This window comes from Fundulus heteroclitus, chromosome 17, assembly GCF_011125445.2.
Source record: "Fundulus heteroclitus isolate FHET01 chromosome 17, MU-UCD_Fhet_4.1, whole genome shotgun sequence".
Classification (NCBI taxonomy): Eukaryota; Metazoa; Chordata; class Actinopteri; order Cyprinodontiformes; family Fundulidae; genus Fundulus; species Fundulus heteroclitus.
The window spans coordinates 13869491-13941579 of NC_046377.1; the positions used below are offsets into that span (position 1 = coordinate 13869491).

The 72089-nt window shown below is 39.6% G+C and overlaps 2 protein-coding genes and 1 long non-coding RNA gene across 4 annotated transcripts; 1 reads left to right on the top strand and 2 right to left on the bottom strand.

Annotated features, from left to right (window-relative positions):
* Positions 1-4452: 4452 nt before the first annotated feature.
* Positions 4453-30181, bottom strand: st8sia1 (ST8 alpha-N-acetyl-neuraminide alpha-2,8-sialyltransferase 1). The gene is made up of 5 exons (XM_036148839.1): positions 29338-30181; positions 27404-27548; positions 17376-17485; positions 11291-11383; positions 4453-8029 (listed from the first exon to the last, which is right to left on the bottom strand). The coding sequence occupies exons 1-5, from the start codon at positions 29517-29519 to the stop codon at positions 7558-7560; spliced, it is 1002 nt and encodes a 333-aa protein (XP_036004732.1). The 5' UTR covers positions 29520-30181; the 3' UTR covers positions 4453-7557.
* An 11119-nt stretch (positions 30182-41300) lies between these two features.
* Positions 41301-48480, top strand: tnni1d (troponin I, skeletal, slow d). 2 transcript variants are annotated; one of them, XM_036149102.1, is made up of 8 exons: positions 41301-41379; positions 42313-42344; positions 42447-42488; positions 42890-42931; positions 46714-46845; positions 46935-47024; positions 47837-48019; positions 48155-48480. In XM_036149102.1, exons 3-8 carry the CDS (start codon positions 42468-42470, stop codon positions 48254-48256), a joined length of 570 nt encoding a protein of 189 aa, XP_036004995.1. In that variant the 5' UTR covers positions 41301-41379; positions 42313-42344; positions 42447-42467; the 3' UTR covers positions 48257-48480. The 2 variants fall into 2 exon arrangements, with proteins under 2 accessions (XP_036004995.1, XP_036004996.1); XM_036149103.1 differs by lacking the exon at positions 42313-42344 and having other exon boundaries at positions 41323-41379.
* Positions 48481-54298: 5818 nt separating this feature from the next.
* LOC110366712 lies at positions 54299-62289 on the bottom strand. The gene is made up of 3 exons (XR_002426915.2): positions 57528-62289; positions 57155-57225; positions 54299-54732 (listed from the first exon to the last, which is right to left on the bottom strand). It is a non-coding gene; the product is annotated as an uncharacterized LOC110366712 (long non-coding RNA).
* Positions 62290-72089: the final 9800 nt, after the last annotated feature.

Consider the following 72089-nt stretch of genomic DNA (forward strand, 5'->3'; position numbering starts at 1 on the left):
CCTTTCAGTAGTTATTGGCTGAGAGATAAGGGTAAAATAATGTAAGCAAACAGTGCAAGTGAAGAAAGTCTCCGAGCACGCAGAGGAGTCTGATGCAACATCTAGTTTTCAAACCTAAACAGTTGCCTTAATCAACATCGGCTACTTGTTTTAATTCTTGAACTTTGCACAATAGAAACCAGAAATATTAGCCAGCTGTGAAGTTTAATGAAATTCCCTGCCCAAAACATACTCTTCATTGTCCATTTTATTCAAAATGGGGCAATAATTTACCACATCTGCTCAAACAGCTCGATTTGTTTCGAACACAGTGACACTCATGAGTGAATACATAACCATGTAAGGAAAAACCTTAGGTAGCAGAACAAATGACAATATTTTCCTCAGTTCAAGTTTACAGTAAAAACCGGCAAATTCCACCTGTTCCTGACACGATAGAATTCAAGTAGAACGACAAACTTATTTTAAAAACACTAATCCTAATTCATGACTTGCAAACTAGCTACATGTAAAACATATTTCCGACCACTCTGTAATATAGCACCAGTTCTCATGAACCGTATGCAAATGTGAAGAACCGTTTATGTGCAAGAGCCATGTTACGATTAACAGTCAACCAGCACATTAACAGAGGAATAAATTAGCTAAAGCTTCAAATAGTTATGCCAGTACAAGCATTTCTTCACAAGTTAAACAGCATCTATATTCCAGATGACGGTAATAATATTGTGTCGCTGCTATTTTTTTAAATAGGGAACATATGCTGCATCCTAGCACACCAGAAAGAGCTAAAAATACTAACTCGATCGCTGTTTTAAAGAAATACAAACAACCTACACCTGCTATGCAAATGACACATTGCAGATTGTAGCAAGAGAAATATACTGTACCTCTAAATTATTTTCACTGAAACTCACTGAATTATGTCTTCTTTACGTATTTTGACGACAGTTCTAAAACTAATTTGCCCTTTTTCCACCAGACCGAAACTCGCACAACATTTTTTTCACTTCCACATTTTCCACAAAAAGATTTAGCTTTCAGGCTGTTCTATTCACTTGCTCAGGCTGCATTTCACTGGCAGCCTGGGGTAAAACCAAATAAGCTAAAAATGTATGGACCAAAAGCACATATTTAAAAGTTGTCATGCATTCTTACAATTACAGATGTCACGGATCAGTTTGTTCACAATACAACCAATAAAGGTACAAATAAGAAACATGATCACAGAAGTTGAATGAACAGCAGTAAAAACAATTTACAATTTCTAATTGTTTTTTGGTTCATTTTGGAACTTCATAATTTGTCCCAACTTTGTGTAATTCACATTAAAAAGGTAAATGTATAGAACACATTGGGTTCGAAACCTTCAATAAAATAAACAAACACATGCTCAGCATTAGATAAACTATACGTGCGTTGGTTTATGTGCATAAACCGACGCACTCTTGGCTCCATACTTTAGACCTTGTGCTGACATATGGCATTGATTGTGAAGAATTAACAGTATTTCCTCACAACCCTGTCCTATCTGATCATTTTTTAATAACATTTGAGTTTAATCTAACTGAGTTCTCCACCCCCAAAAGAGGGTTCCATTATAGTAGATCTTTATCGGATAATGCTGTATCAAAACTTAAAGAGTCTGTCCCCTTTTTAATATCCTCCGTATTGCAGAAATGCCCTGTAGATGGCAGCAATGTTGTTTCTTCCAATTCACAAATAGATGTCTTTGTAAACGGTATGACTTCGTCATTGCGTTCTGCATTAGACAATGTAGCTCCCTTGAAAAAGAAGGTGATTATTCACAGGAAGCTGGCTCCTTGGTTTAATTCAGAGCTGCGTTCCTTGAAGCACAATGTTAGGAAATTGGAGAGAAAATGGCGCTCTACACACCAAGAGGAATCCTACTTAATCTGGAAGAACAGTCTATTGTTGTATAACAAGACCCTTCGCAGAGTTAGAGCAGCATATTTTTCATCATTAATTGAGGAGAATAAGAATAATCCTAGATTTCTCTTCAGTACAGTTGCCAAACTTACTCAGAGCCACAGCTCTGTTGATCCATCCATTCCCTTAGCTCTTAGCAGTAATGATTTTATGGGATTCTTCATAAATAAAATTGATTCCATTAAAAATAAAATAATTGGCATCCTCCCAAACATGATTACCTCATCCTCAGTAAGTGAGGCAGCATTGGAGGAATCCTTAGAACCTGCGCAGTGTCTGAACTGTTTAAAAGCAGTAGAGCTTTCTGAGCTATCTAAAATTTTAGCTTCATCTAAACCTTCTACCTGTATGTTAGACCCAATCCCAACCAAGTTGTTTAAGGAGGTATTCCCTCTGATCAGTGGTCCTATTTTAGACATGATTAATCTATCCTTGGTAAATGGATATGTACCACAGGCTTTTAAAGTAGCTGTTATTAAACCTTTACTTAAGAAACCATCTCTTGATCAAGATGAGTTAGTAAATTACAGACCTATATCTAATCTTCTTTTCTTATCTAAAATTCTTGAGAAAGTAGTTGCTAATCAACTATGTGAACATTTACAAAGTAATGACCTACTTGAGGAGTTTCAGTCAGGCTTCAGAGCTCATCATAGCACTGAAACAGCTCTGGTGAAGGTCACCAATGATATTCTCATGGCCTCAGATAATGGACTTGTGTCTATACTTGTCCTGTTAGATCTCAGTGCTGCATTTGATACAGTTGATCACAATATTCTCCTACAAAGACTTGAGCATACTGTAGGGATTAAGGGAAAAGCATTAGGCTGGTTTAAATCTTATCTGTCGGACAGATTCCAGTTTGTTCATGTTAATAATAAATCTTCCTCAAACTCTAGGGTCACTTGTGGAGTACCACAGGGTTCAGTCCTTGGACCAATTCTATTTACTATATATATGCTTCCGATTGGCAAAATTATCAGACAGCATGGGATTAATTTCCACAGTTATGCTGATGACACTCAGCTATATTTATCCATAAATCCTGATGAATCCAATCAGTTACTTCGACTTCAGTCATGTCTTGATGACATCAAAAGCTGGATGACTTTAAATTTCCTGCATTTAAATTCTGACAAGACAGAAGTTGTAATCTTTGGGCCAGAGTCTTCAAAAAATAAAGTTCTTAATCAATCCCTTAATCTGGATGGCATTAACTTGGCCTCTGGTAATAAAGTTAAAAATCTTGGTGTTGTTTTCGACCAAGACATGTCATTTAAATCCCATATTAAACAGGTTTCCAGAGTTTCCTTTTTTCACCTCCGGAATATCGCCAAAATTAGAAACATTCTGTCCAGGAGTGATGCTGAAAAACTAGTCCATGCATTTGTTACTTCAAGGCTGGACTATTGTAATTCTTTACTATCAGGAAGTCCACGAAATGCAGTTCGAAGTCTTCAGCTGATTCAAAATGCTGCGGCAAGAGTTCTGATGAAAATCAACAAGAGGGATCATATTTCTCCTGTTTTAGCTTCCCTTCATTGGCTTCCTGTTAAATCAAGAATAGAATTTAAAATTCTCCTTCTAACGTATAAAGCCCTTAATAATCAAGCTCCATCATATATCAGAGCTCTGATTACCCCGTATGTTCCTAACAGAGCACTTCGCTCTCAGACTGCAGGTCTGCTGGTGGTTCCTAGAGTCTCTAAAAGTAGAATGGGAGGCAGATCCTTTAGCTATCAGGCTCCTCTCCTGTGGAACCAACTCCCAGTTTTGGTCCGTGAGTCAGACACCCTATCTATTTTTAAGACTAATGTTAAAACTTTCCTTTTTGACAAAGCTTATAGTTAGAGTGGCTCATACCCTGAGCTATCTCTATAGTTGTGCTGTGATAGGCCTAGGCTGCTGGAGGACATCAGGGTCTAATTTTCTCACTCTACTGATTTCTACTGTTCTTCAGTCTACTGTTCTCCAGTTTTGCATTGTATTACATTAAAATGACTGTCGTCATTTCAGCTTTTAACTTTTGCTCTCTCTCTTTTTCTTCATAGTAGGTACACCTGGTCTGGCGTTCTGTTAACTGTGACATCATCCAGAGAAGACGGCTCACCCGCTACTTCCATCTAATGTAGAACAGATTACTAGATCAATGTGTGCTTCTGTGCTTTTTTGTTTCTCTTGTTGTGTCTCTGTTCTGTCTTCTGTAACCCCCAGTCGGTCGAGGCAGATGACCGTTCATACTGAGCCCGGTTCTGCCGGAGGTTTTTCCTTCCCGTTAATGGGTGGTTTTTCTTCCCACTGTCGCTTCATGCTTGCTCAGTATGAGGGATTGCAGCAAAGCCATGTACAATGCAGATGACTCTTCCTGTGGCTCTACGCTTCCCTAGGAGTGAATGCTGCTTGTCGGGACTTTGATGCAATCAACTGGTTTCCTTATATAGGACATTTTTGACCAATCTGTATAATCTGACCCAATCTGTATAATATGATTGAACTTGACTTTGTAAAGTGCCTTGAGATGACATGTTTCATGATTTGGCGCTATATAAATAAAATTGAATTGAATTGAATTGAATATATCGATCAAAAAGAGAATTCTGTTTTACTTCTCATTACTGTGACTGTCTGAGCTCTATCAGTCGTACTGACGTTGGATTTCAGGCTAACATGGAACTGCAGAAAACAGCCTGTAAATCTATCAGTGTGAGCAACATTCAGTTAAACAAACAAAAGCGATTATTAAATAAAAACCAGGCCTGTGGCAGCTGGACTGTATCCTGCAGGAAAATCCTTAAAGGGCAAATATCATCATATTTTAGTGACAGAAAACCAACATATTTTAAAAACTATGCAACATAAATAAATCGAAATTTGACTTTGCACTGTTTTTCAAAGAGGATGAGCAACAAGTACTTTTAATCTGACACAAAACGAGGTACTGAAGACATGGGTCTTTAGAATGGACCTACGATTACCCTAAATGGAAGTAACCAACTATTATTCTAAAGATAAAAAAAAAAAAAAAAACATTTTCTTGACATTTCCAAATGGGATGTGTCGAAAGTGGTTGAGTTCAAACTGGACCCTTTTTGTGGGACGGCACATGATGTAGCAGTTAAGTCGGCAATCCATATAAGGAGGGAATCAGTCCTTGCTGCAGGTGTTTGGGCTTTAACTCTTGACTTGGGACCTTTGCTCTGTCTGTTTCCCCTATTATTACTTAGAATAATGACAAATAATAATTTAAAAAACACCTTCTGACCCAGACTTCTAAGAGAATCAAAATCTTGGCTACTAGAGAAGCAACAGCCCAAGGTGGAGAGACAGGGAAACAATGAGCTCCACAGAGCTGACCATGGGCGTTGTTTGGCAGGATAAAGCTTTGTAAGTAAAAACTGTGTCGCTTTACTGCGGTCCTTTCTTTTTACGTTTCTCCATCAATACAAATATCTCTTCCAACTGCCTACCTTCCTGTCACTGGACAAAGTGGCTTCACCTTATGAACGCACATTTCAGCTTAATATTTTGCCGTCCCAACTTTCTCCTCTGTTAGCCGCTTTGTTACATCGCACCGTTCCAAATTTGGTATATATCGCTTTTCGGCCCTCGGCTACACTTTGGACATGAACATGAATGCTGCCATTGTGAACAGCCTGTACAAAAGATAGGGTGTTTAGTATGATGATATATGCCCTTTAAGGCAAAAAGCTGCCTGTGACTAATTAGCAAAGCTAAAAGGGGGTCACAAGAGCTCCTTCCATGAATGTTTGTCTATGTGGCTTTCTCTACAGTGTTGAAGACTGAAATGTAAGCATCACTGACTAATTCACACCCGTCACATTAGCGAAGAGTTTACAAGCAATACTCCTCTAATTCATCAAAAAGGCACTGGACCTTATGCAGTTTTAAAGACAGAAACATAAAGCACTAACTTACAAACACATTTGGTACCTCTAGTAGAGAGGGCTGTGCTTCACATCCTGCATTCCTTATGCAGACTCCTCCATTGTTGCACCATCACCCGTATGGCACAATAACATATATTGTGCTAACGTTTTAAGAAAACAACATCCACAAATAAACAACGTTTCCCATTTGCGCGTCCAAAAAAAAAAATACGTTTGTCGTGTTGACTTTGAAATGTGATTTTTCTCTTGTTGAAACAAGAAGGCAAAAAAAAAAAGAAAAGAAAAAAGATAAATACAGGACAAAGGCTCAGTTTTGCTTGAGCTGTAAGGCAAAACGATCAATAACTCAATAAAAGAGATTCATTGTTTACTCAATAAGGTATCCCATCTAATGGGAAAAGGGAACACTGACTGAAAGCTCAGCTTGTTTCATGGAGTCTCTTTGTCTGTCAGTGGCCCTCCTTATATCCGTGTCTCCTCACTTCAGAGCACAAGCAGCACAAGGACTGGACGGGAGTGTGTCAAAGAGTGCACTGTTCCCCTGGTTTGGCACTCAGTATAGTACAGCTACCAAATGATGACTTCCAGCAGGTTCTCAGAAGAAATGGATTAGGATGTGATCCTAATCCAGGGAGCCTGCTTTGGTTTGACTTCTCCCAAACAGTTAAAAATGATGCAAGTCATGTGAAAGCTGGCATCTGTACCTATGTGTAGAAATTGGTTTTGGCAAGAAATTATAATCACGATTATTTTTTGCCCTGATGAACACGACACATAATTCACATTAAAACCTACAAATAAGACTTAAATCACATTTGGCAAACAAAACAAAGACGGACACACATGTTTTTCCTTTCGGATCAAAGGTTTCAAATACAATGCTAAAGATTATAGGGGACTGAGTTCATAAGCCTCGGATTTTAATGGCAGCTGCACTGTACTGCAATTCTACTTTGGGACCAAATAGAATGCCAGTCCAGCAAGTGGTTGAAAAAGACAAAACTGAAGTCATACGTGTGTCTTCCTCTTGCTCAATTCAATTCCACTTCTTTTCAAACCACTAGCTACTGGGACGCCATTATCTCTCCATTCCTCCTTGTGTTCCGGTAGACTTTTTATTTCAATTTATTACTCCCCTTTGGTCCTTCACTCCCTCCGTCTCCTTACATCAGAAACACAGACAGGGGTTTGTTGCAGCTGCCACGTGTCAGTCAAGAGGAAAATCCACACTCAGAGTTCACTTTCATAGCTGAGGCTTGCTGTGGAAACGCATTAAAGCATGCACAGACAAGGGCGGATGGAAAGTTTCGAGCATGTATGCAAACTTGCCGCGTGTGTTCGCACGCGAGGATACTTGTGCTTCCAGCCGAGTGAGAACATTTTTTTTTGCACATTTTAGAAGCAATGCGAGGACCCTTTTTGTGCCTTAGAAAGGGATGAAAATGAATGGATGCCACGGTCCTCAAATTGTGATTGAAATGTGATTGACTGTGTGCGTGCATGTCGGGAAGTAGACATTCTCATGATGATGGGGGATAAAATTGGAGAAAAATAGGGAAATAGTGTGAACATGGGCGAAGAAGAACAATGTGTTCATTCATGTAACCTTCAATTCGATGGGTCGATATTTTGCAATTCAAACCTCTTCTCCTACTTAGCCTCACTGACTTTAGTTATTCCACTAGGCCCTCTAACTCCCTTAATTCTGAGGTGGACAGCGACCCACCCGCACACGTATGGTGCCGCTTTTGTGTAGATGCCAAAGCTGGACGAATTCTTCGGGCATGGCGTGGAACCACTTATCGGGCAGGATGTTGTCGTAGTAATGGTGGCTGATGGGCTGCTCGTCCAGCCCGACAGAGAACGGCCAGAAGCCGTACGTTGTCACTTCATCGCACAGCCCCAGGGCCAGGCTGACTTGGAAGAGCCCTGTAGAGAGGCGTTTGGCGTGGACGCCGTGGGATTTCCAGAATTTACCCACGCTGCGCAGGAAATCGGGGTTGGCGAAGAGCATGGTAAGGTTGGAGGAGGAGTCTGCGAGGGCATGGTACACCCGGAGCGACGGGTCGGTACCTGGCTTCATGGAAAACGCTGGCATGTAGATGAAGCTGGAGCCATATACCTTCATATTGTCCACAAAAGCTTTTCTGGACCACAGAAGGCTCTGGAATCTGAGAAAAAAAAAAAAGAAAAAAAACATCAAGACTTGCTCTAAATAAATCAATACAACAAGTAAGATGACACCTTACAAGGCATTTTAGATTAGACTAGTTTGTTCTTATTTTCTTTAGTGACAGAAAACCTACATATTTTAAAAACTATGCAACATAAATAAATCAAAATTTGACTTTATATTGTTTTTCAAAGAGGATGAGCAAGGAGTAATTTTAATCTGACACAAAAAGAGGTACTGAAGACATGGGTCTTTAGAATGGACCTACGATTACCCTAAATGGAAGTAACCAACTATTATTCTAAAGATAAAAAATATTATCATTTTCTTGACATAAATAAATCAATACAATAAGTAAGATGACACCTTACATAGCATTTTAGATTAGACTAGTTTGTTCTTTTTTTCCTTCTCCTTTTCATCGCTAATAATTGCGTGCAGCTGTCTGTGTGTTTGGAAAAGCTGTTATGGAAGAGACTTTTTTTTTATTCAATCTAAATGTTTATTGAAACAGCAAGCAGTTAAGGCCAAATGAACCCAGGATACAATCGAAATGACTGCAGTTCTCATCATGGTGACGGTAGAGTGATGGTCTAGGGAACAATTCTGAAACTTGTGGCGCACAAAAAAATTCAGATGTACAAACCCGTGCGTAGACGGATCATCCCATGTGTCGCCCTTAATAACCCCCAGTTTACATGGAATTTGATTCATCTGCATGCGTAACTAGGACCCCTCTGTCTTCGCCCCTAATTACGTACGTAAATCACTAAAACTGCTCGGAAGTCACCCGCCACGCGTCCAAATAACCATGGCAACAGAGCTGTAAGAAAGCCCAGAGGAACCTTGAGGGATATCTGTAGTGAGTTACAGCAAAACAGCAGCGACTCATTAAGGATAATGGCAAACTGACTAAGTTGTCTGTTGTTATTTTTTTAGTGTTTATTGAATTCAAACGGCGCTCTCAGGCTGCTGCAATGAGCTCGGTTATAGCTTAATGTGGATCGTTGTAATGTAGTGAATACGTATTCAATACTTCGATCAGGAAGTATATCCCTACACACACTTTGTGGAGTACTTTCAATCTTTAAGACGAGTCAGGTTGTTGCATAAAAAAACAAACAAAAAAAAAACGTGTCAGCAATTGTGCACGGAGTCTGCACTTATAGTTAGACACAACTATTAAAATGAGAGCCACGTCATATGGTTGACATCACCCAGGGGACAGGCTTTGGATGGCTCAGGGATAACTGCAAAATACCCGACCCGTTCCAGCTGCAGACACCGCAGTGGAGGTAGGACTTGAAACGGCACCGATGACACACGGCTCTTCTTAGTTTCCCTGTTCTCTGTTCCTCCAATAACGCTGGGGCCAGTCCAGAAATAAGTTCCCTGAGATATCTGACCCTTTTAATAAGCTACTCATCATCATGTGCTAGCAGGTCAGCAGGACCTCTGAAAACAAGCTCCCTCTGCATTCTTCTATCGGCGATGTCCTGCAGCACTGCCTACACCGCCACTCTTCCGCAATTATGCTCAACTTGATGCAGCTATTTTTTGGACCCATGTGATTGTTCCCACCTTAGGCATCATCACACCTGACTTGTTATGAGTTAATCTGCTGATCTGACCCCCGTCTTGTTTCTCAGTGAGAATGGAAAAGCTTGATGAATGATCCTCATGCATTTCATGCGTCTCGCCGCGCAGAGCGATGCACATTTGCATCTAAATGTGACAAAAACAGAGGAATATTTGCGGTTTACATCTGATTGAGTTTCATTGCAATGCCTCTTACTGTCCCTAGTAGCCTAAAAATAATCAGTCTGTATCAGTTTTCACATCTTGTTATTAGTCTGTAGATTCAGTTCTGTTGCTGTCAGTTGTTTCCTCATTATGATTCTGTTGGTTTATTCTTGTTAGATCCTTATTTTTTTGCCTGCCTGTCTTTAGACTCGCTAGTGAGTTTATTTTGTTGTTTTCTGTTTATACCTTGTGGTTTCTATATTCTTGTTAAGTCCTGTGTTTTCCTACATGTCTCCTGCCACCTCGTTGCTCTCCCTCTCCTTCAGCTCAATCACTCTCATATCTATCACCTGTGCTAATTAACCTCACCTGCCGTTCCTTCTGTTTTCACCTGCCAGTTTCCTCTCACCTGTTGTTGGATCATTAATTATGCTACCCCTGTGTCTTGTCAGCTACTGGTTCTGTTTCTGGTTATTGTCTTCACCAACTCTGCCTGTGTGTTCTGTTATTTCAGATCATCCACTTAATATGCGGCTCCATAGCTCTTGTCTACATTTTGGTCCAACCACAACAAAACGACCCTGACAGTTATATTATTGTATGAGGCTAAATGTGATTCTGTTTCTTTGCACAGGTTTATGGCATAAAAGGAACTAAAAAAAAAACCCACTGGGTTCAATGCTGCTTGGGTTAAATATATTTCAGTGGCTTTTGGTCAGTTTTAGTACTTTCTGTTTTTTTTATTATCAATTAAAGAAGTTTGCATGACCACTGCACATTTTCACCACAGGTAGAAAATTTGTGGGGATTACCGCACAGTTTTACACAACGTTCATTTTTGTGCATGCAGTCGGGCATTAAAAATTGCGGCGCAAGTTTTTTGTGTGTACGGATGCTTCATACATGACGCCCCAAGACCTAAAAACCTTACTGTAATTGATGGAACAACAGAATCATGAAGAGAATGTTTGGCTTTTATATTTCATGATCATAATCTTACCCACAGAGATTTGCAGCAGGTAAACACCCAGAAGCACACCAGCAATTACCATTAAAAAGATAAACAGCAACAAATCGTAGATTTTGGAGTGGCCTAGTCAAAGTCCAGGCTTTAGGCAAGCCATGTGCGAAAACCTTCCAATTTGGCTAGAATATAAACATTTCTGGTAGGAAGAGTGAAAGTTATTGCAAATGGTCCTTTATTAAGTTTGGGTGGAGTTTTTTTATTTTTATTAAAAATGCTTGCGTAAAAACACACAATGTTTTTATGGTTGGATTTTGTAGCAGTTGTGGCACTCCATAATTAGCAGCCTTATTCCAGCCTTATCCAGCTTCAATTTTCCATCTACCTATGAGCAAATCTTGAGACTTAATTTCATAAATTAACCCATTAGTTTAATTCCTGTACAAAACAAGGATCCCTAATTACATTCAGTAAACTTACATAGCCTGAGCACTCTTAGCATTTAAGCCTGTTACTGATGAGCCTTTTAATTTGTGTCTGTAATGGTTTTACCTTTTCTCAATGATGCTTGGATTGGCAGTGACCAGGTGGGTTCTGGTTCCCACATCCTCAACAAATTCCTTTGTGAGTGGGGGAAGGTTGCATCTAGAAGAATAAAAGGTCTATGAGTGTTATATGCATATAATTTAACATTAAGACCCAAACATAACCATACAAGATAATACAATTGTTATCAACAAAACACTAATAAGAGCCTTAATTTTTTCATGAGGGCCCCTTGGCTAATGCTGTAGTACCCACACAAGTTTGTTTTAAACAAACAAATTACAACTGCCTGATATGCAGTAGCTTCAAGATTTTTAGGATTTGTTCTTCTGAAAATCAAGGTTTATTACACTGTTGTGGAAAAATTTAATTGGTGTATGGAACTCATATTTTGTCTAGATGCACCTGCATAACTTGTGAAAGAAGCTCATATGGTTACAGACTGAATTACTGTGTTTTCTTTAACCAAAGACTCAGAGAAGAGTTGTGTTAGATAAGAACTGGATAACCAGTGTGTGTAACGATTCAGAGTATGGACCCAATATTCAGCCAGACAAACAGTGTGAGGAACCGGTAGGAAACGCAAAAACACAAAGACTACAATAGAAGAAACGCAATCTATTACAGAACTCAAAACAGAGAAAACTAAACCGTGGCAGAAAGCAAATAAAACTGATAACATACACAAAAACAAAATACCAAATCAATCCAGAGCTCACACTATGGCACAAGACTCAAGCTATTTCATAAACCAAAATAAATACGGAACCAAAACCCAAATACAGAATTGGTAAACCAGAAAGAAGTACAAAACTAAACCAAAATGTTTAAAAATGTTCCTTCTGCAAAAAGTTACCATTTCTGGAAATAACTTTATCCACAGTTTTGTGACCAGAAATGTTTTAGCAATATTACATGTTCATTGAAATATACCCAAGAAAGAAGGAGGCATCGTGCATGCCCTCAACTTCAAGGTAAGGTGTATTGTGTCACTTCCTGTTTTCACGGTGTGATTTGCGGTCTGTTGCTCCAGATTCTCTCGCTTTTATCTTTAATCTATTTGCTGTAAGATCTGTTTCTAACACATAAGCACTTTTAAAACATTCTCTGTTGCTGCACATCGTGCTTGGGAACTCCTCGTGTTTCACACAGTTTGCTCTTTTGGCGTGGTAAAAGGGAGCTAGCCTAGCTTTAGCCTAGCCTAGCTTTAGCTCCACAATGGCTACTTCTCCTACTATTACTTCAGCTTCTCCGTCCCTGTCTAAATCTCCCCCTATCTCCTGCTCTCTGCGTCAGATGTTTAGTTATTCCTCTGCCTAATTTAGTGATAATGGCACTTGTAATAAATGTAGTGTTTTTAGCTTTGGAGGTGAGGGTGTCAGAATTGGAGACCCAGCTCCGTGCTATGGAAAAACCAGCTGATAGCCGCCCTTTTGCTAGCGTGGAGCCACATAGAGTTACTTCACGTAGCGGTCCTCCAGAAGCAGCACCTGAGCAGCCGGATAACCAGGTCGGCTGGGTGATGGTTCGTAGGAAGCATAGCTCTAGATTTCAGCCCCCAGGTCACCACCAACCCGTCTGCGTTTCTAAGAAATTTTCCCCACTCAGTGACACACCCGCCGAGAAGCCGATCCTGGTGATTGTGAGCTCAATAGTCAGAAACGTAGCACTAGAGACACCAGGGACCATAGCTAAATGCCTGCCAGGGGCCAGAACGGGCGACATCGAATCTTACCTGAAACTGCTGGCTAAGGATAAGCGTAAATACAGTAAGATTGTTATTCACGCTGGGGGTAATTGAGGGGAACAAAAAATAATCCTAGATTTCTCTTCAGTACAGTTACCAAACTTACACAGAGTCACAGCTCAGTTGATCCATCCATTCCTTTAGCTCTTAGCAGTAATGATTTTATGGGATTATTTATAAATAAAATTGATTCCATTAAAAATAAAATAATTGGAATCCTCCAAAACATGATTACCTTGTACTTAGTAAGTGAGGCAGCGTTGGAGGAATCTTTAGAACCTGCGCAGTGTCTGAACTGTTTAGAAGCAGTAGAGGTTTCTGAGCTATCTAAAATTCTAGCTTAACCTAAACCTTCTACCTGTATGTTAGACCCAATCCCAACCAAGTTGTTTAAAGATATATTCCCTTTGATCAGTCATACTATTTTAGACATGATTAATCTATCTTTAGTAAATTGACATGTACCACAGGCTTTTAAAGTAGCTGTTATTAAACCTTTAATTAGGAAACCATCTCTTGATCAAGATGAGTTAGTAAATTACAGACCTATATCTAATCTTCTTTTCTTATCTACAATTCTTGAGAAAGTAGTTGCTAATCAACTTTGTGAACATTTACAAAATAATGACCTACTTGAGGAGTTTCAGTCAGACTTCAGAGCTCATCATAGCACTGAAACAGCTCTGGTAAAGGTCACCAATGATATTCTCATGGCCTCAGATAATGGACTTGTGTCTATACTTGTCCTGTTAGATCTCAGTGCTGCGTTTGATACAGTTGATCACAATATTCTCTTACAAAGACTTGAGCATACTGTAGGGATTAAGGGAAAAGCATTAGGCTGGTTTAAATCTTATCTGTCAGACAGATTCCAATTTGTTCATGTTAATAATAAATCTTCCTCAAACTCTAGGGTCACCTGTGGAGTACCACAGGGTTCAGTCCTTGGACCAATTCTCTTTACTATATATATGCTTCCGATAGGCAAAATTATCAGACAGCATGGGATTAATTTCCACTGTCATGCTGATGACACTCAGCTATATTTATCCATAAATCCTGATGAATCCAATCAATTACTTCGACTGCAGTCATGTCTTGATGACATCAAAAGCTGGATGACTTTAAATTTCCTGCACTTAAATTCTGACAGAAGACAGAAGTTGTAATCTTTGGACCAGAGTCCTCAAAAAATAAACTTCTTAATCAATCACTTAATCTGGATGACATTAACTTGGCCTCTGCTAATAAAGTAAAAAAATCTTGGTGTTATTTTTGACCAAGACAAGTCATTTAAATCCCATATTAAATAGGTTTTCAGAGATTCCTTTTTTCACCACAAGAATATCGCCAAAATTAGTAACATTCTGTCCAGGGGTGATGCTGAAAAACTAGTCCATGCATTTGTTACTTCAAGGTTGGACTATTGTAATTCTTTACTATCAGGAAGTCTACAAAATGCAGTTCAAAGTCTTCAGCTGATCCAAAATGCTGCAGAAACCAAATTTGTCTAATGAAAAAAATTAGAGATGGGAGGTTTTACAAGCTGTGAAACATACTCATAAAACAAGATGGCAGGCCCTGCTGCTGTAAACAATGAAAAAAATAAATAACACAAAACGTTTTCTGTTAGTGATTTAGTTTAGTGAGCTAGTTTAGACTATATTTCTAAGAAATGCTTTACTTCATTTGTGGCACCTCAAACTCATAAAAATAAGTAAATGCCTCATCTTAGGGTATTTTAACAACATATTTTCTTGAACATATATTAAACAGTGTACGCTTTCACTAAACCAATTTCCCCTTTCTGTACTGATATAGTTATACTGAAGAAGTTTCATGGACACCCACGGGATGCATTGGCAAAAAATCTTGATTTTTCCAAAAATGTAATCTTTATAAATTGCAAATTTGAATTAATTGATAAAATGGATTTATTGCCCAGCCCTAATATCTATTAGCATTGACTTTAAAAACCATAAAGTTTTCAATCAGTAAACCGGAGTACACTATATGGGCTCAATAGGCTGAGTGGATTCTAGTGTTGTCATGATACCAACATTTTGGTATCGGTACCAGTACCAAAATGTATTTCGATACTTTTTGATACATTTTCAAAAAAAAAAAGAGAGCAAAAAATAAAAAAATAGTGGGGTCAAAAGTCCATGGTTCGGCCATACCTAGACACTTTTTAATTAGGAGATCAAAGTCATAATATTACCAGAATAAAGCAGTGATGATATGAGAGTAAAGTCATGATATTACCAGAAAACCAAGCTTCTATAATGTTATTAAGATCTGACTAGGGTTGGACGATATAGAAAAAAAGCAGAACGATAAAATGAAAATCATATTGATAAATAGCGATAATTATTAACAAATTCAAAACATATATTTTAAGTGCAGCCCTGCCCATTGTATGCTGTTGCTTAGCGACCTATTTTTATATACAGAACACACAAACACTGAATTCAAACTCAACCCTTTATTCAACCAACTTTTTACCAAAACTGCAAGTTTTTATAAAAGAAAAAAGAAATCTTTGAAGTGGGTGGAGCTTAGTTGTAATTACTAATATTAACCTACATAGATAGAATGTACCAGGAAAGAAAACTTTTATTGAACTTTTTAATGAGCATTTTTTTTAATCATCGATATCCATGTATCGATCGATATATATTGTTATTAAATTATTGTCCAGCCCTAGATCTGACGTGACATGATCAGCTCAAACAAACTGCAGACATAGCCGGAGCCAAGCATTTTATCGCAGGGGGGAGACTGCTCTCTCTTTCTCTCTTCAAGCAGAGATTTATTTTAGTGTGACGACGGTCCAGTGAATACATGATTATATTAACATCCTGCTTTGTAGACCAGGGCAGGATCAGTGGCAGCAGCTTTGCTCACGCGTGATTCATTTGAAAAGTGGACTTGCAGTGTCACCCTTAGTGGCTTCTTTTGAAGGGTATCAGCGTCTGGTGGACAACTGTTAAGTCAGGAGTCTTCCCCGTTAATATTGAAGCCATGAAATGACCATTACATAAAAGGCAAAAACCCTTTTTTATTGGTCTTATGTCATATTCTAATTTCCTGATGAACAAAATTTGAGGTTTCCTTTAAGTGCACAGCACAATTATAAGAATCAGCAAAAATAAATACTTGAAATTATCACTCTGGAGAGCATAAGAAATCTATAACAAATTTCACTTTTTGACTTGAATTACTGAATTCAATAGCTCCAACTCTTTTGGAGCTATTTAAAATTTGCATGATGCAAAACGCTAACATTACAGAAATGAATCTTCATGACTCACCCATCTCTTGGAGGTGAGTAGTAATTTTGCGTCCAGATATACCTGTTCTAAGACGAGACAAGCGAGAACTCGTTCTCTGGCGTTAACTCTTACAGTAAACCCGGAAAAATGAGGAAGCTAAATTACCTCAAGCTATTTTTAATGACACAGAAGTGAAAACATATAGTCTTTGAACTATAACATGGGGGGTAAATTCTGCTCCAGCAAGTAGGTAAAAAGAGGAAAAGAGGTTACAAAGCCATTTCTAAGGCTTTGAAACTTCAGTGAACCACAGTGGTTTACATTATTCAAAAATTAAGGTAAAACATGGAATAGTGGTGAACCACTGCTGCATACAAAGGACCTCAAATGTCTGTCTTACATTTCCTAAAAGACATGTTAATAATCTCAAAGACAAAGAGAATATTCTGTGGACTGACGAGAGACAAGTGGACCTTTTTGGAAGGGGTGGTGCCTGTTATATCTCTCGTAAAACTGATCCAGCATTTAATAAAAATCTTTGTTACGGTCAAAGCCGGTGTTGGACTTACTCACAAACCCTCCCCCACCTGTGACTGAATTAAAACTCTGCAAAGAAGAGTGGTTGAATATTCCTCCACAGCGATAAAGAAGATATCCCAATGGCTTGATGGGTGGCACAATAAGTTAATAAGTCTGTGTGATATCAAAATGGGTTTGATAATGTAAACAATTTTAAGTCCAGCGACAAAGTTAAAACAGATGAAATCTCATTGAGACATTGTACAGTTTCCCTCAAAATGAAGTGTTCTTTGTCGCCAACTTTAGTTTATCACAACTGCTCAACCCTTCTTTCTCCCTCTTTTACTAAGTTGCTTATTTACTCCTACCCTGCCTCCGCTCATGACCTATTTGTGTTCCACTTTGGTGTGGCTCTGTCTCTAGGTTTAACTCAACACCCTCATGAAGCAGCGCCTTCATTAAGGAGGATGCTATGAAACCGCCATCAGTGCTTCAATCAAATAAGAAGCACTGATGCAATGTCACCCATGCAGAAATCTCTCCGTCTCACCGCATGATGAAGTCAGACTGGTCAATCTCCCGCCCACACTTGCTGTGCCTGAGGATGCCGCCGTTGCCCACGACAGCACACTTCTTCAGGGGTAACTTTAGAGGACTGCTCTGGAGGGAGGAAAAAAACGATTTTGTTAGCAGGCAACTTGTTGCACAGATCCAGAAAGTAGCAGCCATTTTTTCCCCCTAAGAAGTAGACTCTAACACTGAGGTCATTGTTCAGTGTAGTCCAGCAGCCTTGTGCTGATTTCCTCTCAAGGCCCCGGGGTGCTGAAAGACAAATCACCAAGAAGATACGAAGGGAAGAGATTTCTGAAAATAAGCCGGGTCATGCAACCCATGAATCAGACTCTGTTTCTAATATAGCCTCCAAGAACAAAGTTGGCATTATGTGTGGCAAAATCATCTAATCATCAGGTACAGATAGCAGGCACCATTGTTAATTTGTGTTCCAATGCCTTTAGATAAATCTACCATTAAGATAAATGTATACATGTACATTTTAAGTAAAATTTGCAATTTCTCCACATAAAATGTGAATTAAATTCACATTTCCACATTTATACATGGCCACAAAACAACTGACATCATTATGATGAGCTTTGGCACAGATGTTTCCAACCACTTCACTGGAAAAGCTTAACATTGATTCAAATCCGGCATTACATATTTTTACCTAAGGGTTCTGAGCCTGTACACCTTAAAACTTCAATTCATCCAACTACTTTCAATTACAGACGTGCAGTTCACAAAGAAATGTATGTATGTATAGAAAAAGTCATAACAAAGTTATGGTGACTTTTAGGCCTAATTGAGGTAAGATCTCCAGTTAAGCCCAACATTATTTGTGCACATTTCAGATTTAGTATTCAAGTAATCTTTTAAAACATGTATGTATGTTGGCATATATAAAAACCTGTTTAATGGGGGTGTAAACATAAAAAATTAAGCAAATCTAGTCAAGTATTAAGTCCTGTGAAGGATCTGAAGAACTACTGTAGCAGTATTGCAGATGATATGCCCCTGCTATACACTGTACAATGTTTTATTGAACAGTGTAAAATTCACACAGGGAGTTTAAACTTTTGCCCTCTGTCACCAACCATCCTTTTTTCTTCCTTCTGTCTTGCATAATGATCGCCTTACTTTCACCCTCTGGTAGTTTAATGTTCATTGCGCAAGTTTCCCTTAGTGGTGAAAACAATTAGAAACCGAAATACACAAAAGACCAAGTGTCCAATAGTGTCGGCTACAGTACTTTAAGCATTTAGCATGTGGAGGTGAGTGGATGTTCATCTGTGTAGACAGAGTGTCTGCCTAGCTTAGCAGGAGACTAAGTATTCAGGTCAATTCTACAACATTAATGTAGCATTTACATAACTTTTAGAGCAGTATGCCACATGTGGCATTTGTGACATCTTTAAATTGTCAACAAGTTGTGAGAAATGTACAGTAAATAGGTCATACCTGACTCCTATGTCAAAAGGTGGTCTTTTCATTTATGTTTTCAAGACTTTTTATGCTAATTTAGTCATGGAGTCCGTTATCACAGACATGTAAAAAACACACGTAAAAATTAGTTGAGAATAATTTAGGTCAAACTGCAGCATCATAATTTACTTTTCAAAAATTCCTTTAAGAATAATCTATCTTTGTTAAACTGGTAACTCTGCATACTACTACTACTTGCTGGGAGCTTAAACCCCCCCCCTCCCCCCCCCAAAAAAACATAAGGCTGATTTCCTGCCCTTTGTAGTTGTGTACTTATCTTTCCTGTCTTTCACGTCTATTCCTCATAACAGCAACGCATTACCATGAAGAGCATGTCTGTATAATATTACCATATCATGTAAATTTCCCCTAGTTCAGAACAGAAGAAAAGCTATGACAGAGGGGACTAAAAAGCACATTGTACAAAAGGTCATGGTTGCACAGCCATTGGCTATAGTTTAGTGTCTCTCACAGGATGTGGTTTAGTGTCTTTCAGAGCATGTCTAAGGGGGGCTAAATCAGAAAAAAAAACCCTGACGACATGAAAGAACACAGAAACTGAACATTTTGATAAAAAAATAACCCTTTTATAAGAAAGGCATTCAACATCATTTAGGGAGGATTCGTCCAAATCTTTGTAGATTTGTACAAATTACGTAAATACTTATGAAATTGATATAAGTGTCAGATCTTACATTTTAACAGTGAAATCATGCTGATGCATGAAGGTCTGGTGTTCACAGTCATGTCAATTAATACTAGAGACGGAAAAGATCAAGGGACTCCGCTTGTCAGTCCATTAAGCCATATGTATACAAGGTCTGTTAGATCCATCCTACCAACCAGTAATTATATGTCAAAGCCCTATCAGGGACATTCCCAGGGAGATGCCCAGATTTGGTAGCTGCTGCCAGCTTGATATAACATGGCTGGTTGGCTGAGTTAAGACCTGCAATAACAGTAGTTGTAGTTTACTGTATTTAGAGGAGTGTGTGACTCAGAGCACTGACTACTAACCTCTGGTTGGTAGATTCACTGGAGTTTAACGCAAGATTATTATCTTTCACAAAGCAAGTCAGTACATAATTTTCCAGCTCTAAACTCAACGCATATGGTAGATTCCAATGACACTGTTTCTCATCCGTTCTTGAGTTTATTTAGATTGTGGTATTGTTGTTATTGCTTACGGAGATGTTTTGACCTCCCTAAAGTTGTCATATACAATTTTGATTTAGACTCACAACAAGCTGAGTTGTCTGGATAGCTTTTTCACCCATATAATAAAAATGTCATTTGTAAATAAGCTTTTTGTATTTGGTCCAGTAAGCATTGTCTGATATAAGATATATATTTTTTGTTGATCTCATAAAAAAGAAAAGAAAAACGAGTAAAAACAGAATATGTTAAGCACAGCACACCTTATACAATTTCAATTGAATACGAGAGAGATTTTATGACAAGATGAAAATAATAATTTATTGTATAATGTTCACAGTGTTGTAAAAAAGACAGAATATAATGTAATTTTGGATGCAAGAGGCTACACCAATACTAATAATAATAATTATTAAAAACAATTCACAAATAAACTCTTTTTTTTCCATTCATGTCTCCGTGGGTTTTTGTCACAGCCAATGAGCTGGGTTGTGACAGAGAATTGCAGCAACAATCTGCCCTCGCTGTGTCTGCATCAGTTGGAAGGAGACACTGCTACTTCACTTTAGTGAAGCAGCCACAGAACTGGTCACCTCATGTCTGAGTTTTTGCTTGAAGTTCTCCATGATAGAATATAACTCAATATCCCTCTCCAGCTTACAAGTTCCTCAAAGAGAGAGATGATATTATTGCAGAAGAGGCGACAAACACCCACAATGTCTGTCTTTCTTAGATTAGTCCTCACTGAGCTTTAACAAAGCTTCACATGCTTTGGGACACTCCCCCCCCTGGCCTTAGTATTTCCTATATATTATTTTGTTATTTTTTCTTAACAGACATGTATTAGACGTTTATTAAAATAAATGTAAAATAAAGGATGATTCTTTAAAATATGATTTCTTTGGAGATGGCTACAAGAGAATCAGTTGTTTTACTTTAAAAGACAGAGACAGTATGGCAAGATATTAATCTTAAAACCAAGTGGGACACACACTGGATATAAGAAGATTAAACTTCCATTCTGAATTTTGACAAGTCTGTATCAGTGAGAAGTCCAAACAGATCAATTGATGAGAAAGGTAAGAAAATAAGAAATAATGGAGGGAGGGGAACATAATCAACAAGAGTGAAATATATTCTAAGGAGAAGTAATCAACAAGAGGAAGGTGGGATATTAATTACCAGAAATAGAGCGGCTGAATGAGGAAGCTGAGGACAGACACAAAAGGAATCTAACGGAAAACGTACAGAGTTACAAATAAACAAAAATTCACAGCACCACATATATACCATGGCAGAATATTTATTAACTGGGGAACATACGGGAAAAGAATGGCCTTACTTAAAACTTGAAATTATCCCTATCTGATAAAAAAAAAACCACAGAAATTGGTCAAGAGCCTACAGTAAAACTGGGGAACCAAAACATTTGCACAAATTGTGCGCATATTCCAGCAACCAGGTGGTTCCTGCTTTTTATTTATTTATTTTTATTTTCCCCTCTAACACATTTGTTTGTCTGTCAGCTGAATATCACAGGGTATACACCTATTTAAAGATGGAGGAATGTACCCTGGAAGGGTTTACCAAGGTTTCAGAACCCTGGCATTACAGCAGGGGAATGCAGACATCCTTTATCCATGGTAGTTTGCAAACTAGTTCCTCAGAAGCAAATAGTCATACAGAACTGCTTCAAGTCAAAGCAACTAAAAATCTGCACTATTGTAACTTCCTGAATTGTGCAGTTTATTAATTTTTTCACACTTTGGTTTTCCATTCTTGTATGTATGTATGTATATATATATATATATATATATATATATATATATATATATATATATATATATATATATATATATATATATATATATAGCGTGTGTGTGTGTGTGTGTGTGTATGTGATGAAATAAGGCAAGAAGTAGGCAGCACAGCTATTAGCAATGGTCTTCAGTGGAGCGCTAACAGCTGCTAATGTGTGTGGATGTGTAGTAAGAGACGGGAGAGTGGCATGAAAGACGGATAAAATGCGACAAGACCATTTAGACAGCAGACACTTTGAAAGAAATCTGATATGTAACCAAATTAGTACCACATATGGGGGTGGACCAAATCAGATTTTTTTGGGGGGTGAAAAGATCGGAATTGGGCCGTTCACACTGCTATTCACATATGGGCAAACAGATCGGATTTCAGTTGCATTTCCCTGCAGTGTGAACATCGTCTTAGATTAAAAAGCATGATTCTATTCATATAAAACAGGACGCTTCTAGTGTACTTCAGCAATAAGTTAAATTTTTAGGGGTTTTTTTTGTCCACGAAGAGACAATGATTACACATTCAATAAAAAGGTAAACAGCTAATTTAAATTCAGGCACAATAAATACTAAGAATAAAAATACCTTTACTGTCCCACAGTGGGTAAATTTGGGTGTGACAGTGGCAAAAACAGGTGGGCTTAGACCAAGGGTTAAAGCAAAAATAATCAATTTGACTAAAAAATATTTCTAGTCAGGGCATGTGGACGTCATGCCACATTACATACCACACTTGCTTATTGTGCAAAGTCAACTTTAACCAAATCTGGCAGTTTTATAATATGCATTGACGAATCTTGTATCTTTCCCACCTTTTAGCTTTAGAGCCTTGGTGTCATCCTAGACAGCCCCCTCCATCCTCTCCTTCACTTTCCACATCCATAACATCACCTGGTTAACTTACTTTTATCTTTGCAGCATCAAGCAAGTTCTTCCTTCACACTTTTGACAAACTGGTTCACAGTCCACTCATCTCTCATCTTTACAATTTCAGTTCCCTTTCCTCCCTGTCTCCCAGAAAACCCTCCATAAACTGCAATGAGTACAAAAGACAGCAGCAGTCAAATGTTTCAGTTTCAGGACAGTCCCGCACAATCCGGTCCCCCTAGTTTAGTAAAGAGGAGGTGTGCTGCAGAAAACGTGCGGTGCCTGGCGGGTTAAGCTTTTTGCATCACGACCTGACAATCTTCCCATTCTCGTCCGTTTCAAGCGCCGGTTGCTTGTTTGTCTCACAAAATCTGGCAACACTGATCTTTGGCAGCTAGAAACTTAAGTAGATACCAGGCAGTTCACTGCACAGTTTTCTGGTAAATTAGAAGTGTCCCTACACCTTTAAACTTTGGGTCTCTTTCTCTGCTCTGCTTTTTGCCAGTTGCTTCCTGTCTGCATAGCGGATCACCACACTTGACATCCATGCATCAGCAGGCTAGGCTATCATTAGCTTTAGCCGGCAAAGCTTCGAGACTATTTTGACTCAGTTTTATGAAACCAGGTTCTTGAATCATTCAATGTCTTGTGATAGACCATGATATATATATATATATATATATATATATATATATATATATATATATATATATATATATATATATATATATATATATATATATAGAACAGAAGAGAGAACAGCAGATGTTGACGAAAGCTATAAGTACATTTGAATACCACAAGCAAATGGCAACCACAAAGAGGCCACAAGGAAAGCTGCAACAGCCAAATACCTGCAACGAGTTAGGCAAGTTCTGAGAAGTCAGTTCAGTAGGAAGAACAAGGTCCTGCCAATCAACAGCTATGTCTCGTCAGTAATCAGAAACCCTGCAGGGGTAATAAGTTGGCCAAAGGAGGAAATCCAGACCAATGTTGTTAAGACACGAAAGCTACTCACCATGCATGGTGGATTCCACCCCAAATCCAGTATCCACAGGCTATACACTAAGCGCAAAGAAGGAGGCAGAGGCCTAGTGAGCATCAGAGCCACCATTGAAGATTAAACATCCAAGCTCCAAGAATATATCAGCAAGATGGCCCCAAGGGATGAATCGCTCAGTGAATGTCTCAGACAATGGACGCTGGAAGAGAAGGAACTGAAGGATCCATTGTGTGAGGAAAAACCCCTGCATGGGATGTACCACCAACAGATAGCTGAAATGGCTGATATGACCAAATCCTACCAATGGTAGAGAAGGCTGGACTGAAGGACAGCACTGAAGCACTGATCATGGCAGCGCAGGAGCAGGACTTGAGCACCAGAGCAATAGAGGCCCAGATCTACCATAGCAGGTAAGATCCCGGGTGCATCCTGTACAAACAGGCCCCAGAAACCATCCAGCATCTCACAGCAGGGCGTAAGATACCAGGCAGGGAAGGAATAAATGGAACACCATAACCAAGTGGCTGGTATAGTGTACAGAAACGTCTGTTCAGAATACCAACTGGAGACCCCTAGGTTAAAATGGGAGTCACCTCCCAAGGTGGTGGAGAATGACAAGAGCTAAGATAATGTGGGATTTCCAGATACAAACAGACAGAATGGTAATGGCCAACCAACTGGACATTGTGACCATTGATTAGCAGCAGAGGACAGCCGTTGTGATCAATGTGGCCATCCCGAGAAAAAGAGCACAAGAAACTGGAGAAATACAGAGGACTCAGGGAAGAACTAGAAAGAGCCTGCAAGGTAAAGACAACAGTGTTGCCTGTGGTCCTCAGAGCACTGGGGGCAGAAACCCCTACTCTGGAGAAGTGGCTCCAACAGATACCTGGGGAAACAGACATCTCAGTCCAGAAGAATGAAATCTTAGGAATAGGGTAACTCCTTTTTAACTTCTTCTATTTTTAGCCACAGGCATATCAGTGGTACCCTTTGATTTGTGTAGAATGTAAAAACTTCAAACGCAATAATAATCAGAGCATTTTAACAAGTGTTTGTGCAGTTTGTTTGCAGAAGGGCAGGCAGAGCGTATAATAATGAGTTGTCTGAAAGCAACAGTGCAGCATGCTGCAGGTTCCTTGCAGGTTTGGGCATCATTTGCATTTCTGTAAATGGAGCTGGAGATTTGATTGGGATTAGTAATGTCATCAATGCTTAGAAACAAAGGCAGACTTGTCCATCATACAATACAATCAGGCAGGAATATGATTGGACCTAAGTTTATTCTGCATCAGGACAACGACTCCAACCTTTTAGCCAAGGTCATTAAGAATTATCTTTAGCATTAAGAAGAACAAGAAGTCCTGGAAGTGATGGCATGACCCCCAAATACCCCGATCTCAGCACCACTGAGTGTGTCTGGAATTACATGAAGCGAAAGAAGAATTTGAGGAGGCCTACCCCCACAGTAGATCTGCTGTTAGTTCTCAGAGGTGTTTGCAACAACCTACTAGCCGAGTTCCTTCAAAAACTGTGTGCAAGTGTACCTAGAAGAGCTCATGCTGTCTTGAAGGCAAAGAGTGGTCACACCACATATTGATTTGATTTCTGTTCATTCACTGCATTTTATTAATTGATGAAAACAAACTATTTACACTTCCATTGTTGAACACATTCTTTGTCCATAGGCTTGTCTCATACCTGCTTAAAACCATGGCACAGTACCATATGTGATAATCATCATCAGCATAAAAAAAGAAAGATTTTTTAATGTTTTTGGTCCATATCTACCATATCTACCAGCTCTGAGCTTTGTTAGAGAACGTTAGTGAACAAACAGCATCATGAAGACAAAGGAACACACTAGAAACATCAGGGATTCTGTTATGGAGAAGTTTTCTGGACAACTATTATCCATGCACTCCCGACATACGTCCTTTATGTTAGAGTGGCAACAGAAAAAGCCATTGAATAACGAAAAGCAAAAGCAGTCTCAGTTAACGTAGCAAACATGTGAAAGACGGTGTACGAGTCAGAGGAGACCAACATCTAAGTTTTTCTGCCTACGTATGCAAGATGCAAGACATGATTAGAACGAACCACCCCCACTAAGATTGTGGTGGGGGTGGTTCTTCAGAAACAATGAAGCTGGTCAGAGCAAATAGTAATATGAAGAGGGATAAATATAGCACAATTCTAGAAGAAGAAGATGCAAGATTTTGAGACTGGACTTGAAGTTCGCCTGTTTCTAATAACAAACTTCACTTTTCTTTGTTAAATTAATCTTATTTTACGGCTTTCGAAAGACTTTTTCTTCTAAGGTTAGAAGCTTATGTCACTTCTTTTCAATCCAGTCTTTACATGTAACCATTTAGGATGAGTAGCAAGTTAAAACTGTACAGTATAAATCATCCAAGCATCAAATGGCTGCAAAAAAATAAAATAAAAAATTGCTGGCAGATGGGGCTGGGAAAAATGAGGCCTGACATTGCACATTCTTCTCAAAGTCTGAAGGACAATTGTTTTGGGTTGTTTACAATGAAAGAAGAAATCTACTAGTCAAATCAAATCAAAACTAAAAATATGTTTTTAAAAATGCCATCTTCGAGGATAAAGTACCTCACTTTTTTCTCCCTAGAAGACCAATAATTAAATAAAAGTCATAGCAAAGTCTGTAGTTTTGTCCAAAAATCTAATAAAATACACAATTGCTTTCAAGACATCATATTAAAATCATAAAAAGAAAAAAACATTATTTTGCATTTCCACAGGCTGTAACCAAACATGTCTTTGCAACTGTTGATGAACTAGCCCAGCTACAAAATCCTTACACACAGGATTCCTAACCACAGGCTAGTGAAGTGATTTATACTTTCTCCCAGCGTTCACATTTTGTATTTATTCACCCACACCTCCCTCTGCTTGCATGACTGAACATGCACTGCAAACGACTTCAAATTAGGGTCAGACATTCATCACGGTCCTCAACCAGAATACTGAAGATATGCCGCCTGATATGGTCAACTATATCTCACATTTTTACCCGCTTATACTTCCTGTGCTTGCAAAAAGCAATCAGCCTTTTCATAAAGTCATATCCTGCCTAGAGATGCACGAGCACACCCCTGCACGTGCATCTCTGGTGCAAGTAGAGTCGTTTGGGTACAAATACAAATGCATGCAAGTGAATTTTTTTTTAACCATGCTTGTTATGTATGTATGTCTGTCATAAAAGAAAACCCATGTAGTTAATGCATGAAATACCTTCCTGCAAAAGCGCAACAAAATACAGTTACAAAGCTAAGAAATTTAAAATAAATCTTATTCGTTCTTCATTATCAATTAATGAAGAACGTGTTTAGGATGACACTTTGGCAGCTCATCTACCCAATCCTCCACAGCTTTATATTGACTCCCCTCGCACTGAGACAATGTGCGAGTAATCCTCTCCCCCTCAGAGGATGACTGTCTGCTCCACAGACCCCTTCCTTCCTCAATTATTGGATCACCAAGTATCCCTGAGAAAATCCTCCCTCCTTTGCATGAATCTACTCCCAATTACCTATGTGTCAGTCATGACTGCCATGGCAAAAGTAATCCCTGCAGGAAAAAGGGTGGCAAAAGAAAAACATGCACGACTAATCTAAACACGGAGCCCTGGACATATCAATGCACCCCATCAAAGTGCTGATTTACCTGCACAAAAAGTGGATACGTCTCGTTGTTGACAACGTGCGAGTGGTACAGCTCTCCGTCGTACCACAAGACCTTGCCGATAGGAGAGTTCTCCTTCGTCACTGCAAACATCCACCTTGGATTGCAGCATTCTGTCAGCAGGTTCCTGCGTGGGGAAGAATGAGGGATTAGTCCAGCCTCTGGAGATCTCTAAACATTTTGATTTGAACCGAGGCCAAAGGAGCTGCAAAGGATTCGTGGTTGCAATCCAAACGGCCAGCTGTTATGCAAGATTACCTGGAGAGTCTATAGCTAAACTGGAAAGTGTTACAGAGTACAATGATTAGAGAAACACCACCCAGCATACATGCCCCTAACAAATAGGTTGACGTGTACATCAACTTTGAGAAATTATTGCACTGCAAAAACGGAACTTAAAATAAGTAAAAATGTTCTTAAAATTAGTGCATTTGTCCTTGATTTGAGCAGGTAAATAAGATGATTTGCCAATGGAATAAGATTTATGCTCTTAAAATAGGAACAACTCATCTACATGATCTTATTTCAAGTGCAGGATGTCTAATTATCTTATTTTAGGGGTCAAAATACTCATTCCATTGGCAAATAATTTTATTCACCTGCTCAAATCAAGGACAAATACACTAACTTTAAGAACATTTGACTTATTTTAAGATCCATTTTTGCAGTGTGTGACCAGAGCAATGCTGGATCCACCGAGTGACTATGTAGGATAAGACCAGAATAATTAAGGACACTGTGGATTCTTGCAGCAAATAACCAGAATATAATACATCTTTATATTTCTATATTTAAATTAATGCATGTGCTTTTTATGAATTATGAACTTTTAAAAGTGTTAGAGCTTGGCAGCATTATTTGAGCAACTTGTTCTGAATTTACAACATGGCCCACAAAAAAAAAAGAAAAAAAAAAGATGACTTACTGAATTGTGGCCCTGTTAGACCTCCATATACTGAATGATAATACAGAGTAGCTATTCAAAGCTCTGCAGAGGAGCAAAAAGCCCCAGCTCAGGGTGAGCATCCTCCTTTATAGGCCAGCCTGCTTCTCAGCTGCTGCCGTCTTCTTAAATTATTCTAATCGGCTTTGTGAATAACCACAACAGAATGGTTTAAATAAAGTGCTATATTGGTCTAACTAGAAATCAGATAGACAGACAACCAGACCAGAGGCGTGGGAACTTGTGGTCTTTTTAGCATCTTAGCCGTTATATATATATATATATATATATATATATATATATATATATATATATATATATATATATAAGTATTTATACACACATACAGATATATATCTTGCTGAAGTCTTGAAGTGCAAAAATTAAGCAAGTCATCATTTCTTTTGGTCCTTAACAAAAGCCGAATCTTTTAACTTTACCAACTTTAATTTTACCAGCAAGAGTCCCAAGTTTATTCTGATAAAGAGTCCACAGAAGGAGCTATGGATGGAGATAATGGCATGGTTGCCTTACAGTCTCAGATTCTTGGAGCTCATCAGTGGGAGCCTTTAAAAAGCTGGGCAGCAATTATGCGAAGGGTTTGATTGATGCGATTCCAATAAAGATGTTTCCATCAATGATTGAGAATGGTGTTAATCATTTTTGACTTGCATTTCTTTACAAAATGCAAGTAAAAACTATTCTATTGTCAAAATTGATACCCCCCCCCCTTTTTTAATATTGTTTTGTTATCTTCCAAGAAAAAGATGTTCATTGCCTTTTCCAAACAATCTTCTCGCTTAAATCTCCCAGGGGTGTGCATAGCTTTGGGTTTAGATGCATACATTCAGAGCTGTGGGTCTGCTGTAATATTTTAGCCACACTTCGGTATTTCTACCCAGATCTCATGTAGGAGCGCTGAGATCTAACCACATTTCAGAGCAAGGGAGAAACGTGAGCCCGGAGGACCAACCTGTACAAATCGATCCCCGTCTGGTTCTTCTTCCACACTTCCCCCAGCCCCAGCACCTCCTCCACAATCTCTTTGTCGCTGGGCAGTCTGTACACGGGGAAAACGTAGAACCAGCCGAGCACCAGCACGCACAGGACGGCCCAAACCGACAGCTTGGGCCGGTAGCATCGCGTCACCCACATCTTGCGCTCCGTCTTGGGTCAAAGCAGCGGCGGCGCGTCGGAAACCTTCAAAACGCAGGATCAGAGCGGCTCCCTGCGTCGCACCCCGGGGTGGAGCGAAAATCGGGGTGCAGGCTGCTCGGTTATCCCAGCGTGTGGCCCATGCGTCGGCCTGGGAAATCAGGTTCTGAATTGGACGGGGCGCTGATTTATGAGAGAAGCGGAGGCGTCTGTCCCAGCCGCGGCTCACGCCCGGTTGCGGGGCTGTAGTGCGGCGCGTTGGGGCTCTGCGGGGACCCACCGCTCTGCTCGCGGTGCATCACCACCATCATTCTCGGGAGGAATCAGGCGGGCGCTGTTCTGCTGCATCCCGGTTCTGTCCGTGTTGCCGCCCCCGCCCCCCCCACGCCTCGACCATTAGCGCCGAAAAGCCTCCCTGCTCACTCACGGGGTCCGGGGCTCTCCTCGGGGCCCTTGCTGTAGCCCAAATGAAAGGAGGTGTGCGGCACAGTCGTTGTTCTGTCAACAACCCCGCTTCAAATGAGAGAAAGGCGCTTCTTGCGGAGATGGAGGTGCGTTAAAGGCGGATGAGACAGGGAGCCGGTGAAAGGAATGCGGCTTTCAAAGTAAAAGCATGCGCTCAAAAGCCCATCAGATTTGACCAACCCACTGCTCCCAAAGGGCCAAAGGCAGAGGCGGTTCTTGCCCTAGTGGCGCACTGGGCAATGCTCCTCCTTCTCTTCCACAGCATGCACACTTCTCTCACACAGCCCCTTTAACAGGCAGCTTCTGTTCTCAGAAACCTTAAGAACTAAAACACATGGATCCGGATATTTATATCAATGGATATAGGCTATATGGTGCAGTCAAATAGTCTCACAGGTTTAGGGCTGTCTCAAGAAGTAAAGCTAATTGCTCAACCGGAATCTGTCTCTGTTACAAACTTTGGGCCACCTTTTCTCTGCAAAACTGAACGTTTTTCTGACCAGGGACGGCCTTGTTAAGGTCATCTTACAGTATCTCAGTTAGTGTTTAAGTCCAGACTTTGACTGGGCCGTTTCCAAAAGCTTTTAGAGCTATTCAGAGTGGGGCTTGAATGGGACCCAGATCACTTCCCTGCTGCGTAAGTAAGCTTGAGCTAAAGGTCATGAACTGACACTACAGGTGTTAAAGCGGCCCTGAACTGTAACACTATCACCACCATGTTTAGCTATTTAAAAACGGTAGCTTATCACATTCCATATCCAGTTACTGTTGAATAAATCAGTCTAGGTTTAATCAGTCAAGTTTAATCAGTCAGGTTTAATCATGCATTGTGTTTTTAAAAAACTTTGTTCAGTGTAAAATTAAACTAAACTGTCTAAAGAGTTAGCATTTTGTCACTAACGTTATTTAACTTATTTACTCAATTGTGACTCACAACTGAGTAAGTTAAATAATGTTATTATACATTACATTGAATAGATGAATGTAACCAAAATGACTCAAACCTCTCAGTGATTTATAAAATTAGCCAAATAAATAATGAAAAAAAAATGGAAATCATCAATTAAAATGAGAATTTTTCGTAATAATTTCCACGTGGATTTTTATTTAATCTGTCAGCCTTACGTGGCAAATTGATTGGGCAAGCGAGTGGTCTCCAGTTAATTTGCTGTGTAGGTTAACCAGACGTTAGGATATGTCTGATGTGTTATAGTGATGGTTCATTTTAGTGATCATCAACATTTAAAAAATGCTTTTTTTTTAGTGTTCTTACCCAGAGCTGGAGACAGCTCCCTGGACTTCCTTGCTTTGTTTCTGTTCTGAAAAGCACCGTTCACTTCTCGTGGCCCTGTTCATAGTCCACGTTTGACCTTCTTTCGACAACAGTGGCCAGGTTTGCAGGTTGCATTTACATGCAGATGTTTATAAAGGGCAACAACCCACTGATCTACATACAAACACCTAAAATACCTGAAAAACGTTTCCCCACAAAGTATCAAATTAGCTGGTTCTGCTCCGAAGGTTTTACAGAAATAGACACTGCAATACAAAAGAGTAGTAGCGACCACTTTAATCCACACTGCTTATACGGTATTCATTTTGTTCCTTGCTCACAGGCAAATACAAGCAAGTCCATTTACATACCTATTTATTTGTATAAGAACAACCATGTAGCAATTTCAGGAACAGTAGCGGTAATGTTTTACAGGTGGCTGTAAAGCACCCTTTACTTCCTGCTGGGACAGGAACTGGCAAATAGATATCATTTAACCACATCTACACGTTTGAAACCTAAATATTAATTTGGATTATAGAGGGCAAAAAAAAAATTCTTTAATATATATTACATTAGTCTAACAGCATTTCCGCTAAAAAAAAAAAAAACTCCCCCAAAAAACAAAAAACAGAGAACTGACTCTCCAATATTTAAAACAGTGTTTTGAATGTTTGGTATCTTCCTTCTTTCTTATTACAGATTCAAATTAAAAATAGGATACTGTTTCAGCGTGGTTCAGGTCACTGTCTATAATCCATCGGGGTGGCATAAATTACTATTTATGATAGAGCGACTAAATTAAGGGAAACAACTGGCATTTGTTACCGTCTCATATCCTGAGTTCTGAGATAGTAATTTAAAATTAAGACCAGCAGTACTTTTATTTGGCTTCCAAATTGCTGTCTTGATCTGGTGGTTCATCTGATTTCATTTAACTTGTATTTAACTGATGTTCAAGGTTTACTGATTACAGTTCCTGGGTTTCTGACCTCTGATACACTGCAGACAATGAGTTTTTTGTGAATATTTAAAATGTATTAAATTAAACTCAACATTCATTATATAATACAGCTAACATGCTATATACAACTACCATATATTATAATGTCAAATATAATGTAAAGCGCCCAGACTTGGCTCTAAATATTCTACAAGTTTGTGGGAGGATATTTCTGGTCTCATGATACTGAACTGGACCTGTTGGGCCATCAGCCAAAATATTTGTTTTGGATAAAAAAAGAAAGGAAAAAAATTGAAAAAACAGACAAACAGGTGAACAGCATGCTTTCTATGAAACATTGAAGTGGTAGCATCATGTCTTTGGGTTGCTTTTCATCAGATGGCATTGGGGTTCACGGGTTTATTAAGCAACTTAATACAGGGGGGTCCAAATTTTGACCTGGGGCCACATGGCTCCTGACTGCAGCCCAAAAATGGTACAAATCATTCCCTCCAAATGGTGCTTATGCAGATAGACACTTTTTTGTAAGTTTTCTAAAATTAGATTTTCCTTTGGATATTTTACGTAGCAGTCTTGATGCTGCAAATAAACTAACATTTTCCAGAGACACAAAACAGAAATAAAATCTGAACCAAAAAGTTAGAAAACTATTGACCTTTCTTTAATTGAGGCAAACCTCTAGGGATGACCCCTTTTCAGACTTACAATGATTTGTTCTCTTCTACTTTATTTAATTAAAATACTATATGTTTGATGTATTTGCTTGGCATGCTAAAAGGACAATTATCCATTACATTTATTTAACTTTTTTTAAATTGAAAAAAAAAACATATTGCCCGGTGTTAAAAGTTTGGACACTGCTGAAGGGGATTCGATTCGTAATGCATAACAGTGAGCCTAATTTTATTTAATAATGGCCTCGCCAGACGAAAATGTATCCTATGGAATGGAATAACTGGAGTCTGAAACAAAATGTAGCACAATTTCTGTGCAATTACCAGAAGAGGACCGCAAATAAAGAATGTCCTCTTTGGCATCTTTCTGGGGGACAGAATATATTGCGCTGTCGCCCTCTGCAGGCTCAGGTTGGCAACGACAGATTCCTAAGGAAAAATTTTCTCCCAGATGCATGCATTGAAATTTAAGCAGAAGAAAAAGATACATTTTTGCATTACACGCTCCTTTCAAACAGCGCTTTAAATAAAAAAAAAAGGGGGTCTGTACTCCCCATAATGTCATACAAATATGAGACAGACATGGGTAATCTTTTTTCATGTAGATCTATCTATCAGTCTATAAATCAATAGTTTCATTGTACAGAAATTACCAACCCCCCCCCCCCCCAACAAAAAAAAAAACAAAAACAAAGAGTAAAGCCAGTTCTAAATCAAATCCACATGAAAATACATCCAAGTTCAAAGTGTCATGAATCCACTTCTAATAAATTCAAGGCTCATGGTGTTAATGTGGACATGAAAATAACATCAAAAAACTACAAATATAAAACAAATAACCCTCAAAAACATAAAAAAGTGATACATTTTAGACTTAAGATTTCAATAAGATTATTACTGTAACAGTTTCCTTCTGTAACATTTATTTCTTCTGAGTATTAGGCCTGGCCTCAACAAACCCATGCCTCTGTATAAACTCACCTTTAATCTGAAAATATGTTAGTATCTTTAAAAACCCAATAAATTGACCAGCCATAAACAGGGTCTTTGCATACATATTTAAATATTTATTCATATTTAATATCACATTTTCCATCAGGTAACATAAGCTGTATACTGACGTGTCTGAAATTTAAAAAGTCATCAGGCCTGAACCTTTGCAGTCGACTGGAAGGGAACAAAAACAAGCGGTCTCCACTTCCATCACACACACGTATAGATATGGAGAGGAGATGGCAGAGGCTGAAACAGAAAGCAAAAAGAAGCAGAAAACATGAGACATATTGTGAGAACATTTGATGCAATCAGGAATTTATACGCGTCAGTTTTAGTACTTTGAATAACTGAAATATATCAGCAGGTTTTGCACATACAGTACAATGTTAAGTAATAATCATTATTTAGAGAACTGTCCTCATCTAACAATATTGGTGATGACTATATTCACTTGAATATGGCAAGCGTTGTGCGCAAAAAATAAGGTTTCTCTTGAGGCGATATATTTTAATTAACACATGCAGAGTTCATTTCCTGTTAAGTGATAGTTTTTTTAATGCAATATATAGTAGTTAATTGTATACTGTGTGTTTTGTGGGGAAGATATAACTATCACATGATGAAAAAGACAATAATAATTAAATGTTTTCTTGGGGGTGCTATGAGTTTTCCAGGAGGAGCTATAGCACCCCCTAGCGACCCGCTGGCACCGCCACTGTGCTGCATTTATACCACACTTACTCCTTTCTAAAGGCACTTTATTATTTCTGCCCTTTGCATGCATTCTCAGGGCAACCTGACAATAAATAATAATAATAAAAAACAACAACAAACCAGCATTCTCTGTTGGGTTAAATACAACAGAGAACCAGGCTTGTCCAAGGGAGGTGTTGATAAATGTGGGGCTCCTGCGGAAACCCTGCTGGGATTAACGGAGGGGCAGAGTCAAGGTTGGGAGGGTGGTAAAAGAGATGGCAGGGCAGGCCACTAGGGTGAAGTCATATCTCAGCTGTTCCCCATGCTCTGCAAACCAACGTGTCAGATGGGTCGGTGCAAAATCTAAGCTGAAAAGTGTTGGCAGCAGCAGACTGTATAACTAAAACGGTAGAGTATTGGATCTTTGTCACTAGTTTAGCACAAAAAAGAAGAAGAAATGCAACTTCTATTTGGGGGTGTGCCAGATCCAAAAGACCCAACAACTGAGGAACAAGCATAATCTAAAACATACTAATTTAAGGTGACTAAACAGGATTTAGACTTAGACTTAGACAACTTTATTCCGTTATTCCATTGCATACAGCTTGTAAATTGCAGTAAAAATCAAATTACAGTATAAGGTGCAGCAGTGATTTAAAAGTAAACAATTTAAATGTAGACAATGCAGGAGAAGTCGCAGTGTACAGGTGAGTATTTTTAAAACCATTTGTATGTGCAGAATTGATTGTGCAAGGGCATTTGTGCAAGAATACAGCTTGTGGATTACAGTAGATTTAAATTGGCAATGAGAAGGGGAGGCTTGGCTATAAGGACTGAAGTGAAGCTAAAGCCAAGATACATTGACTGGCCATAAAAAAAAAGTCGCCACCGACAAAAAGGGTCACACAGTTTAAAATTATGTTGGACCGCCTTTAGCTTTGATTACAACAGGCATTCGCTGTGGCATTGTTTCAATAAGCTCCTGCAATGTCAGAAGATTTATTTCCACCCAGTGTTGCATTCATTTTTCACCAAGATTTTGTATTTATGATGGTAGATTCTGCCCGCTGCACAAAGCCTTCTCCAGCACATCCCAAAGATTATCAATGGGGTTAAGGTCTGGACTCTGTGGTGGCTAATCCATGTGTGAAAGTGAACTCTCATGCTCCCTGAACCAATCTTTCACAATTCAAGCCTGATGAATCCTGGCATTGTCATCTTGGAATATGCCCGTGCCATCAGGGAAGAAAAAATCCATACATGGAATAACCTGGTCATTCAGTATGTTCAGGTAGTCAGCTGACCTCATTGTTTGAGTTCATACTATTGCTGAACCTGACCAACAGCAGCAACTCCAGATCATAGCACTGCCCCCTCAGGCTTGGACAGTAGACACTAGGCATGATGGGTGCATCACCTCACCTGCCTCTCTTCTTACCCTGATGCACCCATCACTCTGGAACAGGGTAAATCTGGACTCATCAAGGTCATTACACTGGCTCCCTGTATCTCAGAGAATAGACTTCAAAATCCTCCTGTTAGTCTATAAATCACTGAATGGCTTAGCACCTAAATACATCACAGACTTGTTATCAGTGTATCAACCCTCCAGACCACTAAGGTCATCTGGCTGCAGCCTACTCTGCAGAACCAGAACTAAACATGGAGAAGCTGCATTTAGTTCCTCTGCTCCACTTATCTGGAACAAACTTCCAGAAAACTGTAAAAGTGCTGAAAGGCTGAGTTATTTTAAATCGAGATTTGTTTAGGATTGCCTTAGACTGTCCTACTTAAACTGTTTTATCGAAACATAATTAGTTCAACTTTGTAGTCCAACTGTTTTTAATGTTTGCTTTTAGTTTCTGTTCTCCCATATTTTTGTTTCTACATTAAATTCCAACTTGCTTTCATTCTGTTTTATTCTCCTATATTTTAATCATGTAAAGCACTTTGCATTGTCTTTGTACTGAAATATGCTATACAAATAAATTTGATTTCACCAAACGTCACCAAAATCATTCAGGATTTTTTTCCAGCTACATTTTTTCCTCAAATGGGTCCTTCCAGTTTTTAATAATGCATTGGGCAGTTCTTAACCCAATTTTGGTAGTTTCTGCAACCTCCTCAGATGTTTTCTCTGCTTGGTGCATGCCTGTGATTCAACCTTCTGAAACAGACGGACATCTTTTACACGACCACAGGATGTGTCGTTCCACATGGTTGCTTAAGAAATGAAAAGCAACTCATTGCACCAGTTGGGGTTAAATAACTTGTTGCCAGCTGAAACATAATCGCCCATGCTGTAATTATCTAATGGGAGGTACCTCTTTACTTAGTTAAATACAGGTGACATTTTAGGGACTTCATAGGAAAGAGGATGGATATATATACATATGTCAATTTTCAATTTTTGTTTTATATATTTTTTTGTCATTTGACCACACCAACTTTGACTAATTTGTCCAAATCCATCACATCACATTAGATCAAAAACATTTAAATTACAGGTTGGAATGTAACAAAACAGGTATAAAGCAAAGGGGTTGAATACTAGTACAAAAGACTGAACATTTGGACTGCTCTTTTCTTCCTGTTTTCCAAATGCTACCCACCAAATTCAAAGCAGCAACAGTTGAAAGTGCATTACAAACAACCTACCAATACGAAAGCCTTCTCACTTTTTATTTTGGGAGTCTGTGTCTATGCAGCGACAGTAGCAGGATTGGGTTGCATCAGAAATAGCTCTCCCACCTGCTGAGGTTCGCTGAATAACAGAGCATTTGTTGTTCCACGCAGCTTTTCTCCTTTTATTGGCCTCGGTTGCATCTCTGGCTCTCGTCGTATTTCAGTTTGAAGAGGCTGACACAATGTGGCTCACAAAAAGTCTGTAGACCCAAAATGAAAGGAACAACAATGAGCTATCCTGAAACACTGTACAGCTGTTATTGTGCCATTTAAAGAAACCTGGGAGGGTCAACCTTCGTCAAATATTCTTTAAACAATCCATTATATATATAAAAAAATATATATAACTGAGCTGTCTTTCAAGTTTCATTTGGAAGTCAAAACTAAAGAAAAGAAATCCTCTAATGAGCTTGTCTTAATAACAAAGGCCTTTGTTCTCAGGGGCGTTGCTAATCTCTGAGAAGCCCTAACAACTCTGTAGACCAAAGGTTTATCACAGCACCTCATGCTCCACTGACAAAGCTAATGCTCAGTTTACCAAAAACACCTTAGCGCTTGCATCAGCTTTATTCTAGTGTAAGCTTCTGGAAAGATTAGAAACTTGATGCTCCAGGGTTAAGTGATTTACAAGAAGTGTCACAGCTCGGGTCAAGATTAACGCTTGTGCTCTGAAATCTTCACAATGTCATGCTAAGGAACTGATGAAAGTAGATAAAAATAGAAAAACTCTCATTATGAAATAAAAGGGTTTATTATGTTGAGGAAGTCAAAGAGAGCCCTTTGTCTTTTTTTTTTTTTTTTTTTTATTCTTTAGGTATGAGAGCACAGCTGACATGTTTGGAGACAGACAGTAAATGCTGAAAAGCTGTTGCTCACAACACAAAACCTATTTATCATTTAACTTAATAATTAATAGTTGAGTAGGCCGCCTTTTTCTGTCAGATCAGTAATTACTATTGTTCACTAGTTGATGAAATTAATTGGTCAGCAAAGCACTGTAAACTGCAGGCCTGCCTTATTCGCAGTGAGAATATTGCATCGGTGCAAGGAAGTTTAAAATTAATTTGAGACTTTCCTTCTACACTTTGGAGTGCTTTTAACTTCCTCCTTGTAGTTATTTAGTTTAGAGTATCTTTATATACCTTGTAAAATCCCATTAGGTCTTTAATTTATCAATTTGCTGATGGTTGCATGTTGCTTTTCTTTTTTTTTAAATGCATTGTAGACAATAGATATTTCCTACAAGAATATGCTAAAACCTAAACTGAAGTCAAAGCAATAAGGACATTCATAACTGAACATCATCCATCTATGTATGGGGGTGATGCACTGACTCCACACAAAGAGGCTAGTATGTGGATTTAAACCCAGGTCCTTCTAGTTGTGAGGCAGCAACACTGGAAGTTTCTAATGACACTAATATATATATGTATATATATATATATATATATATATATATATATATATATATATATATATATATATATATTTTTTTTTTTTTTTTCAAAATGATGATACAGGGGAAAATTATTCAAACAGGGAACTATTGAGTCTTAAACTCTAGCTTATGAAGAGAACATCACTCATCCTGTGATGTTTGATAAACCAAAATAAAAATCACCCTTGGGGCGTAAAACATCTGTTTTACACCCGCTTCAGTTGTGATCGAGACCCAAACATCCAGTAAACTGTGTAATAAATGGAGTTGTCTGGTTTCATACATAGTTAGTTGTAGCATTGGTGATAAACTTGATTTTATCAGTTCCACCTATATGATGAACTACAAATGCTGCCTCACTCTTTAAAATGAAATTGATGCCATTCATGCAGCTTAACTTTTATCAATTATCTCCTCTTGATCCTTATTTGAACTTGAAGGAAAAACGGCAAATATGAACATTTTATTGCTTTTTTCCCCACACACATTATGATATAATCACACCAACCAGTATTTTATCTTAAATGAATGTAATACAGCAGATTGGAGCTTACATAAGTTAACCTTATTAATGCTATAGGGCATGATGGGGGGACTTCTTGAGTTATGAATGTCCTGTTTTTTCTTACTTTTGACCATTTGAACAAAGGAAGTCAGAAAAGGCATCACTGGTTTTACAGATACCCTTGAAGGTAAGAAAGACGGCAATATTACCAGTTGAAACTAAGCTATAACGTGTGTGTGTGTGTGTGTGTGTGTGTGTGTGTGTGATATTAATTGTCTTTTAACTTGCTTCTGCCATTTAGGAGAGATTTAACTGTGCAGCATTTTCTTCCACTGGGTCTTTATTATTTCAGCGGTTCTAGCTAAAAGATGCAAAGATTTTTACCTATTTTTCTTGGTGGCCAGTAATGCAGTTGAGTCACATTTGTCTTCATTTAAATAAACCAGATTCTCGGCCAACATTGATCAACATTTCCTCCATTAGTAAATCTTTAATCCAAAATGTAACTAAATAAAAGAAAAATTACAATGCACACTGTTTCAATGATTATAAAAAGATAATGCTTTATAGAACACAGCATGGTCTAAAACATCAAGACAATATTGACATGTGTTGGTGTAAGCCTTCTTCAAGGAATAAAACAGATTATAATGGATCATCAATCCTTTTAAACAGACGGTGCATTTGTATGAGTTCATCACCTGCACATCAAACACTTTGCTAACAACAACAACAACAACAGGCTTCTGTATCACTATGAGAGATATTTAATATCTAAGCTAATGGGTGTCCCTTTCAAAGAGCACATTGTCTTCTAAAATGAATGCTGAAGCCCAGGAGGCAATCCTCTGACAAAAATTCGTTGAAGGCACCATGATCCAGTATGGCATATCTTTGAAAATGAGAGTCAGAGTAATTAATTTAAAGGTTGAATCACAGTCAGCAGAGTGAGGATCTCACAGTCTGAAAAACTTTGTTTATGAGAATGTTTTATCACACCCCAAAGGCTAAAGTTTCCAAAGCTGTCGCCATATTTTATTGGGCCGACTTATTTACCAGTATAAAAGTCATTTTAAGTATGGAAATGCAGCATCCTGGTGCAACAACTAAATATAACAGCATATTAAGTTAGAAAATAATTTGTCAAAACCTTCAAATATTTGTTGTTTTCAATGGAAAGTGTACCAAAAATAATACAAGCAGGTCAATTATTGGCTTTAGGAGTTCATATAAAAGATGCATATAAAATAAAGAAATAAAATAAAACACTAAACTTAAGCTAACTATAGAGTTGTTGTACCTCTGTTCTTTGGAAATAAATGTATTTGTATTTGTTGCAATGTTTTCTGCATTAACGTTGTTCTGTTTCTTTTTCTCTCTCCATAGAAGGTACCCCTGACCTGTCATGCTGAGTTTGACTTCCAGAAAGGAGACATTAATGGAGGTATTGCTGCTGTAAACTTTGCAAATATTCTTGTTTTTCTTTCCATAGAAGGTACTCGTGGTGCAGTGTTTTTATGTTTTGCTGTATGCATTTTTTTTTTGGATGGAGCCATGGATGGTGCGATGGTTCCTAGAAACTGCATGTACTCTTCTCTGTTTTTTTTTTCTGTAAAGACCACTCAGGAGGATTGGGGATTCAGTTAGACTTCCTTAGCTACATATATTATCAACAGGCATTTAGTGATGTATCAAATAGCACTATATTGTACTCTTGATTCCACATAATTGGACTGTAGGGGACACTATATGAATGGTCTGAAATAGAATACATTCGGTTTATATTACCTTTTCGACCAAACTGGATTCTGAACAGCTGGATTTGAACTGTTCCTCTTCGCATTGAGTTGACATTTGTTCTGCTCTGACTCTAAATGCTGAAATAAATTGAAACAGAATTGTGTTATTCACATTCAAAGAGAAGAAGATGTTATAGACCAGAGGGAAGAATAGAAGTAGTGCTCATGAGAGATTATTAGCCCTTATGTGGGCCTATTAGAGTGTCAGGGAGGTGATATTCTCTTCTTGGTCTCGTGCCAGCACATTCTTCAGACCAGACGTTATATTTACTGTCCACTCACCACGCCACTCGTATAAAAAGCTTTCCATTGTCTGGAGCAGCTGCTGTTTGACTCAACACATCGGCAGACATTCATTCAACAAGGTAGGCTTGTTTTGGAGTTGGCTTTAAATATTAGTTGCTCTCAATGAACTTATTGTTTTTATTATGGTTTTGAATTTCAATTGTCTTTGTGTGTAGTTTACCTTGAGCTGTATGTTAAAAACTTCAGTTTGTCAAAAGATTTCTGGTCAGATCATCAAAACCTTATTTGTGGAGCAATGGTTCATCAGGCTTGGTATATTTAAACTTTTATTCTCTATTTATGTTTACATTTCTCACTGTCAACCTGCTAAGAAGATGGTCATTCAAAATACTCTTGTTTTTAGCTTAGGGGGCGTAAGAAAAGGGGTGTCCAATGTACGGCCCATGGGCCATTTGTAGCCCTCAGAAGAATTTTGCGTGGCCCCTGACTGCAAGTCAAAAATGCTTTCAAATTTTACTGACTAGCATTGGCAGTAGCTACAACAAGGCTTTTTAAAGAAAGAGTGACCAGTATCCGTTCCATGCTGTTGAAAATGTTGTATGATATTGACCCCAAAATCTCAAAAATTATATACCCTTCTTTTAAAAAAGGTAAAAGGCAAATTATTTGCCCTAATAAATGTAGATTTCCGACATTAAATTAATTACTGATAATTTTCCAACTATATTCAAATGATTTTTTTCTTCTTTCATGAAAATATTATGTTTGTCTGTTGATTGTTTTGCATTTTTATTCAAAGATGTAGTTTTTGTTGCATATGATTACCTTCCACTTTACAACCCACGTGGCAAAGGGTTTGGACAGCACTGGTGTAAGCAATCAGTCATTACTAAGGCTGGGTAGAAAACACAGTAGAAACAATATTTCTATTTTGCCCTTTTTTTAATTTAAGGAGCTGAGACCTACTGTCTCTCAGGGAGTAATGACTTCATTAATTGATAACATGCACCATGTTGCTCTGAAATACAATATGCACTGTTTCCCCCTTCCAGGTGTTCGATTTTGTAATTCTAGGTTAACTGAGGTAAGACAATCCTACTTCTGTTCAGATTTTTGTTGTTCTCATAGAAACCATACTGCGTGCCTTCAAAAGAGCGGCCTCATATTTTCCTGTTTGCTGTTTCAGGACCTCCACAGACGCGCAGCCATGAATCCCAAAGGGGATAAGGTGAGCCAGCTATGTTCCACTGTGTTAATCCTCCGTGCATGGACAGAGGACACATTGTCCTTACAGACATGGCAAGGATGTGGCAGCGGTTAGCTGTGAAAATTGCTATCGGCATCCTTGAGAGCTTTCCGCTTGACTTCATCCTAATAATAAAGCCTTATCTGTACACTTATGGCTGCAGTGAGTGGTGTTGAGCTTCTATAGCTATTGCTGTACAGAGAGCCGTTGACAAATGTCTTGGTCACCTAAGTAGAACGATTTAAGACTGATTAGTGTAAAACTGTCCGAATTAAGTGGTTTTATGTAAAATGTTAAAAGTTTCAGATTGTAGCAGAACTCTGAATATTTTATTTGCTCAACTTGTGTTGTACAACCACATTAACAAATGTCTCCTCCCACAGCCGAAGTCGAAGATTTCGGCTTCCCGCAAGCTCTCCCTCAAAGTAAGTTTCAATTATGACATAATTAGTCCCCCCAAATCCCACAGCTCATCAGTTCAAACATTTGTTTATCAGATTCCACATCTAGATAAGCTGATGTCCTTCGCTATAGATGAATACTGTAACAACAACATACAGTACATTAGAAAAGTATTTCCTTTGAACCATTTCAAATTTGCTCATGTTACAACCACAAACTTCAATGTGTTTTACAAGGATTTTAAGAGGCAGTTACCACAAACTATAGCGTTGTAAGAAAAAACATATTTTTTTGCACATTTTTTGCAAACTAAAAGTCTGAAAGTGTGTTTTTTTTATCATTTATGCCTGTGAGTCAATACTTTTTAGAACCATCTTTCACTGCGATCACAACTGCCTATAGATGTGCAAAGCTGTTTCTACCAGCTTTGCACATCTATAGAAAATACGTTTTATGTCCATTCTTCTGATGAGGAAAAATATTTCCTCATCAGTCAGATTGGAAAGAGAGTATGGAGAAAGAAGAATTTTCCCGGCTTGCTAAAGTTCTTCAGTTGGACTGAGATCAGGACTTTAACTGGGCCATTACAACACATGTATATGCTTTCATCTAAATCATTCCATTCGAGCTCTTGTTGTATGTTTAGTGTCTTTGTCCTTCTGAAATCAGAGTCCAGAGTCTTTTCCAACCTATGACACACTATAATTTCCCCTGCTGAATAAAAGTCTTCCCAGGGCATGATGCTGCCACCACTGGCCTTTACCATGGTGAAGACAGACAGGAGCAATTACACATTGATATATTCAAAAGAGTAGTTGTAGCATTTTCTTAAACTTTGCACTAGCCATAAAGTGCTAGATGCATTGCCCATACCCTAAGTGTTGATCTGAGTTGACCTTAAGCATTCCTTAAGATGCTTCTTGAATGTTGTAAAACTTTAAGCCTCCCTTACAAAAGTTGGCAGACTATTCAATTGCACACACCCATTGTATGAAATAACATTTTGGCCAAATGCAGTTTTCTCACAGGTACCTCACAATCTTCTCTACTCATGGTTCTAGTGGTCCATGATGCTGTCATCCTATATTTAATGTAGTCCTTCAGCGCTGGTGGAGCCAGCCCATGTAAGCTTTTATAGATGAGACAGGTATTTTTAAATTTTATAAAGTTTTTAAAGCTCAATAAGTTATACTTTGACAAAAGGGCAGCATCTAAAACCTCTGGTCTCCTGGGTGTGAGCTATGTCTCTAAGAATGCTCCATACCCTCCAGTGGGTGCTGTAGAAGTCCTTGAGGGAGGGGACAGGATGGCCAATGATCTTATGGGTGGGTTAATAACCCTCTGTAGTGCCTTTTGGTGTGTTATGTTGTGCCACTCTGTCAATGTGTCAAGATTTAGGTTGTTGTTTGGTTGTTTTGGAGTTCTCCGGACTTTTCTTGAATCAGCTCTGTCCACTCCTCAGCCACCACTCTGCTCTTGATCAGATCCACCTGCTGTACTAATTCGAGCCAACGCTGCTCACCTGTTCACATGGCCACTTGTACCTGCCTCAGTCATCCACTCTCTGCCAGAACGTCTCTTCTTGCGTACTGCCACCGTGCCTCTACCAGCTTCTACGTGCTCAGCCAGTTGGATGCTTCTGCTCTGTTGTGTTCAGCCCACACTGCTTGGTGCTGCCTGTGTCTGCGTGCTGCACAAAGTCTGCCTATTCCCCTATAAGTGCCAGCTACTTACTCTGCCCATTCTGGTGGATCCTCGGTACACATCGCCTGTTCTGGTCAGCCCCTGCCCTCATCATCTGGGTTGTCCTGTAACTGCCTGCAACCCCTGGTCAGTCTGATTCTGCTTGCCTGCCGCTAGTCATCCGTCCAGTCTGGTTTTGCCTGCATGCCAAGTCAACCACTACTCATCTTCTTAATAAATGTTTTTAAAACCAGCATTAGTCGTTACACAACGAAGCAGAGGTAGATTATGAACTGCAGCTCCCTCTTCAAGTTTATCCTCCCCAGAGGATCCCAAAATAGTGGCGTGGCTTTTTAACAACTGCATAGATGTTGCCGCTCCGTTGGAGGGCCAACACCATTGTGTACATGTCTACACCCAGAAACTTCAAGCCGGGGCACCCTTTTAACACACCTCCTGTTTATGCAGATTGACTGCCGATTGGTCTTTCTCCTCAACAAGTCCACAATCACTTCTTTTGTCTTGGAGGTGTTGAGGGCTTATTTGCTGTCTGTATGAGTGTAAGAGTGTGGCAGAAGACTGTGGAGAGCCAATGCAGAGGCAAAAAAAGTTGTAGAGAGAAGGGGACCAGCTCAGATTGTACGCGGTCAGAAAGGCAGTCGCTGACCCAGCAGCAGGTGGTGGTTGGGAGTTCCCTGCCCTGTAGATTTGTTATGAGTGTGCCGGGGGGGGGTATAGTATCGAAGGCAGAGCTAAGAGTACCCTAAGCATTGGGCCCTTACTGTTCCACATGGGAGATGGTGGTGTGAACTGAAGTGAGCCAAAAGTGGGTGGGAGGCAGGACATGAAGTTGTGTCGGACCAGTTTCTCAAAACACTTTTCGGCCACAGGTGTTAGAGCAACTGGTCTAGAGTTTTTTAGACTGCTGAAGGTGGTCCTTTTGGGCAGTGGGGTGATAATGCCACCTTCACATTAGACTGGAACAGTGACTTGTTGAAGATCTTGGCGAATGCAGCAGTCAGCTGATCTTCCCACTCTCTAACGACCTGGAACTGGTCTGTTGGCATTCCTGGACAAAAATATTAATTTTGCTTTCATCTCTACATGTCTTGTAGCAAACTGGAGGCAAGGTATTTTTAAATAGTTGGTTTCTCCTTTCCATTCTTCCAAAAGGGCCAGATTGACTTAAGTACATGAGTGATAGTTATCCTGTTGACAGCTCTTGATTTTTCTCTGTAGTCATGCCAAACCCATATTTACTTTACCAAGGGAGGCTTTATTTCTATAAATCTGATTTATTTTATTGCTGTTAAGGTTTTATGGACAAGCTGATGCCAAAAAACACAATACAAGAGGAGGGGGAGAGGAATAACAAGGACAGAGTAGAGAAACACGAGAAAGGACAGAGACACTAAGAAAAGCAGGGAAAGGCAACCAAGAACAAAACAAAACTAACATTAAAACAACAACATGCAAACCCCAAGAACACCAGCAGCAACAATGTGGAGCAAAACTGTTGATACTAACGGGGAGAGAAATACAGCTTCTGTAGTATGAGTGCATGAGCATGTGTTTATGAACATGCAAATTATGTGGTGTAGGTGTTACATGAACTGTCCTCAGTGTTGGCTGTAGATTCCTACTGCCTACTTTCCTAGTCAGGTTTGAAGCTACAGTTATCATTGTTCTATTTAAAGTATGATAGAGTGAACAGTACTCCGTTTATCTGCTGTGTTCCTTAGTTACTATGATGCTGTTTGTTCACTTAGGTTCTGTAGAAACCGCCGAGGTCTTCTTAGAACATTTGAAGACGTAGAGATTAATTTACACATAGCTTGACTGTTTACTGATCAGGAGAGAAATTAAGGTAATTAGTTGTGCTAGATTTTATTTGGGGGTATTAGAGTAAATGGGAATGACTACATTTGCCACACTTTTCAAATTTATATTTGTAAATACTGTTGAAAACCGTGTGTCCCTTCCATTGCTTCTTAGGCACACTTGGGTTTGTCTATTCCATAGCATTCAAAGAAACCACATTGAGCCGGTGGTTGTAACATGACAAGACGTTAAAAAAAGGCAACCAACCTCCTTGTCATTGTCAACTGTTGTCTCTGATCAGATGCTGCTCCTCCAAAAAGCTTGCGAGGATCTGGAGAAGGAGCGACAGGATCGAGAGGAGGAGAAAGGGCGCTACCTGAAGGAAAAGTTGCCTCCTCTGCAGCTGTCTGGTTTGTCGCTAGATGATCTCCAAGTAAGAAGCATTTATGACACATTGACTATATATTTAAATGCAAGACAAGGATTGACTTTTTAACTGATATATGAAAACATCCCTTTTAGAAACTGTGCAAAGAGCTTCATGAAAAAATTGACATTGTGGACGAAGAGAGGTATGACTGTGAACATAAAGTCAGCAAACACAACAAAGATGTAAGTTCCTACTTTATAATGTCTTTATAATGTTGAAAACTACACACACACACACACACACACACACACACACACACACACACATAATATATATATATATATATATATATATATATATATATATATATATATATATATATATACTTGCAAAACCTTAGACTGAGAATAAAGCCTTTTTTGAGTTTGCTTGAACTTTCTAGTAATGTAGAATAGAGGAACCTTCCTCAAAACCTCTGTTTAAAACTGTTTTCATGCAATATCTTCAAATTATTTGCATAATAAATGACAAATATAATACCACAATTTGCATTTGATTTGGGGCGAAATTGTGTGGTGCTATCTATTTAGACTTTATTGGTATTTAAATATCTATTATGAGGTTTCAATTTTTTTACATAAATCTGGAAAATAATTTGCCATGGTGTAGTCAAGAAATAGCATTTTGTCCTTCATTATTTGCTCTAAAACTGGAACAGAAAAAAAAATTGTGTAACTTCAAAGATTTTTTACAAAAATAGAAGTCTTTCTTTGAAGATTCATAAGGGTTTTGTGGTTATATTTGCAGAAAAAGGTTGAAAATCTTTCCTTAGATTTTACAGAAATGGAATCTTTCCCAATACTTTACTGAAAACATAGCAGCTCAAGGATAATTTTAAGAACATTTTTTATTCCTTAAGGACAATTGATTGCATAGCCAATAGTAAAAGAAAAAAAAACAAAGACAGACATGTAACAAAACAACACACATCAAAATCACTCAATTCGTGTTAAACTTGCAGGACATTCACATATTTTGTCACATGTTGCTTTAGATCCACGAACTGAAGCTGAAAGTCCAGGACCTTGGAGGCAAGTTTAAAAAACCGGCCCTTAGGAAGGTGAGGGTCTCAGCAGACGAGATGATGAGAGCTCTGCTGGGCTCCAAACACAAGGGCTCAATGGACCTCAGAGCCAACCTTAAGTCTGTGAAAAAGGAGGATGTCAAGCAGGACAAGGTACAAATGCACGAAAATGAACTGATTGTCCTTTTTTGTGTCTGTATTCCCTTTAGACCAGGAAATTGTGCCTATTATAAATAAAAAAAAGGCCACAGCACTTCTTATTTTCTAAAGTGTTTCATCCTCTTTCAGGTGCTCACCAGCGAAGTGGGTGACTGGCGTAAGAACGTGGAAGCCATGTCGGGTATGGAGGGCCGCAAGAAGATGTTCGATACTGCCGGCGGAGCGCAGTGAGACGCTGCAGCGAATCAGGACAGTAGCCCCAAAAGCCGAAATAAGATGCCCCGCTCACCTGAAGGCTGACCGACATTTACCCCGCAGTTTTTTCTTCTTCTTCAATACAATCACCCAAAGCAAGTGTATCCTAAGACGACTAGAGACCCAGTATTTGTTTTTGTCGTGACACTTAGCGAGCTAAGATGAGACAAATAAAAAGACAGTTTCTATCTTTGACGATCCATATCTGTGCTTGACTTTATCCCGTTTCACTTTACCGGAGCCCGTTTATTTATACGAAGGCGTAAAAGGAGAATGGTGAGGTTACGTTTTGATGAATTAAAAAAGAACGATGAAAGGACCCGGGGAGGAGTAAAGACAGGTGTTCTCTAGATGCATCAGGTTTAAATAGAGCTCAGAGACGCCACGTCTATGTTTGTCAAAGCTCACTTGGCAAACAAAATAAAGGATAAAAGCCTCTTCAGGGTTCAAGAACTTTGCTTTGGGAGACAAAAGAAATCTCCAGCTGGAGTGCAAAAATAAAACGGCCTTTTTGCTCCGTGCTTTGCTTGCATTACTGTGATTCCTCGGCGCGTGTCACTGCGTTGAGTGGCACATAACGGGCAGGAATTTGAAGGGTGACAGCAACGCCAACAATAGCCTAATGCTCCCGGCCAAGCTAACCTCAAATGGTGCGCTGCATGCCGTTACGGGCGAGGTATGAAACAGTCCCGTCTGTCTTTAAGCAGTTTGAAATGCTTTCTCTCAAGATGGAATAAAGGGCTAGGCAACAATATGAATTCCCCTTGAACTTTTCCACACTGTATCACGTAACAAACAACATATTTCATTTTTGTGTGTGTGTGTGTGTGTGTGTGTGTGATAGAATAACAAAAAGCAGAGCAGAATTGTGAAGTGGAAATAAGATGCAACATGGTTTTCAAAGGTTTTTGCAAATAAAAATCTGAAACGTGCGGCGTGCATATGTTTTCAGTCCCTTTACTCCATCACCCATTAACACAATCCAGTGTAAATAAACAAATAAACATTTCCTTTTTTTTAGGTAAATTGGGATACCATAACTATTTATATTTGCTGGACAACTGAATCACTGAATTTTGTCACTTTTTTTAATGATGTGTACGTAATTCACATCATTTGATTTAACTGGCCCTCTCCCCCCATCCCGCCTCGCCTGGATGTATTATAAGGCAACAGCTCAAATCAACTGCTTCCTTGTGTGTTATCAAATTTCTTCAGTAATCAGCTAAGTTACCAGGAAGATAACTCCTGACTCCTATGAGTCTGGTTCATCCCTGGTAAACATTTCCAGATGCTTGAACGTTTCATATATATATATATATATATATATATATATATATATATATATATATATATATATATATATATATATATATATTCATATTCATATATATATATATATATATATACAAGTGTAAATATCAACAGCCAACTGGTTCTATGTTCCAGAGATTGGACAGGTTTTGGTGCAAAATGGATGTAGCGACCCCAGAACAGAAGCAAAAGAAGCTGGTAAGAGTTTCATTATCCACTGCGAAATGACTCCTGTGCCGGCATGGGCTGAAAGGTCACTCAGAGAGGAAGATCCCCCAGAGAAAGAAGTGTGTCTTTATACAATGTAGAAAGATGCGTTATAAAACCTATGAGAATCACCCAGTAATCACGTGACTGAAAGACAATAGTTGGGCGTTGTAGGACGTGAGGTATTTTGTAAATGCAGCAAAGAACATTTACAACCCATGTGGGCTTTTGTGCGCCTCTTTAATAGCAGAGGGAAAACTGGAAGCTTTTGTGTGGAAGGGATTGGTACTCCACTGCAATGTTTGACCGTTGGATTAGTTTTCTTGGGGTTGAGTGCTTTTCCTTTTGTGCAAACAAAAGCTAAATCGTTGCGGACAAACAATTTATTCCCTGTTCCCTCTGACCGCATAATCGAAATTCAGAAGTCTTCTTTGTCAAGCTGAGGTTTTAGGCCAGGTGTGTGCCGCTTTAATAATAGGTGAAAGCTGGAAGCTTTTGTGTGGAAGGGCAGCTCAGACTACCAGGGGACAATTACAAATATGCAATTAAAACAATTACCTTTTGAAAACATCTTTGATTATAAAGCATTAAACAGAAAAAAAATGGAAGCTTCTCGGTAGTTTGCGTGTTCGGGTTTGCACTGCCTTTGAAGCCGTTTCGCGGCTCTTTCATCACTTTCACCAGTGCTTCATAGCGAGTAAGGCTTCATTTTCCCCACCTAAAAGGGGGTCCTGATGAACATTTAAACAGCCTTGTTGAACAGTTCAGCACTGCTTGTTTAACAAAGATAAAAGCTCATTATTTTTCCAATAAGTATGCACTTTTATTAGTTTACGGTTTCACTCTATAAACTGCACAGGACATTTTGAGTCAAGACTAATGTGCACAGCACATTTGATCTTAAAAATCCCCCCAAAAATATTGCTGTCAGTTGCATTATTGTATGTTGTTGTATGCTGTCTTCATCCTGCATCATGTACACTTTTCCTCCTGTCATCAATTATAAGCTGACTTCACACAGTTTCATGCCCTGGCATGACAGGCAGATCTGATGGTGAGTGGAGCAAGACGATTTGTCCGACATCAAGTTCTTTTTCATCTTCAAAGTTTGTTTGAAGTCCCGCGTTGAACAGCAGGTGTTTGGATCAAGAGAGTGTATCCTGTGTACACTGTTCACGTGCGCCAGGACGAGAGACATTACAGTCTTGTAATCTCACCTTTTTTAAAGCACATTGAGGTGTACTCTGACCGTTTGATGATCACGCTTTAACGCTGTACGAGTCAGATAAATATTGACTGAAGCAGTCAGAAAGCAGGTTATGTCGTCAGTTTCAAGCTTCAGCCCAATGTCAGTTAAATGCGTTGTCATCCCTGCTGAGCTTCTCTATATTACATTAAATATCATGATTGAGTCGATGCTGGAATATTTGGGAAGCAGCTGTGTGAATACTGCAGTAGCGGCACACAGTTGTGGCATATATGGTGCATGTGGCAGCCTGGCTTAACGTGTGATCACATGATTTGTGATACGGTGAAAGCAAACGCAAGGTAGATATGCATTCGTGTGACGGAGGCGTTGAGTTAATGTGCTATCGTCGGCCATTCCTTTTCCCCTCCTTATTATTGATCCTGCTCAGGGAAGAAGAGACTGATGGGTATTGATTTTGAAAACTGAAGCTGGCCAAGGGGTCAACAGGATGCAGCCGTCATAAAGACCTTCCTGGTTTTAATCGAAGACTTTTCTTCTTTGTTTGGTTCACATACCTTTTGTTTCCATGTTTATCTACGAATCTTTCTTCGACACTGGGAATTCAGCGTAGAGATGCTAACGTTTGCCGCTGGAAACCCGACCCTCCTGTGCGTTACCTCGGGTGTCTCTGGTGCGACTGGGTGAACAGCCTGTCTCCTATTATAAACAGTTCTGCCACAACAGGATCCTTGAAAACTGCACCCCCGATGCAATTTTCCCCACAACCGTGGCTTATAGCCGCTTTTTGGCAGTCGAGAGCTTGTGCCCCAATTCTCAAGGTTTCTTTGTGTGTTTTTTTTTTTAAATAAGCTGCTCAAGCTTCGACAAACCTCAGTCTATGCTGATACTGAAAGAAGTGCTGACAAAATGCTGATGAAAGTGCAAAATATGAACTTTAAAGACCTTTTTCAGAAGCCAACTCTGACTTGTACAACTGCCTCTGTGACCTATCTTCTTCTCTTTTATCTTCTTTGTCTCCTTGGTTTTGCAACATTAGCAGAAATCAATGAAGAATAATAAATCTTACCTGTACTTGCCTTTGCTCTACAGTCTGTGGAATTAGTTTGTAGTATTTTCTACTCTTATTTTAGCTGTCTGCACCATCAGGATGTCGGATTTTGAGCTCTCTCTTTAGACAAAACTAAAATACTGAATAGAGAGGGTTGTTTTACTACACCATTGCTTTCAATGCAGCACCATAAAGCCTGAAACAGACAAATCCAAACACAGATACTGCAAAAAACATGTACCGCAAACATTTGCAAACTACCGTCATAAAACCACAGAGGAGGTTCTCACTGCATAAAAGGGTGCGCCGCTTCGTAGCATTTCTGGCAAAAACTGTTCGGACACTTCTTCAGAACAAAAATAACTTTCCAAAAGTTTCCAAACAATCTAAAATGAGCTGAAAGTCTGATTTAAGAGGCTTATAAATGTCTTCATGCTCACATCAGATACGGAGAGAGGATTTTTAGAATTGCTAATAAAGAGAAACTTGCTGAAAAACGAAAAAAAAAATGCTGTAAACTCTTTTTTTTCCTAAAAGAGACTTTGTACATTTGACAGAATTTTCTGATAATATCTATTACATGGACCTGCTTTCCACAATGTTTTATTTTGTTGTTGGTGGCTGCTGAGAGCCATGGTCATTTTCTATTAGCTCGCAACACATAGTTAAAAAGCAACCTGGGTCTCCATATGTAGTCACTGCCTAAAAATAGACTCTAATGTGGGCACATTTACAAAGATATGATATCCAAAGAGCGTTTATGTCAACACCTCATGATGGAGACTGCAGTGGAAAGGTCTCGACATGGAATCTGGCAACAGAACATTTAGACGCTGCAAGCTCATCTTGTAATGGATTCATTTGTTCGACCTGGAATCAGGCACAGATCATGTGACGCTTCTAACGGATCACGATGAAAATCGCTAGAGGTGCCACTGGGTGGTAGCAGACAGCTGCAGGAAAACAGTAATGGTTGCAACTCCAGTTTAGCAAAGGAGTACAGGCTTTCACACATGTTGGCACCAGTTTCAAAGACGTCCAAACAGCCTTAAAACAGATGCACACTCTCAAAAAGGTGGACAAGAAATTATTTATTTTGGTTTGGAAAGTTGCTGGGCAACTTGTTTTCAACAAAATCGCTGGTGACACAATTATTGTTGGTACAAACAATCCTTTTAGTATGAAACTTAAGTGTTTTCTTTTCATATAAACTTTATTTTTTAAGCTGTTCCTATGAACTTTTAATTGGTTATACTCGACTTTCTTTTTTCATGGGATCTAAATAGGGCTTATACAGATTCCCATCCTTATCTGCCATTCTTCAAAATGGGAAAGAGATTGTGTCATTTTCATAAGTTGGAGTATTTATAAGTAGAGAAACGGCAATTAAAAAGCAGTTACTCGGCCCATACTTGCCCATATCTACAATCAAAGCAACAATAAGGAGTCTAGCTGAACTTATAATAACTAATTTTTATTCTGCATCTACGTACAGCAGGGAGGGCTACAATGGAGGGGAGTACTTTTCATAAGTTCACTGTTAGAAAATGCAATGAAGGGTGGGATGTTTGGGTCACCAAGAAAACACAAAAAAACAAACAACCCTCCACAGGCATCTAAGTCCCCAGCAACAGCAAAAAAAAAAAAAAAAAACGCTGAGTTAAAGAGAATAGTATATTAGAAAGGGACCAGGGCGGGTCTAGAGAATATGCACAGACACAGTTCACTTCACTGTGCCTAAACTGAAAGGAGATGAAAAATTACACTTTGCCTGCAAAGACATTGTTGAAGCAGATTACCGTGTCTGCAGCCTGTATGTGTGTGACCTGATGAGAGAGTCTGATTGGTGTCATTAATCTTCCAACACGCAGCACGAGTGGTGTATTTATTAGCTGAGAGACCGGGTAGCGCAGAAGGTGGTCCGCTGGTTACACAAACCGCCGACGTTTTATTGGGTTTCATTCAGCCGATTACGTCCAGTCGTAATGATGGAATCGGTGGCATTTTGAGTCTTTGTAATGTGATAAACGGCAATCCCTGTTAAAAAGTGAGCCACTTCTAGGCTGCTTTGATTTATGGCGCTTGGATGGTTGTGTTGCTGACACAATCTGAACCACAGCTCAGTCATGTATTGATACCCGGTGCTATCTAATCAGTTCCTTATAACCAAGTTCAAAACATCAACCCCGCAACCGAATCCAAAAAAATCAACTAAAAACATTCCAGTCTAACTCACATGTAAATGTTTAGATACATCTTTATTGGCTAATATAGTATAAGTTTGAAGCTGGCAGCAGCAGGCGGACAGGAAGGAAGGAAGGAAAGAAGCAGCTCCTCCACAGCTACTTCCCTGCAACTTTCAGATCCGTCCATTCTCCTGAATCAAATGAATATCTTGTTGCCAGGCCTCTGCAGAGCTGAATGACATGCAGATGAGGGAATTTGGGTTTGTTTTACCATGGATGCATGCAAAGGTTACAGGATTATAGCTCTCAAGGCTTGGCTTAAACAGACCACCTAAAAAGCCGTGCAATGCAAAGCTGGAAATGTTCCCTCCATATCATACGTGACCCAGGAGCCACTGCCGCTCCCAAGAGTGCGCTTCCATCCTGCCGCCGTTATGCGACAAGTAAAGAGCTTCTGTCAAATCCTGCTCCTCTTCTAAGCGATGGTCTATATTTGGGGGTAATGACACAGAAAAGACACTTTAGAACCGCGTTAATAGCATCAGACTGATGGCTTTAATGGTTTAAACAGACAGAAAAACACACAACCTCCGACACGCTCTATGCAAAATGCTCTTCTCAGTCAAGAAGTGTTAATTGGATTTTACTCCGGGGATAATTTGCATTAATATAAACAGGCCGCAAATAGAAATGATGGGAAACCAGATGATAAAGACGTATAATCCGTGTGAACCAGTCGGATGATTTAGAGCTAAATGTGAATGGTTTGAAGTAAAGGTTCAGGTTCCCCGCTGGGCCAGACAACCAATTAAGCTCTTTCTATAACTAAATCTTAATTAGACACTGAAACCAGCAATAATCATGGTAAAAAAAAAAAAGCTGTAAAATATGGGGGACTTAGTACCTCCACTGAGAGATGTGGCATTTAAAGCTGAATCTATAAGCTCTTACATCTGAACTGTAATTCTTGCTAACATTTACTAACAAAATGTTTCCTCCTCTTTCTGTTAGTTCCCTGTAGTAATGCTTTGTTTTATCCTGCCCTAACATCTAATAGAAAAAAAAAAACATTTGGTACAGTTATATTATAATGTAGGTTATGTTAGTATCTGTCCCCCTACAGATTATTATTTTTTTTAATTCTGTTGTGTTTTTGTTGCACATAGATTTTCACATTGTTTGACAAAGCATATCAATCATATTTTATATCAACTCATATAACACAGGTAAATATAAAACATGTTTTCAAATGATGATTTCATTCAGTAGCTATGTTAACATGAAAATATTTCACGATCGGATTAAAATTTGTTTGGATGAAATAATCGCATTGTACCGTTTATATGGGCACACATTGAATTAATCTGGTCATAATGTGCGTTTATATGCACCTGACTTTATTCAGAATAGAACCACTCTGACATGCCCAGTTATAAAATTCCCTTAAAAAAACACAGAAGAAGAAGAACTTCCGTCTTAGCTGAACAACAAGACAAATCGTAATGATGATTATATTATAATCATCATTATAATCATCATTATAAATCATCATTATAAATGAGAATGTAAATGAGACATCATATGCCCATTCCTTTTTCCTTTTTTGTATTTTTTGGTATTCTTTTTGATCCATTGTATATATGAAGATTCACTGTACATAACTGAATGCACCTTCCCTACTCTGCACCCTCTTGTATGAGCCGATGTGACGAGTAAATTTCTCCATTGTGAGATCAATAAAGACTATCTTATCTTATCTTATCTTAAACCAACCAGTATTATATGAGTTTGTTTGTCTTCCGAGCTCCCAGGCTGGACTTTTTTTTATGGCTGAAACTACTGTTGATCAAAGAAACCTCCCAATGGCCCATCTCATATTTCCTATAAACAAAACCCCCCAAAAAGAATAAATAGTGGTTGATAAGGCAAAGGTGGACGCTTCTAAGGTGTGTGTCACATCACTTGTGGCATAAAACTAACAGCCTTACAGATGAAAAACATTGTAGGGTCAAGGATGTGGGGTTGGGGGGGGGGGGGCAGTGAGATTGCATGGAGATGTTTCCCCGCTTTAGGACCTGGATGACTCGTTGTGATTGATGGAAGAATGAATTCTTCCCTCTGTTGGAAAATCCGGAACGATAACGTCCCGCCATCAGTTTGTGACCTTAGACGCATGAGCACTCGGGATATGCAGCAGGGCAATGATCCGAAGCAGCCCAGAAAGTCTCTCAGAGGATGGCTCAAGCATACCCAAGGAAAGGTTTAGCAATGGACTTGTCACTGAATGAAATATGGTCGAGATCCCGTGACACGACCTTAAACAAGCTGTTCATATCGGAAAACCCTCCATTGTGGCTGAATTAAAACAATTCTCTAAGCAAAAAAAAAAAAAAAGAAAGAAAGGAAAAGCAATTAGGTTTGTGGAGAATTACTGTTTTGCACAGGGCCAGATTATGTTTTCCTTTAATAAATGAGATTAAACAAGTTTTTTGTATTTACTGAGGTTGTCTATGTCTGATATTAACTTTAGTTCATGATGTGGACCATATAGGAGTATCAAAAGACCAACAATCTGTAGTTTCCCCTGTGGTTTTATAACTGTTTCAAATGCCTCTGCCTTCAACAAAGTGTGACATCCGAAGGATGTCGTAAACTCGCATAGACTTAAAATTAACTCGGGGAGATGAACTTAACATTTTCTTTAAAGTAAAAACATGCAGGTAGCCACAAAGCTCAGAGTAGGACTCGATCCGTGTCAATGCATCAACTAAGTTAGTTAATGTGCCGTTGTTACTACGAAAAAGCTTTAATAATAAACCAATAAACAGACAGGAATCAGATTCCTCTGGAGTACTTTCTGTCTTTGAGTTTCTATCTCGTTTAAAGTGGTTTCATGGCTGTTTCATCACCTTCAGCGGAGCTTCACGGCAGGCAAGGCCTCATCTTCCTCCACCTGTGACGTGTTTCTGCCTCGTTTTGGCTGAATAATAAAAAGTCGAGCAAAAAAAAACAGTTTTACCTGTGGCACGTGACATCAATAAACCTTTTTTTTTAAAAAAACAGGCTTTTTGGAATTACTCTGCATTGTTTGTATGATAAAATAAAGGTTTATAAGTTTTCCAATGATAGATTTTACGGTGTCTTATGACAGAGCTTTGAGTACAGTACATTTTATCTCATCAGATAATCGATGATTGTTTTCACCCCTGCGTAGTCCACACTTTTCGTTTCTGTCGGCCCTGATACGTTAAGTTAATCTACCGTAATCACCCATTGCCTTACCCTCCTCTCGTTATTGATCTTCCTCGAGGAAGAGGCAGCTGATGGCTGTTGGTTTTGGCCTCTGAAGCTGGACAGGGGTCAACGAGATGCAGCCATTATGAGCACCCGCCATTGTTCGCTCAAGTGCGGCATTTATAAAGGACAGCAAAGTGTTATTTTCTAAAATGCGGGCTTTCACATTGTTTTAAACTGTCAATTTAAAGGGAAGCGATGCTAACATTTGCAAGTGGAATCCTAACCCTGGAGACAAGACAGGAAATTCTACTGTTGCCTCGGGTCTCCCTGGAGCGACTGTGTGCGCTGCCTGTTTGAAATTATTTATAGTTCTTGTACGACAGAGGGAGAGAGAAGATCAAGTTTGCTCACAGTCGTAGCTTTTACTTGCTTTATGGCAGCAGAAACACACATCCAGGGAGCGTCTATTCCGGTCCTCAAGAGTTTGTTGTGGTTTTTATAATAACCCGCTCAAGAGTTCATAAACCTCAGTCAGTGCTGACGCTGACAGAAAGTGCTGACTAAGGAGAATGGGCTACATATATAGGACTTTAAAACCAGCTCCTTTCTCAGTGCTGAAGTCTCGCTGCCTCTGTGACCTATCTTCTTCTCTTTTATCTTCATCTTCTCCTTGGCTTTGAGATATTAGAGAGAATCAATAAAGGATAATGAATCTTACCTGGACTTGCCTCTGCTGTGCACTTCACAGAAACAGCCCACAGTGTTCCCCAGCTTCATTCAGCCTCCGACCAGTGTCGCTCTGAGGTGTCGATCTTTCTCTTTAATCTAAACCTAAATATTGTAGTTATAGTGCCATGCAAAAATATTAGTGCCCTTGTGGACAGGTAGGCAACGAGCGGTAGGGATAACAGTGGTGTACCAAAGAAAATGCTGGAAGCCAGACAGCTTTGAGGTCCTCAATCCTATTTTTTATTTTTTATTTTTTTCTCCAAAAATAATTCAAAGTGCATTTGGAAAAAAAATAAAGTGCATGGAGGCATAGCAGCAACGGGTTCCTAGCAGCAGCAGAATATCTCAATGAATGAACTGGACGCAATGGGTTCAAACCTAACTAGGTAAAGCCATTAAAACCACTAAGGATGTATAATGACATTAGCTCTATTAAAATTAATGTAAAACTCCTCCATTAAAACCCACTGTCTGTTTAGGGTCATTCTCCAGCTGGAAGCTGAACCACCGCCACAGCCTATGGTAGGTTTTACCGTCCATTCATCAACTTTTTCTTCAAGATTTAATTCCTGGCCCTACACTAAAGCCCTACACTGCCGCTATTCCCCTGTGGGGATGCAGGTTTTCAGGCCTACGTCTAGGGCCAGTTTTCCAACACAAATTGTGTTTGCAAGTAGGATAAACAATCTAATTTTCTGTAAGGGCCAGATTTAAGGACTGCACGACTAATAGTTGTGCTATTGACAAGTTCTCCTACCTAAGCTTTGGATCTCTGCAGGTCCTCCAAGGTTACCAGGGTCTCTTGACTGCTTCTCTGAATAATGCCTTCCTTGCTTTGCCTGCTAGTTTAGGTAGAAGGCCATGCATTGGTAAGTCGGTTAGCTGTGCCTTATTGTTTCTATTTTTGGATAAAAGATTGAGCTCTATAAGATGTTCAAAACTGGAGGTGTTACCCTGCTTTAAATCTCTCTACAACTTTATTGCAGACTTGCCTGCTCTGTCCCTGAGTCTTAATGATGCTGTTTGGACACTAGGGTTTTGAACTTGGGTAACCGTAGCTCACTGGGTAGAGTAGTTGTTTTTCAATTAATGCTGTGGGTTTAACTCCAGATTCTTCCTGCAACTTGCTGATTTACCCCTGGGCAAGGAACCTGACCCCAGTTGCATAGTACTCTGTGTGCCAGTGAAGGAGTATGTGTGTATAAGGGCGATTGGGTTTTTGTGGTTTTGGTGTAAACCTGTTTGAGTGGTCGGTATGACTAGAAAAGCACCATGTAAATTCAGCCCATGTACCAGAGCTGCGGCAGGCTTAAAAAAACACAGAGGTTCTATGTTTTTGCCTTCCTTTTTTTCTATTTTTGGAAGGTACAACAGTGCAGTTTTTTGTTTCTGTTAGACAGTGCATGAGTTGCTTCTGAATAATGAGAAGAAATTCAGCAGGCGCGCTTTCAGCCTGTGTAGCAGTGGCACCCTGGAGAGTAAGCCTATACTGTTAAAAGATAGCTTTGGAGTAAAGTTCTTGAGGAGGCTCGGATGACGGAGCTGAAACTCCACTGTTGCCAACAAACTTTTCAACTTTAGTCTTTCAGGGAACAGATGTTTCAAACTGGAGGATAAATACCAGGGATCCTGTTAACGCGGGGAATAGTTTTCCTCTGATAGAGAGTGGTTTGTCTAGCTTTGAAAGAACACTCATCCACAGCTGCAGAGGTAACTCGATCATTCGTGTCACACACTGACACCCTCTTCTTGTCTGCTCCGATGCAGGATGTGCAGCCCCCTCAGGGCCCCCTCGTCTCTGGGATAATTGGTGTTAAAGGTAAGCCGCACCTTCTCCAGCAGCCTCCATAAAATGTAAGGTCAGATCTTGCAGATATCAGCCTTGCTTCAAAATCACTCCTTGGACCAATTCCATTTCTACAATCCTACTTGAGGAAACTTTTTTTTTTGGCTCTGGGAAGCGTGCATCCCAGTATCCTCTTTATGCAGCTTGTAAAGTAGCCATATGGAAGCAGAGACCCGGCAGCACCCCCTGCGGCATTAATATTTCAGAGTGTTATACATCAAGGGTCTTTCCAAACTGTTTCAAAGAAGTCTGGTGAGACCGCATTTACTGCTGTCCAGGTCTCTAAAGTGTTAGAAGCCGACGAGACACTTCTTAGAATTAGAAGGTAAGCACGCAGGGATATACTAGATGTTTTGCTGCAATTCATACCATTTACAAGTGCAAATTCACTGACGTTTCTGTACTGATGGCTCAAAACATAATAATGCCAAACAGATCACTCTGACCCCTTCTGATTTAAACAAATGTCACACAATCACATCTATTACTCAATTATATCTGAAGGGTAGACCAAGAGAACAGTCAGAAACTGAACAGTCAACAATAAAACTATATCAAGTGTAAATAATGGATAGTTTACAGTAATTGTGCGCACATTTAGCAGCCATTTATAGACATGTGATTTTCTACATCTTGACCGCATTAGGAATCACCACCAGCTTGGATCAGTTATTACCCAGCACCAGCTATCCCTTCATCGTCATGGTTATGATTACGAGATGCACCTATCCTTGTAGCCAGGTGACAGTCATATTTGTCACTTCCTCCTTAACTGCGTCACTGCTGTCAAACAGTGGCTCGACCTCAATTTTCTATTTTTAAATGAAGGAAAAAGAGTGAACGCATTTTATTTGGTGACAATGCCACCGTTGATGTCGGTTCTCTAACTTAGAAATTGAACGGTTCTGTTGAGAACTCTGGAGTAATGTTTGACAGAGATTTAAAATCCACAAGTAAATTGGCTCTGTGGTAAAATGAAGCTTTTATTATTGACATCTTCTGACCAAAGTTAAGCCTCTAACACGTCCGGCCGGGCCTGGAACAGGATCTTCATGTTTTTATCAGCTCTAGAACTGATTACTGCCATGTCTTTTAATTTTGTTTCTTTTAGTCATCAGTTGCCTCAATTGCTTTTAGATTGTCCAGAATTATTGCCAGTCTTCTAACCGACACCTCCAAACATGATCACATCACCCCTGATCTTTCCTCTTTACATTGCCTTCCTTGTTGTTATTATGATCTTTGCTTTCCCTGATAAGTCTTTGAGATCTTCAGATCGGCTTTTATCAGATATACCAAAGACCAGGTCCAAACGCTGAGGTGATCTGGCTTTCTCCGTGGCAGCACCCAGATTCTGGATCCAGCTCCCTCTGGGTTCTGCGCTCCACCTCTGATTGAAGTCTTTTCAAATTAAAGCCCAAAACAGTTTTTTTCAGGCTGGCTTTTAACAGCAAGATTCACCCTGAGATTCCGTTCCAGATTTTTTTATATTTATTGCCTCTTCTTATGGTTCACCGTTTTATTCATCTTTGTATATATATATATTTTTCAATCATTTTTAATTGTTGAGCACTTTGGTCACCCTTATTAGCTGTGTAAAGGGCTATATAATTTAAAAAAATCACTGATACATTTTCTTAAAGGTTAGTATCTAAAAACATTACTTGTTTTTTTAGATCTATTCATCATTATGGTGATTGTTTTGCTAAGAACACACAGAGGGCCTTCTCTAAATATCCTGGAGGCCTTGACAGTTTGCTGCAGGTAAACAGAATCCTCCAACTGAACTCATGTTTCTTACTTAAGGGTTTTGGGGGAACAACTAAGACGTAAACACTAAATTTACACGAAGAATAGTCGTCTTGTAAACAGGTTCCGCCACCTGAGCTCTGGAGCTCTCCATCTCTTTTAAAGTTACCATGGACCTTCAGGTTCCTGATTAATGCTCTCCCTGACTGGCCTGTCAGTTTAGGTCAACAGCCATGTCATATTTGTATATTTGTATATTGGTAGGTTGGTAGTTGTGCTGTACTCTTTCCGGTTTGGATAATGAAGCGAATTATGCTCTGTGGGATGTTCAGAGCTGCGGATGCTGTGATATTGTCAGGTTGAGGCAGATGGACCCAAATGGAAAGAGGCGGGCAGGAGAAGATGAATTCAAATCAAGACAAAACACGTAGGCTACAGGGGAAACACGAGGAGGATGAGGCATAAAGCATGGACAACAACAGGCACGCTAAACGCAAAAAAAAAAAAAAAAAATTAATGGCTCCACACTCCCACAGGTGTCTTTTTAAATAATTTACTGACAAATCTGTAGTCATGTGGTGAGATGTAGTCAGTTTTATCAAATTAAATGGCAGTAAAGCCATAAAAAAGGAATAGCTACCTCACGAAGAATGTAATAAAAAAAATAGAAAATAGTCAGGATTATCAAGTCAGTGTAGGAAAAAAAATGTTTATAGTCATGACAGGCAGAAACAAATTCTGCTGCTTTTACATGGGCGCTGCGTGTTGACATCATCATTTCACTACGGCCCCGCCTCCGCTCTCTGATGATGCTCATCCTCCTCTTGGATCAGCACCATTTCTGGTATCCTCATTAGGCGCACACGCAGAGAGAGAGACTACCCACCTCACAGGAGCGGAGAGGCGTGAGACTGCATCCCGTTACAGCATCCCGACCTGACAGGCCCCGCAATCGACGCGTCACTGCTCCAGATCCAGCCGCCGAAGAGGAAGCCGTCCCTTACAGCGCAGCTTGCCCACTCATAGTAATGGAGAGCCTGCTCGATAATCCAATGAAAGCCGTTCTGTACCTGAAGGAGCTCACCACCATCGTCCAGAACCAGCAGAGCCTGATCCAGACGCAGCGCCAACGCATCGACGAACTCGAGCGAAAGGTGGAGGACCTGATCGGGGAGAACCGCCAGCTGCGTGACCCCCATCTCTACGTCCAGCAGCCCGCTCAGCATCACCAGCACCACCAACACCAACACCACCACCACCACCCGGCGCACCGGAGCGCCAGCCCCCAAGCGCCGGTGCACCTCCATCAGCACCCGGGGAGCGCCGCCAAGGCTGCGGCGCACCTCGGCCAGCAGCTGCCGCCGCCTCAGCAGCAGCAGCAGCAACAGCAGCAGCCGCCTCCTCCTCAGCAACCGCAAATCGTCCACCAGACAGCCCAGCCTCAGCAACAGCAGCAGCAGCAGCAGCACCCGGCTCCTCCCGCGCCGTCTTCCCACCACCCGCAGCAGCTGCAGCTGGTCCCCACCTCGCCGCAGTCGCCCAAAGTGAGCAAAGCCGGCTCCGAGTCCGCCGAGGACGACAAGAGGAGCGCCTGCTGCAAGTCTCTGGTTCCGCAGACTCCAAGCACGCTCTGCCGCTCGGTTGGATTGGCCAGGAAAGCAGAGTAAGTTGCTCTCATGTCTTCATGCACAGAAAACGAGTCAGTTTTCTGCTTGACACCATGCAAGAGCAAAGCCTCTGCCCTTTTCCCCCCACGACTGACGTGTAGATCCCCCTAAAACGAGAAAAACGAGGCGAGGTAACATTAGTGCAGTGCAATAATTATTTGCCTGTTTTAATAATGAAAAAGACAGGTTCGATGACCCAGATAAGGCTTGTCCATAATAATGTGATCATTATTATGAGCCTCTGGATAGACATTATCAACGCTTACACTTTGTCAAAGTATACATTTTGGACACACAAATTGCTTTATTGGTTGGAATTCCTCCTCTGTTTTCATTATGCTCCTCTGTTAAACAAGCTGCATGCACAGTATCGATTGTGCAGACTCGAGCTGGGTATTTGACTGCATGTTAAAGTACCCTAGAAATTCTGAGAAAAAAAAAAAAAAACTTGCAGGAAAAAAAAGTGCTTTGTAATGCTTCGGTTAGAAAATTCTGCACCGTTTTCTAACGCCTTCCTTTCTGTGTGCACACGCTGAACTACAAGTTATTTTAGAACCAGTTAGTTTCTCAGGTAGCGGTTTTGCAGGTGTTCAGAGAAAGAGATGACAATGCAAATGGACTTCTGGAAAAAAAAATACAACACAAGCAAATCTGCTTTAGACATTGTATAAACCTGCAAAATCTCTTTTAAACATAGAAATGTTTAAAAGAAAATTTTCCTGGTAGGTGTGTCTCAATCTATTTATTGCAAGGAAGCAATACAGACGAATGAACTAACTATAGAGAAAGAAGCATTACTTGTATGTTATATTATGTATTCAGACCCCTGAACTCTTATAGCCCTAAATAAAATGTAGACACTTTAAACTGACCATTTAATAAATGATATAGTAGGCTAATATGCACAGGGTGTCTGTGCAGTAAATTAGATGAAATATTTTTTACAACTGCTTATTAAAACCACAAGATTTTTTAATTTTCTATCTCGTCAGGTTTGTGCTTTTCTAAATATGAAGCATAAGAATGTTTTTGATTGCTCGTTTGTAGGTTTCAGAACTATGGTGCAGAATGTTCTTTGCCTCTATCAAGGTCACAGGAATCGCCTCAGCCAGAGCCACAAGCACACACACACACACACACACACACACGCACACACATGCAGCGCTCCGAGCCACATCTGTTTCACTCAGCCGCATTTCCGTTGTTTCGGTTAATCCACATCGATTTATTGAGCTTTTGAATCATAATTCTTTAAGAGCGAGGGTCAGAAATAGGACATTTAGGCAGGCACGGCCGGACGATGACAAAGAAAAGTGCCAAAGAGTGTTACCGAATGAATGTCAGAAAGGGGAATCTCTGGATTCTTTTCCAAAGAAAATGCAACTTGATAGCTTTGAGGGACGGTAACAAAGACAGAGCTGAAGAATGTGAACAGGTCTGCAAAGCATGGCCTAATGTAAAGGCAGCGATACATGAAATGCAGGAGATGCTGCGAAGCTTTATCATTTCCACATACAGCACTGATCTCGTTATGACAAGGTAATAAGTCAATATGGACCAGAAGTGATGCTTCAAGGTGAGGCAGCGGGGACACGATGTAAACTCACTAATCAGGGATGTGTGTTCATTTGACTTCCCTTCACTGGAGAATCACTGCACTGAGCATCTCATTTAAAATGCATGGTAAAGAAAGCTGGTAAAGAACACACATTTTCTGCGTTCTTCCCCGCTTTGAATTACGTTTAATTTTGTTTTGCCCTGTAGCAAGAGCAAATAATTAAAAAAAAAAATCCTAAATTGACTGAACAGGTGTGGGTAAAAAAATAAAAAAACACTGCATATTTCACAAAACTTTTAGGTTTGGTTATGACAATTAGCTTGATTCAGATATATAGGCTTACTTGATACCTCAAGGCATTTTTATTAGGACATAGTTGTTAATGGTAGCATGTCAGTTTGTTTTGTCAACAATTCTTCTGGACCCTTTTTTGCATTATGAACAATGGATGTCTGAGTGTTTTGCATCTATTTCTCCAAACTTGCAGACAGTAATTACTATATGAATCTGCAATCATTCGATGGAACATCCATAATAAACTTATGTTTATAATGTTTTGAATTTATGTAATGTTGCAATCAACATCTTTCGTCATGCAGATTCCGACACAATTTGTGATCAGTAGTGACCTCTAAAAGTTGAAGTCCATGAATGTTTTCAATTTTCTTTCTATAATACTTTCTACTCTTTTCTTTTTAAAATTCACCTTTAACGCTGCCCATACGCTGATCAAAACTCTTTTCTGACCAAATAATTTTGTACCATCAGCTAACAAAATTTCACAACTTCATAACATCATAAATATATCACTGATGTACAAAAAACAATTGGACCCCAGTTTAGAACCTTGTGGAACTCCTTTGGGAATCTTCAGCAAATGTTATTTTCCATCATTTATTTTGCACATAATGAAATCTTTCAAATTCCAAAAAAAAAAAAAAAAAAACAGCATATCACTAGAACCCAAAAGCCCATCTTTAATAGGTTAAAACATGTCCTTGTCAGTTTAAAACCTGTTTGTTTTTTTCAGTTTCAAAAACATTTTTTTAACAAACGTTATGGCCCCAAATTAGCTCCATATGTCCCCCCCCCATATACAAATAAATAAATAAAATAAAATAAATAAAACATTTATAATTCTCAAGATTTTTAAAATAATATTTAGATAAATGACATGACATAGCGGAACTTTTTAGAAGCTGTTTCTTCCGGCTGAGTCAAGTCTAAAACTAACAGCATTTCAGAAAAGAGAACATCACACCAGCAATCATACAAAGTGCTAGCGTGATGGGCTGGGACTGCCTAGCTAATTCCCAGCCCATCACGCTGCTCTGTAGTAGGAAATCAAAAAGGAGGATGTTCGGCCATCAATTTGTAGCCTTTAGCTTAAGTGCAAACGGGTTATGCAGTAGAACAATTATGTAAAACATAGCAGCCAGCCCACCTCAGCATGGAGCAAGCAAACCACAAAGAAAAAGAAAAAAAGTAAATTAAGGTTTTGAGGAGGCCAGACTGAAATCCTACTGAGATTCTGTGGCTTGACCTCAAACAAAATGTCCCTGCTCAAAAACCTTCCACTGTAGGTAAATACAAAGAATGAAAAGAGAGCATCAAAATCCCACTACAGTTACGTAAGAGACTCATCGCCAGTCATCACAAGCTGTTAGCTGCCAGAACCACTTATTGGGTCAAGGGGCCAATTACTTTTTCAAGTAGCCAAGTCGGTCCAGATAGCTTGACCCTTATAAATTAAATAATAATTTCAAAATTGCATTTTTTTTTTACTTACTTAGGTTATGTTTGTCTGATATTAAAGTTTGTTTGATGATCTGAAAAATTGAAGTGTGACAAAAACACAAAAACAGAGAAATCTGTAAGGGAAAAATACTATTTCGCAGCACTGTAAAACCGTCAGACAAAAAGACATTGAGAGATTTAAAAATTGGAATTGAAGAGAAAGCGGTGCATCATTTCTGTAAAAAAAATGGCACTTTTGCTGTAAGGGAAAACTTTTTCCATTTTAATTGTGTATGGAAATCACATAATGGCAAAGTCAGATTAGACATATAGGTCAAAGTTAGAAAACAAAGGCGTAAAAAAATAACACCTGATCATAAAGATTTCAACATTATTTTTCTATATAAAATCCGGATTTCTAATTTAATTAAAAGAGCTTAGCATCCATTTGCAAAGCTCTAAATGAAAAATTAAATGCATGCTCATGCCCATCACACATTCATCATCTCCAGCAGCGGTGCGATTTGAAGAATGCAAATCAAGGCCCCCTCCTGCTCTGAGCAGGGGATGCGGTTGTAGAGTTGTTTACCGGATTGAGCCTAAACTTCCCACCAAAAAAAAAGAAAAAAGAAAAAAAAAGGGAGAGATGGCTGAAGTGTTACAACTGCAACATTCAGACAGATAAATATTCTCAGAGGCTCTGTTTTATCTGAAGAAAGTTGCCACGAATCCCATCTAGTTTTCTCTATTCCCACCTCAGTCTAGCTATTATTTCATAAATCTCATGTTAATTTCCCCAGTTTTGAATTTTGATTCTTTGCCTGTACATTGCAGCAATATATATGTGTTCCCTCTCCACCTCTCTTTTCTCTTTTCCTTCATCAGCCAACTGTTAAAAGTGCCAGCTCTGCAGTCAGCTCTGCAGTCAGAATTTTGTACCTCTATGTTTTTTTTTAACCAGTTAACGAATCTCGTGACTGGACCGGAGCCATTAGACCTGTTCTGTGTACAGCTTTCGAGGTGCCAAGTGTAAAACTCAGCGTGTAAAAGCTGAGCCATGTGTTCAGGAGAGTGACAGTAATTGTACAAGAGGTGGAGGCACGCGAGTGCCTGACAGTCGGCAATCCTGTTGCCTGAGGTGGAAGTCCCAGCAGTCTCTTGCGGCTCCGGGTGTCTCTCTCCTGCAGCTAACTCCTACACACTCTCGTTGATATGTTAAGCTCTTGCTCGCACAAAAAATGCACACAAACTGTAACATGGCACATGCCACTTGGCAGCCAGCCAGCCTCTCTCGGCACCCCTTGTGCCCTCCCTTTTCCCTTTCTTGCTTGCCTTGGAAAGCGAAATGTGTGCCATCCCCTCTGCTATTTCCTGCATGCACCTGTTTTCTTCAGAGGACGCGTAGTAGCAGCGGGTAGATGGGGGAGTTCAGCACATACATAGATTTTAACACCTATTGTGGAAGAAGCCGTCAATATTAATGCACCGAAATGGTGCATTAATATATCTTCTCATAAGTTTGTCCTGTAACTGGTGGGTTGCCGGTTCAACCCCCCGCGTTACCTGCTGGTGGTGGTCAGAGGGTTAGGGTTACCAACATTGTAGTAGCCACAACGAGTGTGAATGGGGTCGTCGAACTTCATAAAGCATTGTACAAGCCATCTACCATTTATTTTACCAGCAGGGGCATTCAAAAGTATTTTTTTTATCAATATGGAGATCAGCAACACATAGAAAACCTTGAAAAGCGTTCATGTCCCCTCAACTTTGACATATTATGTTACAAATACAATGGTCACTGTATTTTATTGGGATCTTAGGGAATACACCAATTCAAAGTGGTGCGGAGCTGTGGGGTGGAAGGAAATTAAAATGCTTTTAAAGGTCAAACAAATAACATATTTGAAAGGAGGTTATGCATATGTCTTCAGAGCCCTTTCCTCTGATATCCCTAAATCAAATCCAGTGCTACCTGATTCCCTCGAGGAATCACCTAATTAAAGTCCATCTGTGCGTTATTAGTTGTTCAGTCTACAGATCGGCCCTTTTTTGCAAGAGCAGCAAGAAGAGACGACATTGAGAGACAGTTGACCACAAGAAGGGCAGGGGACATGGCAAGCATGTGCAGCAATTTGTCCTGGTAAAATTAGACTAAAGCTAACGGCATATCACCCTGACACCATCCTCACTGTCAGCTATGGCGGTGGCAGCATCGGGCTGTGGAGATGATATTCTTGAGCTGGGTCAGGTCAGTTGGTCGGACTTTACAGGAAGATGGATCTAAACGAAGGAACAATCCTGAGGAAAATCTGCTTGAGGTTGCTGAGGACTTGAGACTGGGGCGAAGATTCCCCTCCAGCAGACCCAGTCCAATGGAGAATCAGTAGCAAGACTTGTTCAGATATTCTCAATCCAATCTGAGTGAATACCACAATATGGCATGTTTTTCAGATCTTTATTTGTAAAAAAATAAATAAATAATAATAATAATAATAATAAATACATACATACATACATACATACATACATACATACATACATACATACATATATATATACACACATATATATATATATATAATTGTGCATTACTATTTTCCTTCCATTTCAAGTATGTACTACTTTGTGCTGGTCTAATAAATGCAAATTTATCCCACTAGAGTTTTCTCATCAGGCACCCTTTAGTTGCCTTATAGATAAAATTGCCTGCAACATAATTTTGTTCATGCCATTGACAAGCATGTTCGTTTGAGAACGATAAACATTTCCAAGGATTAAAGATTTGGTAAGACTTTGGCAGTCCATGGTCCCCAGACCTGACTCATAAGTAGCAAGCAGGCAGGTGAAGAACTTTGTGAACTTTCACTATGAGCTGCTGCAGGGCTGCATGATAAATATTGATGAAAAATGTAGCACAGTGGGGCAAAAGCATGACAAAGGGACATCAAATTATCTGGCACAAAGCAACCCGGGCAGAATATATACCGGGAAGCAAAATAACATGTCGTAGAACAAGGAAGAACGACAATCTCCAAAGGTCAGGTGTGAGACAAGAGCAGTGGGAAAAGCAAGGAAAGTGAACAAAAAACTGGCAATACAGAAGAAAAATGCCCAAGAACAGAGTTAACATGGAAAAACTAGCTGCATTATAAAGCAGTAAAATTGAGGCTAATTTAATTGAAGCTTTGATGAACTATTGTTAAATGACTTTACTTAAGCTCTTGTAAAGCAGTGCAAGGCCAGAATAACTTGTGACCATAACATGTCATGATTGGTGTGGAAGCAGGACCAAAGTGCAGAGTGGAAGTCATGAGCAGCATGGCAACATGGAGGATTTAATGATAACAAAAAGGAAACTGTACAGGTTTGACATGAGGAGAACAGAAAAGGGAACCAGGATCAGTGCACCGGAAGAATCTAGCAGGTAACAGGGCCATCTAAGAAGCTTATATACTGAGGAGTAGTTGGGCGTGTTATTGAAACCAGGTGAGTCTAATCAGAGCTGAATGCTTAACAGCTGAGGTAAAGTGCTGAGCAGGGAGCAGAGGGAAGAAAAACAAGAATACAAAATACTCCAAACCATGTGGAGAAAAAGACCAACACTGAAATATAAGTCACCACCAAAATGCACAAAATACAGAACAATAGAAATGACTGAGAAAGTCAACACATGATGAAATGATAGATGCCCCAAGATGGAAGCCAAAGCCAAAGTACTAGTGATTTTCTTTATTTGATTTGTTTAATAGTGTCCTGCACCATGTTATGCTGCCCAGTCTGCATAGGCTTACAAGACACTATGCAACAAATACAAAGAGGAAAACCAAGATGGCCCCTATACATGAATCACAAACCAGGACAAAACATTTACAAAAGCCAAATTACATAACACACACACTATAGAAGATACAAAACTTTCTCTTTGTTGCCAAGCATTTTAGAAATTTTTTTTTTATTTGTTTTTCTAAAATAAAAAGCCTTAAAAAGCCACCTTAAAAATTTGCTTCAGTCTACTAAAACAAATCAGGCTTTTCTTTTGCACCTTAAACCAATTATGTATCAAACCATATTAGAAAGGACAGTGACATGCAAAATTAAATGAATCCTCAACCACATGTAACGCATGTAACCGTCGGTCTTCAGGAACCCTTTACCACTTTGTGAATTAATGGACATTGAGAAAAATCTAAAATACAGCTGTGACATTTACCCCCATTATTATAGTAAACATAGTTATTGATCCATTCAGCAAACACTTTGGAAACATTTAGGGTTTGGCACAGCGTGAATGTAGAATCACATGCATTTTGACCCTCTGATGAATGTGTAAAAATGTCAAAATAAATCCAGCTTTTATTCCAGTAGGATCATTTTAATTTGAGTATATATATATATATATATATATATATATATATATATATATATATATATATATATATATATATCCGTCCGTCCGTCCGTCCGTCCGTCTTCTTCCGCTTATCCGGGGTCGGGTCGCGGGGGTAGCAGCTTCAGTAGGGAGGCCCAGACGTCCCTCTCCCCAACCACTTGGGCCAGCTCCTCAGGAGGAGTTCCAAGGCGTTCCCAGGCCAGCTGGGAGACATAGTCCCTCCAGCGTGTCCTGGGTCTTCCTCTGGGCCTCCTCCCGGTGGGACGTCCCCGGAACACCTCACCAGGGAGGCGTCCAGGAGGCATCCTGACCAGATGCCCGAGCCACCTCAACTGGCTCCTCTCGACGTGGAGGAGCAGCGGCTCTACTCTGAGTCCTCCCCGGATGACTGAGCTCCTCACCCTATCTCTAAGGGAGAGCCCAGACACACTACGGAGAAAACTCATTTCAGCCGCTTGTATCCGGGATCTCGTTCTTTCGGTCACGACCCAAAGCTCGTGACCATAGATGAGGGTAGGAACGTAGATCGACCGGTAAATCGAGAGCTTCGCAAACTCCCATGCCCCCTCCAGAATCCTGCTGAGGGTGTAGAGCTGGTCCAGTGTTCCACGGCCAGGACGAAAACCACACTGCTCTTCCTGAATCCGAGATTTGACTATCCGACGGACCCTCCTTTCCAGAACCCCTGAATAGACCTTACCAGGGAGGCTTAAGAGTGTGATCCCTCTGTAGTTGGAACACACCCTCCGGTCCCCCTTTTTAAATAGGGGAACCACCACCCCAGTCTGCCAATCCAGGGGAACTGCCCCCGATGTCCACGCAATGTTGCAGAGTGTTAACCAACACAGCCCCACAACATCCAGAGCCTTAAGGTACTCAGGGCGAATCTCATCCACCCCTGGGGCCTTGCCACCGAGGAGCTTTTTAACAA

What these genes read in the sequence shown, in the direction of transcription:
- st8sia1 (XM_036148839.1), bottom strand. Translation starts at nt 29,519, where the DNA reads ATGTGGGTGACGCGATGCTACCGGCCCAAGCTGTCGGTTTGGGCCGTC. An exon ending in ACGGGGATCGATTTGTACAG is followed by an intron (nt 27,549 to 29,337) that starts GTTGGTCCTCCG and finishes TTCCCCACGCAG; the next exon opens with GAACCTGCTGACAGAATGCT. An exon ending in CCAAGCATCATTGAGAAAAG is followed by an intron (nt 8,030 to 11,290) that starts GTAAAACCATTA and finishes TTTTTTTCTCAG; the next exon opens with ATTCCAGAGCCTTCTGTGGT.
- tnni1d (XM_036149102.1), top strand. Translation starts at nt 42,468, where the DNA reads ATGAATCCCAAAGGGGATAAG. An exon ending in CCCGCAAGCTCTCCCTCAAA is followed by an intron (nt 42,932 to 46,713) that starts GTAAGTTTCAAT and finishes GTCTCTGATCAG; the next exon opens with ATGCTGCTCCTCCAAAAAGC. An exon ending in TGTCGCTAGATGATCTCCAA is followed by an intron (nt 46,846 to 46,934) that starts GTAAGAAGCATT and finishes CATCCCTTTTAG; the next exon opens with AAACTGTGCAAAGAGCTTCA.